The sequence below is a fragment of the Procambarus clarkii genome, chromosome 65, assembly GCF_040958095.1.
Source record: "Procambarus clarkii isolate CNS0578487 chromosome 65, FALCON_Pclarkii_2.0, whole genome shotgun sequence".
Taxonomy (NCBI): domain Eukaryota; kingdom Metazoa; phylum Arthropoda; class Malacostraca; order Decapoda; family Cambaridae; genus Procambarus; species Procambarus clarkii.
Window position 1 is genome coordinate 15,586,614 of NC_091214.1, and position 64,570 is coordinate 15,651,183.

The window sequence follows — 64,570 nt, forward strand, 5'->3', positions numbered from 1 at the left end:
AACCACAGAAGGTGATTGTAGTGCCTTAGAATGCTAACCTAACCAATAGACATAAATACACAGATTTACGTCTGCCCAACATAAACGGTGTTCGATGTGTCTTTTTATAGTGTCATTAATGTGCGTTTACAAAGGTGAAATGTAATTCTGACCAGCTTCCACATATCCTGTATACAAATACACACATGCTTACACGTATTATTCATATCCATATATATATATATATATATATATATATATATATATATATATATATATATATATATATATATATATATATATATATATATACATATATACATACATCTATGTCTCTCCTACTTTGACAGGGTAAGATAGCTTCTATAGAAATTAGTGTGATATTAAGCACTTAACCACTGAAGGTGATTAAGATGCTTTTACAAGCTCAGGTTATATAGTTACATCATATATATACATTGTATAATTGATACATTACATGGTCAATCTTGGATACAAGTCCAATATATCATCAAGTGTTCCAGTACTCATATAGTAAGTACAGTGTTCAGCATATCTTAGCCCAGGAGGGCGAAAGTCAGTCAGTATGGGACATTCTACAATATAATGTTCAAGAGAGTGCATGTTTTCTCTTTCACAAAGTTGACACATTGTGTACTCGACACTTTCACAAAGTTGACACATTGTGTACTGGACACTTTCACACAGTTGACACATTTTGTACTGGACACTTTCGCAAAGTTGACACATTGTGTACTGGACACTTTCACACAGTTGACACATTGTGTACTCGACACTTTCACAAAGTTGACACATTTTGTACTGGACACTTTCGCAAAGTTGACACATTGTGTACTGGACACTTTCACACAGTTGACACATTGTGTACTCGACACTTTCACAAAGTTGACACATTGTGTACTGGACACTTTCACAAAGTTGACACATTGTGTACTCGACATTTGGGTTTTGAGAAAGCTGCCAGATACGTCTATATCCCAGGCGTATTCTGGCCACTATAACATCACATTGCCGGGTTCTTGTTCTATTAGTCCCATATGTGAATGTCTCCTCACGATATCTATCATAATATTTAATGCTACAACTTTCAGGTCTTTGTGAATTTGTTAGGTCGGTGAGATTTTCATTAGATATTTGTTTAAGTATTCTCTTTATCACTGCTAATGAAACACCCATATCAATTTCTACCACTGGTTTTCTGCAGGCTGACTTAGCAAGCATATCAACTGTGTCATGCCTTGAGATGCCAACATGTGATGGTATCCATAGGAATTTAATCTCAAATCTGTTTTCTTTAGCAGCTAAAACATTCATTCGAATATCACTGACTATTTTCTGGGTGTCACTACTATGAGCGTTCAATGCCAGGAGTGCACTCTGCGAGTCACAGTATATAAGTCCACTGCCTTTGTCTTTTAAAAATTTAGAAGCAAGGTATATTTATATGCCTGCAAGTTTGGTTTGAGTTGAGTTGTAGTTGAGAGGCAGGTCAGTGTTGGGGAGGCAGGTCAGTGTTGGAGAGGCAGGTCAGTGTTGGGGATGCAGGTCAGTGTTGGAGAGAGAGGTCAGTGTTGGAGAGGCAGGTCAGTGTTGGGGATGCAGGTCAGTGTTGGAGAGAGAGGTCAGTGTTGGAGAGGCAGGTCAGTGTTGGAGAGGCAGGTCAGTGTTGGGGAGGCAGGTCAGTGTTGGAGAGAGAGGTCAGAGTTGGAGAGGCAGGTCAGTGTTGGGGAGGCAGGTCAATGTTCGAGAGGCAGGTCAATGTTGGAGAGGCAGGTCAGTGTTGGAGAGGCAGGTCAGTGTTGGGGATGCAGGTCAGTGTTGGGGAGGCAGGTCAGTGTTGGAGATGCAGGTCAGTGTTGGAGAGGCAGGTCAGTGTTGGAGAGGCAGGTCAGTGTTGGAGATGCAGGTCAGTGTTGAAGAGGCAGGTCAGTGTTGGAGATGCAGGTCAGTGTTGAAGAGGCAGGTCAGTGTTGGAGAGGCAGGTCAGTGTTGGAGAGAGAGGTCAGTGTTGGAGAAGCAGGTCAGTGTTGGAGAGGCAGGTCAGTGTTGGAGAGGCAGGTCAGTGTTGGAGAGGCAGGTCAGTGTTGGAGAGGCAGGTCAGTGTTGGAGAGGCAGGTCAGTGTTGAAGAGGCAGGTCAGTGTTGGAGATGCAGGTCAGTGTTGAAGAGGCAGGTCAGTGTTGGAGAGGCAGGTCAGTGTTGGACAGGGAGGTCAGTGTTGGAGAGGCAGGTCAGTGTTGGAGAGGCAGGTCAGTGTTGGAGATGCAGGTCAGTGTTGAAGAGGTAGGTCAGTGTTGGGGATGCAGGTCAGTGTTGGAGAGGCAGGTCAGTGTTGGAGATGCAGGTCAGTGTTGAAGAGGCAGGTCAGTGTTGGAGAGGCAGGTCAGTGTTGGAGAGGCAGGCCAGTGTTGGAGAGGCAGGTCAGTGTTGGAGAGGCAGGTCAGTGTTGGGGATGCAGGTCTGTGTTGGGGAGGCAGGTCAGTGTTGGAGAGGCAGGTCAGTGTTGGAGAAGCAGGTCAGTGTTGGGGATGCAGGTCAGTGTTGGAGAGGCAGGTCTGTGTTGGGGAGGCAGGTCAGTGTTGGAGAGGAAGGTCAGTGTTGGAGAGGGAGGTCAGTGTTGGGGAGGCAGGTCAGTGTTGGAGAGGCAGGTCAGTGTTGGAGAGGCAGGTCAGTGTTGGAGAGAGAGGTCAGTGTTGGAGAGGCAGGTCAGTGTTGGAGAGAGAGAGGTCAGTGTTGGAGAGGCAGGTCAGTGTTGGAGAGAGAGAGGTCAGTGTTGGAGAGGTAGGTCAGTGTTGGAGAGGCAGGTCAGTGTTGGAGAGAGAGGTCAGTGTTGGAGAGGTAGGTCAGTGTTGGAGAGGCAGGTCAGTGTTGGAGAGAGAGGTCAGTGTTGGAGAGAGAGGTAAGTGTTGGAGAGGTAGGTCAGTGTTGGAGAGGCAGGTCAGTGTTGGAGAGGCAGGTCAGTGTTGGAGAGGCAGGACAGTGTTGGAGAGAGAGGTCAGTGTTGGGGAGGCAGGTCAGTGTTGGAGAGGCAGGACAGTGTTGGAGAGAGAGGTCAGTGTTGGGGAGGCAGGTCAGTGTTGGAGAGGCAGGTCTCTGATGGAGAGAGAGGTCAGTGTTGAAGAGCCAGGACAGTGTTGGAGAGAGAGGTCAGTGTTGGAGAGGCAGGTCAGTGTTGGAGAGGCAGGTCAGTGTTGGAGAGGCAGGTCTGTGTTGGAGAGGCAAGTCAGTGTTGGAGAGGCAGGTCAGTGTTGGAGAGGGAGGTCAGTGTTGGGGAGGCAGGTCAGTGTTGGAGAGGCAGGTCAGTGTTGGAGATGCAGGTCAGAGTTGAAGAGGCAGGCCAGTGTTGGAGAGGCAGGTCTGTGTTGGAGAGAGAGGTCAGTGTTGAAGAGCCAGGACAGTGTTGGAGAGAGAGGTCAGTGTTGGAGAGGCAGGTCAGTGTTGGAGAGGCAGGTCTGTGTTGGAGAGGCAAGTCAGTGTTGGGGATGCAGGTCAGTGTTGGAGAGGCAGGTCTGTGTTGGGGAGGCAGGTCAGTGTTGGAGAGGCAGGTCAGTGTTGTCGAGGCAGGTCAGTGTTGGAGAGGCAGGTCAGTGTTGGAGAGGCAGGTCAGTGTTGGAGAGGCAAGTCAGTGTTGGAGAGGCAGGTCAGTGTTGGAGAGGGAGGTCAGTGATGGAGAGGCAAGTCAGTGTTGGAGAGGCAGGTCAGTGTTGGAGAGGGAGGTCAGTGTTGGAGAGGCAGGTCAGTGTTGGAGAGGCAAGTCAGTGTTGGAGAGGCAGGTCAGTGTTGGAGGGAGGTCAGTGTTGTAGAGGCAGGTCAGTGTTGGAGAGGGAGGTCAGTGATGGAGAGGCAGGTCAGTGATGGAGAGGCAGGTCAGTGTTGGAGAGGGAGGTCAGTGTTGGAGAGGGAGGTCAGTGATGGAGAGGCAGGTCAGTGTTGGAGAGGGAGGTCAGTGTTGGAGAGGGAGGTCAGTGATGGAGAGGCAGGTCAGTGATGGAGAGGCAGGTCAGTGTTGGAGAGGCAGGTCAGTGTTGGAGAGGCAGGTCAGTGTTGGAGAAGGAGGTCAGTGATGGAGAGGCAGGTCAGTGATGGAGAGGCAGGTCAGTGTTGGAGTGGCAGGTCAGTGTTGGAGAGGCAGGTCAGTGTTGGAGAGGGAGGTCAGTGATGGAGAGGCAAGTCAGTGTTGGAGAGGCAGGTCAGTGTTGGAGAGGGAGGTCAGTGTTGGAGAGGCAGGTCAGTGTTGGAGAGGCAAGTCAGTGTTGGAGAGGCAGGTCAGTGTTGGAGAGGGAGGTCAGTGTTGTAGAGGCAGGTCAGTGTTGGAGAGGGAGGTCAGTGATGGAGAGGCAGGTCAGTGATGGAGAGGCAGGTCAGTGTTGGAGAGGGAGGTCAGTGTTGGAGAGGGAGGTCAGTGATAGAGAGGCAGGTCAGTGTTGGAGAGGGAGGTCAGTGTTGGAGAGGGAGGTCAGTGATGGAGAGGCAGGTCAGTGATGGAGAGGCAGGTCAGTGTTGGAGAGGCAGGTCAGTGTTGGAGAGGCAGGTCAGTGTTGGAGACGCAAGTCAGTGTTGGAGAGGCAGGTCAGTGTTGGAGAGGCAGGTCAGTGTTGGAGAAGGAGGTCAGTGATGGAGAGGCAGGTCAGTGATGGAGAGACAGGTCAGTGTTGGAGAGGCAGGTCAGTGTTGGAGAGGCAGGTCAGTGTTGTAGAGGCAGGTCAGTGTTGGAGAGGCAGGTCAGTGTTGGAGAGGCAAGTCAGTGTTGGAGAGGCATGTCAGTGTTGGAGAGGGAGGTCAGTGATGGAGAGGCAGGTCAGTGATGGAGAGGCAGGTCAGTGTTGGAGAAGCAGGTCAGTGTTGGAGAGGCAGGTCAGTGTTGGAGAGGCAAGTCAGTGTTGGAGAGGCAGGTCAGTGTTGGAGAGGCAGGTCAGTGTTGGAGAGGCAGGTCAGTGATGGAGAGGCAGGTCAGTGTTGGAGAGGCAGGTCAGTGTTAGAGAGGCAAGTCAGTGTTGGAGAGGCAGGTCAGTGTTGGAGAGGGAGGTCAGTGATGGAGAGGCAGGTCAGTGTTGGAGAGGCAGGTCAGTGTTGTAGAGGCAGGTCAGTGTTGGAGAGGCAGGTCAGTGTTGGAGAGGCAGGTCTGTGTTGGAGAGGCAAGTCAGTGTTGGAGAGACAGGTCAGTGTTGGAGAGGGAGGTCAGTGATGGAGAGGCAGGTCAGTGTTGGAGAGGCAGGTCAGTGTTGGGGATGCAGGTCAGTGTTGGAGAGGCAGATCAGTGTTGGGGATGCAGGTCAGTGTTGGAGAGGCAGGTCTGTGTTGGGGAGGCAGGTCAGTGTTGGAGAGGAAGGTCAGTGTTGGAGAGGGAGGTCTGTGTTGGGGAGGCAGGTCAGTGTTGGCGAGGAAGGTCAGTGTTGGAGAGGGAGGTCAGTGTTGGGGAGGCAGGTCAGTGTTGGAGAGGCAGGTCAGTGTTGGAGATGCAGGTCAGTGTTGAAGAGGCAGGCCAGTGTTGGAGAGGCAGGTCTGTGTTGGAGAGAGAGGTCAGTGTTGAAGAGCCAGGACAGTGTTGGAGAGAGAGGTTAGTGTTGGAGAGGCAGGTCAGTGTTGGAGAAGCAGGTCAGTGTTGGAGAGGCAGGTCAGTGTTGGAGAGGCAGGTCAGTGATGGAGAGGCAGGTCAGTGTTGGAGAGGCAGGTCAGTGTTGGAGATGCAGGTCAGTGTTGAAGAGGCAGGTCAGTGTTGGGGATGCAGGTCAGTGTTGGAGAGGAAGGTCAGTGTTGGAGAGGGAGGTCAGTGTTGGGAGGCAGGTCAGTGTTGGAGAGGCAGGTCTGTGTTGGGGAGGCAGGTCAGTGTTGGAGAGGAAGGTCAGTGTTGGAGAGGGAGGTCAGTGTTGGGGAGGCAGGTCAGTGTTGGAGAGGCAGGTCAGTGTTGGGGATGCAGGTCTGTGTTGGGGAGGCAGGTCAGTGTTGGAGAGGCAGGTCAGTGTTGGAGAGGCAGGTCTGTGTTGGGGAGGCAGGTCAGTGTTGGAGAGGCAGGTCAGTGTTGTAGGGGCAGGTCAGTGTTGGAGAGGCAGGTCAGTGTTGGAGAGGCAGGTCAGTGTTGGGGATGCAGGTCAATGTTGGAGAGGCAGGTCTGTGTTGGGGAGGCTGGTCAGTGTTGGAGAAGAAGGTCAGTGTTGGAGAGGGAGGTCAGTGTTGGGGAGGCAGGTCAGTGTTGGAGAGGCAGGTCAGTGTTGGAGATGTAGGTCAGTGTTGAAGAGGCAGGCCAGTGTTGGAGAGGCAGGTCAGTGTTGGAGAGGCAGGCCAGTGTTGGAGAGGCAGGCCAGTGTTGGAGAGGCAGGCCAGTGTTGGAGAGGCAAGTCAGTGTTAGAGAGTTAGGTCAGTGTTGGAGAGGGAGGTCAGTGTTGGAGAGGCAGGTCAGTGTTGGAGAGGCAGGCCAGTGTTGGAGAGGCAGGCCAGTGTTGGAGAGGGAGGCCAATGTTGGAGAGGCAGGCCAGTGTTGGAGAGGCAGGCCAGTGTTGGAGAGGCAGGTGAGTGTTGGAGAGAGAGGTCAGTGTTCGAAAGAGAGGTCAGTGTTGGAGAGGCAGGTCAGTGTTGGAGAGGCAGGCCAGTGTTGGAGAGGCAGGACAGTGTTGGAGAGGCAGGTCAGTGTTGGAGAGGCAGGCCAGTATTGGAGAGGCAGGCCAGTGTTGGAGAGGCAGGCCAGTGTTGGAGAGGCAGGCCAGTGTTGGAGAGAGAGGTCAGTGTTGGAGAGAGAGGTCAGTGTTGGAGAGAGAGGTCAGTGTTGGAGAGAGAGGTCAGTGTTGGAGAGAGAGGTCAGTGTTGGAGAGGCAGGTCAGTGTTGGAGAGGCAGGCCAGTGTTGGAGAGAGAGGTCAGTGTTGGAGAGAGAAGTCAGTGTTGGAGAGAGAGGTCAGTGTTGGAGAGAGAGGTCAGTGTTGGAGAGAGAGGTCAGTGTTGGAGAGATAGGTCAGTGTTGGAGAGAGAGGTCAGTGTTGGAGAGATAGGTCAGTGTTGGAGAGAGAGGTCAGTGTTGGAGAGAGAGAGGTCAGTGTTGGAGAGAGAGGTCAGTGTTGGAGAGATAGGTCAGTGTTGGAGAGAGAGGTCAGTGTTGGAGAGATAGGTCAGTGTTGGAGAGAGAGGTCAGTGTTGGAGAGAGAGGTCAGTGTTGGAGAGATAGGTCAGTGTTGGAGAGAGAGGTCAGTGTTGGAGAGATAGGTCAGTGTTGGAGAGAGAGGTCAGTGTTGGAGAGAGAGAGGGCAGTGTTGGAGAGAGAGGTCAGTGTTGGAGAGAGAGGTCAGTGTTGGAGAGGCAGGCCAGTGTTGGAGAGGCAGGTCAGTGTTGGAGAGGCAGGTCAGTGTTGGAGAGAGAGGTCAGTGTTGGAGAGAGAGGTGGTGGAGGGAGGAGACAGGCTGACCCAACATTATTATAGCGGTCACGTCGTCCACCTGCAGTGTCCTGTTGCTGGATCTCCCCTCCCCCACCTGCTGCCTGCTGCTGCCTCCTGTGGCTTGCTGCCTGCTGCTGCTGCCTGCTGCTGCCTGCTGCTGCCTGGTGCTACTGCTGCTGCTGCCTGGTGCTGCTGCTGCTGCTGCTGCCTGGTGCTGCTGCTGCCTGTTGCTGCCTGCTGCTGCTGCTGCCTGATGCTACTGCTGCTGCTGCCTGGTGCTGCTGCTGCTGCTGCTGCTGCCTGCTGCTACTGCTGCTGCTGCCTGGTGCTGCTGCTGCTGCCTGCTGCTACTACTGCTACTGCTGCTGTTGCTGCTGCTGCCTGGTGCTGCTGGTGCTGCTGCTGGTGCTGCTGCTGCTGCTACTACTGCTACTGCTGCTGCTGCTGCTGCTGGTGCTGCTGCTGCCTGCTGCTGCTGCTGCTGCTGCTGGTGCTGCTGCTGCTGCCTGCTGCTACTACTGCTACTGCTGCTGCTGCTGCTGTCTGGTGCTGCTGCTGCTGCTGCTGCTGCTGGTGCTGCTGCTGCTGCTGCTGCTGCCTGGTGCTGCTGCTGCTGCTGCTGCTGGTGCTGCTGCTGCCTGGTGCTACTGCTGTTGCTGCTGCCTGGTGCTGCTGCTGGTGCTGCTGCTGCCTGGTGCTGCTGCTGCTGCCTGGTGCTGCTGCTGCTGCTGGTGCTGCTGCTGCTGCTGCTGCTGCTGCTGCCTGGTGCTGCTGCTGCTGCTGGTGCTGCTGCCTGGTGCTGCTGCTGCTGCTGGTGCTGCTGCTGCCTGGTGCTGTTGCTGCTGCTGCCTGGTGCTGCTGCTGCTGCTGCTGCTGGTGCTGCTGCTGCTGCTGCTGCTGCTGCTGCCTGGTGCTGCTGCTGCTGCTGCTGCTGCTGCTGCTGCTGCTGCTGCCTGGTGCTGCTGCTGCTGCTGGTGCTGCTGCTGCTGGTGCTGCTGCTGCTGGTGCTGCTGCTGCTGCCTGGTGATGCGGCTGCTGCTGGTGCTGCTGCTGCTGCTGGTGCTGCTGCTGCTGCTGGTGCTGCTGCTGCCTGGTGCTGCTGCTGCTGCTGCTGGTGCTGCTGCTGCTGGTGCTGCTGCTGCTGGTGCTGCTGCTGCTGGTGCTGCTGCTGCTGCTGCTGCTGCTGGTGCTGCTGCTGCCTGGTGCTGCTGCTGCTGCTGGTGCTGCTGCTGCCTGGTGCTGCTGCCTGGTGCTGCTGGTGCTGCCTGGTGCTGCTGCTGCTGCTGCTGCCTGCTGCTGCTGCTGCCTGGTACTGCTGCTGCTGCTGCTGCTGCTGGTGCTGCTGCTGCCTGGTGCTGCTGCTGGTGCTGCTGCTGCTGCCTGCTGCTGCTGCTGCTGCCTGCTGCTGCTGCTGCTGCCTGCTGCTGCTGCCTGGTGCTGCTGCTGCCTGGTGCTGCTGCTGCTGCTGCCTGGTGCTGCTGCTGCCTGCTTCTTCTGCCTGATGCTGCCTCCTGTTGCTTGCTGCCTGCTGCTGCTGCCTGCTACCTGCTGCCTGTTGCTGCCTGCTGCCTGTTGCTGCCTGCTGCCTGTTGCTGCCTGTTGCTGCCTGCTGCTGCTGCGTGCTGCCTGTTGCTGCTGCTGCTGCGTGCTGCCTGTTGCTGCCTGCTGCCTGTTACTGCCTGCTGCCTGTTGCTGCCTGTTGCTGCCTGTTGCTGCCTGTTGCTGCCTGCTGCTGCTGCCTGCTACCTGCTGCCTGTTGCTGCCTGTTGCTGCTGCTGCTGCCTGCTGCTGCCTGTTGCTGCCTGTTGCTGCCTGTTGCTGCCTGCTGCTGCTGCCTGCTACCTGCTGCCTGTTGCTGCCTGCTGCCTGCTGCTGCTGCCTGTTGTTGCCTGCTCCTGCTAGCTGTTGCTGCTGCTGCTGCTGCTGCTGCCTGTTGCTGCCTACTGCTGCCTACTGCTGCCTGCTACCTGCTGCCTGTGGCTGCCTGCTGCTGCTACCTGTTGCCTGTTGCTGCCTGCTGCTGCCTGCTACTGCTGCCTGTTGCTGTCTGTTGCTGCCTGCTGCTGCCTGCTACTGCTGCCTGCTGCTGTCTGTTGCTGCCTGCTGCTGCCTGTTACTGCTGCTGCTGCTACCTGTTGCCTGTTGCTGCCTGCTGCTGCCTGCTACTGCTGCCTGTTGCTGCCTGCTGCCTGTTGCTGCCTGCTGCTGCTGCCTGTTGCTGCCTGCTGTTGCTGCCTGCTGCCTGATGCTGCTGCCTGCTGCTGCCTGTTGCTGCCTGCTGCTGCTGCCTGCTGCTTGCTGCTGCCTGTTACTGCCTGCTGCTGCCTGCCTGTTGCTGCCTGCTTCTGCCTGATGCCTGCTGCTGCCTGTTGCTGCCTGCTTCTGCCTGCTGCCTGTTGCTGCCTGCTGCTGCTGCTGCTACCTGTTGCTGCCTGCTGCTGCTGCTGCCTGTTGCTGCCTGCTGCTGTCTGCTGCCTGCTGCTGCTGCTGCCTGTTGCTTCCTGCTGCTGCTGTTGCTGCCTGCTGCCTGTTGCTGCCTGCCGCTGCTGCTGCCTGCTGTTGCCTGCTTCGTGCTACTGCTGCCTGCTGCCTGCTACGTGCTGCCTGTTGCTGCCTGCTGCTGCTGCTACCTGCTGCCTGTTGCTGCCTGCTGCTGCCTGCTACTGATGCCTGTTGCTGGCCTGCTACCTGTTGCTGCCTGCTGCTGCCGCCTGCTGCTGCCTGTTGCAGGCCTGCTACCTGTTGCTGCCTGCTGCTGCTGCCTGCTGCTGCCGCCTGCTGCTGCCTGTTGCTGCCTGTTGCTGCTGCCTGCTTCTGCCTGTTGCTGCTGCCTGTTGCTGCCTGCTGCCTGTTGCTGCTGCTGCCTGCTGTTGCTGCTGCTGCTGCCTGCTGCCTGTTGCTGCCTGCTACCTGCTGCCTGCTACCTGCTGCCTGCTGCCTGTTGCTGATAGAATAGCAGAATGGGGGAAAGCAGGAGGGGGACAAGCAGGAGGGTAACAAGCAGGAGGGGGACAAGCAGGAGGGGGGACAAGCAGGAGGGTAACAAGCAGGAGGGGGACAAGCAGGAGGGTGACAAGCAGGAAGGTAACAAGCAGGAGGGTAACAAGCAGGAGGGGGGACAAGAAGGAGGGGGACAAGCAGGAGGGGGACAAGCAGGAGGGTAACAAGCAGGAAGGGGGGACAAGCAGGAGGGTAACAAGCAGGAGGGTAACAAGCAGGAGGGGGACAAGCAGGAGGGGGACAAGCAGGAGGGGGACAAGCAGGAGAGGGACAAGCAGGAAGGGGACAAGCAGGAGGGGACAAGCAGGTGGGTAACAAGCAGGAGGGGGACAAGCAGGAGGGTAACAAGCAGGAGGGTAACAAGCAGGAGGGGGACAAGCAGGAGGGTAACAAGCAGGAGGGTAACAAGCAGGAGGGGGGACAAGAAGGAGGGGGACAAGCAGGAGGGGGACAAGCAGGAGGGTAACAAGCAGGAAGGGGGGACAAGCAGGAGGGTAACAAGCAGGAGGGGGAGAAGCAGGAGGGGGGGACAAGCAGGAGGGTAACAAGCAGGAGGGGGGGACAAGCAGGAGAGGGGACAAGCAGGAGGGGGACAAGCAGGAGGGTAACAAGCAGGAGGGGGGGACAAGCAGGAGGATAACAAGCAGGAGGGTAACAAGCAGGAGGGTAACAAGCAGGAGGGTAACAAGCAGGAGGGTAACAAGCAGGAGGGGGACAAGCAGGAGGGGGACAAGCAGGAGGGGAACAAGCAGGAGGGGGACAAGCAGGAGGGTAACAAGCAGGAGGGTAACAAGCAGGAGGGTAACAAACAGGAGGGTGACAAGCAGGAGAGTAACAAGCAGGAGGGTAACAAGCAGGAGGGGGACAAGCAGGAGGGGGACAAGCAGGAGGGGGAACAAGCAGGAGGGGGACAAGCAGGAGGGGGACAAGCAGGAGGGGGACAAGCAGGAGGGTAACAAGCAGGAGGGTAACAAGCAGGAGGGTGACAAGCAGGAGGGTAACAAGCAGGAGGGTAACAAGCAGGAGGGGGGACAAGCAGGAGGGGGACAAGCAGGAGGGTAACAAGCAGGAGGGTGACAAGCAGGAGGGGGACAAGCAAGAGGGGAACAAGCAGGAGGGGGACAAGCAGGAGGGTAACAAGCAGGAGGGGGGAACAAGCAGGATGGTAACAAGCAGGAGGGTAGCAAGCAGGAGGGGGGACAAGCAGGAGGGGGGACAAGCAGGAGGGCAACAAGCAGGAGGGATAACAAGCAGGAGGGTGACAAGCAAGAGGGTAACAAGCAGGAGGGGGACAAGCAGGAGGGTAACAAGCAGGAAGGGGACAAGCAGGAGGGGACAAGCAGGAGGGTAACAAGCAGGAGGGGGACAAGCAGGAGGGTAACAAGCAGGAGGGTAACAAGCAGGAGGGGGACAAGCAGGAGGGTAACAAGCAGGAGGTGGGACAAGAAGGAGGGGGACAAGCAGGAGGGGGACAAGCAGGAGGGTAACAAGCAGGAAGGGGGGACAAGCAGGAGGGTAACAAGCAGGAGGGGGAGAAGCAGGGGGGGAGAAGCAGGAGGGGGGACAAGCAGGAGGGTAACAAGCAGGAGGGGGGACAAGCAGGAGAGGGGACAAGCAGGAGGGGGACAAGCAGGAGGGTAACAAGCAGGAGGGGGGACAAGCAGGAGGGTAACAAGCAGGAGGGTAACAAGCAGGAGGGTAACAAGCAGGAGGGTAACAAGCAGGAGGGGGAGAAGCAGGAGGGGGGACAAGCAGGAGGGTAACAAGCAGGAGGGGGGACAAGCAGGAGAGGGGACAAGCAGGAGGGGGACAAGCAGGAGGGTAACAAGCAGGAGGGGGACAAGCAGGAGGGTAACAAGCAGGAGGGTAACAAGCAGGAGGGGGGACAAGCAGGAGGGGGACAAGCAGGAGGGGAACAAGCAGGAGGGGGACAAGCAGGAGGGGGACAAGCAGGAGGGTAACAAGCAGGAGGGTAACAAACAGGAGGGTGACAAGCAGGAGAGTAACAAGCAGGAGGGTAACAAGCAGGAGGGGGACAAGCAGGAGGGGGACAAGCAGGAGGGGGGACAAGCAGGAGGGGGACAAGCAGGAGGGGGACAAGCAGGAGGGGGACAAGCAGGAGGGGGGCAAGCAGGAGGGTAACAAGCAGGAGGGTAACAAGCAGGAGGGTGACAAGCAGGAGGGTAACAAGCAGGAGGGTAACAAGCAGGAGGGGGGACAAGCAGGAGGGGGACAAGCAGGAGGGTAACAAGCAGGAGGGTGACAAGCAGGAGGGGGACAAGCAAGAGGGGAACAAGCAGGAGGGGGACAAGCAGGAGGGTAACAAGCAGGAGGGGGGAACAAGCAGGATGGTAACAAGCAGGAGGGTAGCAAGCAGGAGGGGGGACAAGCAGGAGGGGGGACAAGCAGGAGGGCAACAAGCAGGAGGGATAACAAGCAGGAGGGTGTCAAGCAAGAGGGTAACAAGCAGGAGGGGGACAAGCAGGAGGGTAACAAGCAGGAAGGGGACAGGCAGGAGGGGACAAGCAGGAGGGTAACAAGCAGGAGGGGGACAAGCAGGAGGGTAACAAGCAGGCGGGTAACAAGCAGGAGGGTAACAAGCAGGAGGGTAACAAGCAGGAGGGGGGACAAGAAGGAGGGGGACAAGCAGGAGGGGGACAAGCAGGAGGGTAACAAGCAGGAAGGGGGGACAAGCAGGAGGGTAACAAGCAGGAGGGTAACAAGCAGGAGGGTAACAAGCAGGAGGGGGAGAAGCAGGAGGGGGACAAGCAGGAGGGTAACAAGCAGGAGGGGGGGACAAGCAGGAGAGGGGACAAGCAGGAGGGGGACAAGCAGGAGGGTAACAAGCAGGAGGGGGGACAAGCAGGAGGGTAACAAGCAGGAGGGTAACAAGCAGGAGGGTAACAAGCAGGAGGGGGGACAAGCAGGAGGGGGACAAGCAGGAGGGGAACAAGCAGGAGGGGGACAAGCAGGAGGGGGACAAGCAGGAGGGTAACAAGCAGGAGGGTGACAAGCAGGAGAGTAACAAGCAGGAGGGTAACAAGCAGGAGGGGGACAAGCAGGAGGGGGACAAGCAGGAGGGGGGACAAGCAGGAGGGGGACAAGCAGGAGGGGGACACGCAGGAGGGGGGCAAGCAGGAGGGTAACAAGCAGGAGGGTAACAAGCAGGAGGGTGACAAGCAGGAGGGTAACAAGCAGGAGGGTAACAAGCAGGAGGGGGGACAAGCAGGAGGGTGACAAGCAGGAGGGTAACAAGCAGGAGGGTGACAAGCAGGAGGGGGACAAGCAAGAGGGGAACAAGCAGGAGGGGGACAAGCAGGAGGGTAACAAGCAGGAGGGGGGAACAAGCAGGATGGTAACAAGCAGGAGGGTAGCAAGCAGGAGGGGGGACAAGCAGGAGGGGGGACAAGCAGGAGGGGGGACAAGCAGGAGGGCAACAAGCTGGAGGGATAACAAGCAGGAGGGTGACAAGCCAGAGGGTAACAAGCAGGAGGGGACAAGCGGGAGGGGGACAAGCAGAAGGGGGACAAGCAGGAGGGGGGACAAGCAGGAGGGGAGACAAGCAGGAAGGGGGACAAGCAGGAGGGGGACAAGCAGGAGGGGACAAGCAGGAGGGTAACAAGCAGGAGGGGGACAAGCAGGAGGGGGACAAGCAGGAGGGGGGACAAGCAGGAGGTGGACAAGCAGGAGGGAGACAAGCACGAGGGGGGACAAGCAGGAGGGTGACAAGCAGGAGGGTGACAAGAAGGAGGGGGGACAAGCAGGACGGTAACAAGCAGGAGGGGGACAGGCAGGAGAGGGGACAAGCAGAAGGGGGGCAAGCAGGAGGGTAACAAGCAGGAGAGGGGACAAGCAGGAGGGGGGAACTAGGAGATGGAGGGAGGATGAGGAAGGATGGTTAAAGATGCAGTGTGCGCCTGGTGCTGCCACTCACTTGCTCTCTCTCTCTCTCTCTCTCTCTCTCCCTCCCTGGTGACGGGGGTGTGCTGGCCGCTCCCGCCACCACCCCAAGTACTGTCCACTCTCTGCTCCCCGCCCTCTCTCTTCCTCTCCTTATCTCACCCCTTCGCTAATCATTAATACGCTCCCAAGGTGTTTTATACATCAATATTCATTAGTAAAATACATGGAATCATAAGGGGGAGCGGGTGTTTGAACAACGGTCGATGGAGTTTGGGTGATCATAACAAGAATCCGTTCGTGAATCCGGCAAGAATCCGTTCGTGAATCCGGGAAGAATCCGTTCATGAATCCGGATTTAGGAGATGGTCAAGTTCTTCCCCGCTTTCCCCAAACATTTGGAGTAGTCGATACAGCCTCGATCTCGTTTCTTGCAGTTGGGAGTTGAGTCCCCTCATGGGACCTGGGGAGTGGTTGGGCACCATTGCGTGACGCCCCAGCTGCCCGTGCTCCCTCACAAGGCTGTGTGGTCGTACTACAAGAGGCTCACTATAAGTATATCACATTCGTTGGTTAGCGTATGTACACATTTCTCTTGTGTGTTGGGACCGCCAGTCAGCCTCAGGCAACACAAGAAGAAGCAACGGAAGACGTAGAAGCGTTAACGGTAAGTGAAGAAGCAACGGAAGACGTAGGAGCGTTAATGGTAAGTGAAGAAGCAACGGAAGACGTAGGAGCGTTAACGGTAAGTGAAGAAGCAACGGAAGACGTAGGAGCGTTAACGGTAAGTGAAGAAGCAACGGAAGACGTAGGAGCGTTAACGGTAAGTGAAGAAGCAACGGAAGACGTAGGAGCGTTAACGGTAAGTGAAGAAGCAACGGAAGACGTAGGAGCGTTAACGGTAAGTGAAGAAGCAACGGAAGACGTAGGAGCGTTAACGGTAAGTGAAGAAGCAACGGAAGACGTAGGAGCGTTAACGGTAAGTGAAGGAGCGTCAACGGTAAGTGAAGGAGCGTTAACGGTAAGTGAAGGAGCGTTAACGGAAAGTGAAAGAGCGTTAACGGAAAGTGAAGGATCGTTAACGGTAAGTGAAGGAGCGTTAACGGAAAGTGAAAGAGCGTTAACGGAAAGTGAAGGATCGTTAACGGTAAGTGAAGAAGCAACGGAAGACGTAGGAGCGTTAACGGTAAGTGAAGAAGCAACGGAAGACGTAGGAGCGTTAACGGTAAGTGAAGAAGCAATGGAAGACGTAGGAGCGTTAACGGTAAGTGAAGGAGCGTCAACGGTAAGTGAAGGAGCGTTAACGGTAAGTGAAGGAGCGTTAACGGAAAGTGAAAGAGCGTTAACGGAAAGTGAAGGATCGTTAACGGTAAGTGAAGAAGCAACGGAAGACGTAGGAGCGTTAACGGTAAGTGAAGGAGCGTCAACGGAAAGTGAAGGAGCGTTAACGGAAAGTGAAGGATCGTTAACGGTAAGTGAAGGAGCGTTAACGGTAAGTGAAGGAGCGTTAACGGAAAGTGAAAGAGCGTTAACGGTAAGTGAAGAAGCAACGGAAGACGTAGGAGCGTTAACGGTAAGTGAAGGAGCGTCAACGGAAAGTGAAGGAGCGTTAACGGAAAGTGAAGGATCGTTAACGGAAAGTGAAGGAGCGTTAACGGTAAGTGAAGGAGCGTTAACGGTAAGTGAAGGAGCGTTAACGGTAAGTGAAGGAGCGTTAACGGAAAGTGAAAGAGCGTTAACGGTAAGTGAAGAAGCAACGGAAGACGTAGGAGCGTTAACGGTAAGTGAAGGAGCGCTAACGGTAAGTGAAGGAGCGTTAACGGAAAGTGAAAGAGCGTTAACGGTAAGTGAAGAAGCAACGGAAGACGTAGGAGCGTTAACGGTAAGTGAAGGAGCGTCAACGGAAAGTGAAGGAGCGTTAACGGTAAGTGAAGGAGCGTCAACGGAAAGTGAAGGAGCGTTAACGGAAAGTAAAGGAGCGTTAACGGTAAGTGAAGGAGCGTTAACGGTAAGTGAAGGAGCGTTAACGGTAAGTGAAGGAGCGTTAACGGAAAGTGAAAGAACGTTAACGGAAAGTGAAGGAGCGTTAACGGAAAGTGAAAGAGCGTCAACGGTAAGTGAAGGAGCGTTAACGGAAAGTGAAAGAGCGTCAACGGTAAGTGAAGGAGCGTTAACGGTAAGTGAAGGAGCGTTAACGGAAAGTGAAAGAGCGTCAACGGTAAGTGAAGGAGCGTTAACGGAAAGTGAAAGAGCGTCAACGGTAAGTGAAGGAGCGTTAACGGAAAGTGAAAGAGCGTCAACGGTAAGTGAAGGAGCGTTAACGGAAAATGAAAGAGCGTCAACGGTAAGTGAAGGAGCGTTAACGGAAAGTGAAAGAGCGTCAACGGTAAGTGGAGGAGCGTTAACGGAAAGTGAAAGAGCGTCAACGGTAATTGAAGGAGCGTTAACGGAAAATGAAAGAGCGTCAACGGTAAGTGAAGGAGCGTTAACGGAAAGTGAAAGAGCGTCAACGGTAAGTGGAGGAGCGTTAACGGAAAGTGAAAGAGCGTCAACGGTAAGTGAAGGAGCGTTAACGGAAAATGAAAGAGCGTCAACGGTAAGTGAAGGAGCGTTAACGGAAAGTGAAAGAGCGTTAACGGTAAGTTAACTTGATGTTAAGTTTGACCATCAACTTGCTGGTCGCCTAAGTTGATGTTAAATTTGTGGCTCATTAGGGTACTAAGTTATCACCTGTGTCCCCTTGTTCGTGTCCCACAAGTGCTGAAGAGTTTGTCTTTGTCCACCCTGTCAATTCCCCTGAGAATTTTAGAGGTGGTGATCATGTCTCCCTTTACTCTTCTTTTTTCAAGCGACGTGAGGTTCAGCTCCTTTAGCCTTTCCTCGTAGCTCATACCTCTCAGTTCCGGGACGAGAAGTGGTGGCATACCGCTGAATCTTATCTAACTTTGTCTTGTGTGTATGTGTATTCACCTAGTTGCATTCACCTAGTTGTGCTGGCGGGGGTTGAGCTCTGCTCTTTCGGCCCGCCTCTCAACTGTCAATCAACTGTTACTAACTACTGTTTTTTTCCCACACCACACACACCCCAGGAAGCAGCCCGTGACAGCTGACTAACTCCCAGGTACCCATTTACTGCTAGGTAACAGGAGCATCAGGGTGAAAGAAACTCATTGCCCGTTGTTTCTCGCCGGCGCCAGGAATCGAACCCGCGACCACGGGATCACGCGTCCATCGTGCTGACCAGTCAGCTACCGGCCCCTGTGTGTGTGTGTGTGTGTGTGTGTGTGTGTGTGTGTGTGTGTGTGTGTGTGTGTGTGTGTGTGTGTGTGTGTGTGTGTGTGTGTGTTTATCTTGGCAGTCATTTGGTTTTAGCAAACAGACCAACTGAGGTGGCCCACTGTCTTGATGTGTTGTAATAGAGTATCATTATCTCTCTCTCTCTCTCTCTCTCTCTGTCTCTCTCTGTCTCTGTCTCTCTCTCTCTCTCTCTCTCTGTCTCTCTCTGTCTCTGTCTCTGTCTCTGTCTCTCTCTCTCTCTCTCTCTCTCTCTCTCTCTCTCTCTCTCTCTCTCTCTCTCTCTCTCTCTCTCTCTCTCTCTCTCTCTCTCTCTCTCTCTCTCTCCCATTCTTTAAACTAAGACTAAGAGTTCATTAGGAATGGGTCTGATATCTTAATTAAACTGCAAGCTGAGAGTCGAGATGTTATCCAACAACAGTTTATCTCAAGAGAATGAGCTAGGCTTCCCATCTTATGGCATCAGCCACAAATTTAGCGGCTGAAATTAGAAATCAGCACCATTGCGTTGGTCAAACCGGAAAACTATTTTTTATTTGTATTTCAAAGACTGACTAAACTAACCTAACCTTCCTAGGCCCAATACACGATATGAGGCGTTGCATTTAGTGTAAGAATTTATAATTTAAAATATTAGCGCTCTCCTGGTGTTTTTTCTATTAATAAATATGGAAATACTTATGTTGGTTCTGTAATGAAGAATGATGAAGATACAGGGGATAATATTCTAATTATTTACTGAATTAATGCAATGGTGATTATGCAGCCCGACCTCCTAAGGTGCCCAAACGTCAAGAAAGTGTCCTACTAAAGTGCTCTTATCCTAACCTACCAGAGGACCTACCAGATAATGAGGTAAGCAAGATTGTTAACAGTGTACACAGTATGTACAGTGTACATACTGTGTATTATATTACACCCCTCAGACCAGCTGTTATAGTGATCCTCGTTACTGACCTCTACGTCACCACCTGTTAGTGACCTGTATTATTGACCTCTATTCCACCTGTACTCCAATTTGTATTGCATTAAGTAATATTATTTTCTAGAGTCCTAGACACTTTTTTATTGAAGTAAAAAATATAGCAGCCAACGATGTGTTAACCGTTACCATTATATATATATATATATATATATATATATATATATATATATATATATATATATATATATATATATATATATATATATATATATATATATATGTATAGATTGGTCCATTACAATATTAGTGATATTTGAAACATGTTGTGTAAGTTAATAGACAATTGTAACATTTGTACAAAGTTTGTAGTTACGTAATATTACGTAAATATGAACTTTAAATCAAAGCTTGAACAAAAAATGGGTCTCGTCTAAGCTGTTTACCGAGAGTTTCGCTTTTGTTTTTATGAGGCTTTGTTTACGTTTGTGGAGAAATTGGTCACATTATCCGGTATGCCGCCGACAGGTTTCTCAGTGTTAGGCGGCGAGGCTTCTCACGTGTAACAAAGGAAGAGTCGTTGTAAATTGTGTTTGCTTTTTATAAATAATGTTAGAATATTAACATGAAGGCCGTGGAAAATGTGAGGCGATTCAAAATGATAAGAGAACGGAGGGAGTGAAGATTCTGAGGCGACTTGGTCAGCGAGCATGCGGTTGACAACACCCTCAAGGTCACCAGCAGGAGCAGGAGCAGGAGGAGGATGAGGAGAAGGAGGAGGAAGAAGGAAGGAAGGGAAGGTATTTATCAGGGGAAAGCGCCAAGCCATTACGACTATATAGCACTGGGAAGGGGTCAGGATAAGGATGTGGGATGGGACGGGGAAGAAGAATGGTGCTCAACCACTTGGACGGTCGGGGATGAAGCGAGACCGTCGCTCTACCGTCCAGCCCAAGAGGAGGAAGGAAGATAAGGCCAAGGATCACAAATGTATACCACCGTCACCACCACTACTACGATCATTAGGATACCACTAAGGAAACTTGTTCTCACAACCATAGAGAAACAAAAACAAAGAGGATATGATCACAACATACAAGATACTGAGGGGAAAGAAACACGGCGAACACATTGCATTGAAAGAAACATTGCAACACAACAGAACATAGTACGTTGGGAGCTGGAAACACAAATGAGTCAAAGAAATGTATATAAACACTGGTACCACACACAAGTGGCCAGCGAGTGTATGGCCAGATAATATCATAGTGAACAGCAACTCAAGAACGCTGCACAAGTCCCCAGGGGCAGGTTGCTAGTAGAGAACACACCCTGGTAGTGATGGTGAGGTAAGCCCCACGTACCAGTCCTCACCACCAGTACTATTACCACCACACCAACACTAGTTCACCACCACCACCACCACCACCACCACCACCACAGTCACAGCAGCGGGCGACACCATATTATTAACGTGGTGGCCCCGTGCACTGCACTTGTGGGGATTGTCTAATGTTCCCCCGAGTGGTAAGTGTGGCGGGCGAGGGGTGTAATGCACTTATGTTATACCCCTAATTGTCCGTAATAATCTCACTCTCTCTCTCTCTCTCTCTCTCTCTCTCTCTCTCTCTCTCTCTCTCTCTCTCTCTCTCTCTCTCTCTCTCTCTCTCTCTCTCTCTCTCTCTCTCTCTCTCTGTCTCTCTCTCTGTCTCTCTCTCTGTCTCTCTCTCTGTCTCTCTCTCTCTCTCTCTCTCTCTCTCTCTCTCTCTCTCTCTCTCTCTCTCTCTCTCTCTCTCTCTCTCTCTCTCTCTCTCTCTCTCTCTCTCTCTCTCTGTCTCTCTGTCTCTCTCTCTCTCTGTCTCTCTGTCTCTCTGTCTCTCTCTCTCTCTCTCTCTCTCTCTCTCTCTCTCTCTCTCTCTCTCTCTCTCTCTCTCTGTCTCTGTCTCTGTCTCTCTCTCTCTCTCTCTCTCTCTCTCTCTCTCTCTCTCTCTCTCTCTCTCTCTCTCTCTCTCTCTCTCTCTCTCTCTCTCTCTCTGTCTCTCTCTCTCTCTCTCTCTCTCTCTCTCTCTCTCTCTCTCTCTCTCTCTGTCTCTGTCTCTGTCTCTGTCTCTCTCTCTCTCTCTCTCTCTCTCTCTCTCTCTCTCTCTCTCTCTCTCTCTCTCTCTCTCTCTGTCTCTGTCTCTGTCTCTGTCTCTGTCTCTGTCTCTCTCTCTCTCTCTCTCTCTCTCTCTCTCTCTCTCTCTCTCTCTCTCTGTCTCTGTCTCTGTCTCTCTCTCTCTCTCTCTCTCTCTCTCTCTCTCTCTCTCTCTCTCTCTCTCTCTCTCTCTCTCTCTCTCTCTCTCTCTCTCTCTCTAAACTAAGACTAGGTAACATTAGGGCTAAGTGAAGTGCGCCTGGTGAAAGTGCAAGCAAGCGCTGCTATCATAGCTCAGTTGAAACCAACCCCTAGAGGTCCATTTATTTCATGAGCCTCTGATATGCATCATTAGGAATAAACTTTATTCATTAAGTAACGATCATATAAGGAACAGGATGAGCGTGTAGCCAACTGTTTTGCAGAACCTTCATGGGATCAGTTGACCTCGTCTCCCGTGTATCAACCTGTTGATCGAACTGTTACGGGCCCGTCTAATAATGCTCGAGACTAGCACAATATCCCACTAAATTGCCAAACTCTATATATACATTGACAGAAAATTAGGATAATGAAAATGGGGACTGCCTGATCTCCAGTCTATTTACAAGGCCGCACATACACTTGAACAAGGTAATCACGCAGATACCAGTTAAGTACACCACGTGGCTCGCTCTGAAGGACACAGAGACACAGGTCCAGAATTATCTGTGAACTGCAACATTACAAGTCCCACGCACTGGGAAAACTAACAATAAAAGGCTTCTCACTTAATATACAACATAATTAAAAAGCATATGTCCTACTTAATTAAAAACTTAACCTAATAGCCACACCGGCTAGCTGAGATCGCTATACCATCCTCCACCTTGTGCCTGGAACAAACTGAGGAGGAGGCAGGCGCAGGGTTGCCAGATACAAATTGCTGAAAGTATAGCGAGCTGACGGCCTAAAAGTAGCGAATTAGTGCGGTCTGCTGCATGATGCCAGCAGGACGTGTTGCTCCGCATCTTCGTGTTTGCACGTGGCTGCAGCAGCTGGATATTGTGAATTTGTTCTCGACTGTTGCAGTGATACAGTGCCTTTGTGTGTCGAGGAAATGGCTGAGGCGATCTGCCTAAGTGATAGACGATATGAGAGTGAGGATGAAAGACAAGATAATACCAGGCCGTATCAAGCAGTAATGAGCAGATATAAACGGCGAAATATTCACAGACAGCGAGACGGTGACAGTGAGGATGAAATAACAAAGAGACCAAAAAATGAAACCCTGTTCAGCAGGACGCGGGAGATGCAGACTAATGGAAGGAAGAGGCTGTTGTTCCCTACAGCGTGTCAACTGAACTTTCATCAAAAGCTGGAGTGGACGGTTCGTTTGGCTAAGAATTTCTTCTTAATATGAACCACTATTCAAGGAGGGTGCTCACCAGCCCTACATAACAGTTGGGACAGAAAAGGCTGTGGAACACCTAACGATGGATGAGTTTGAGAATATTGTGATGGTTATTCCGGAAGAAGGTATGATGCACACCAAGGTCATAGTTTTTAAGTATCCAACTTATTTGGATCCTGACTGTCTTCTTCTCAACAATGATAGTGTTGTTTGGGCAAAGAGGAACAGTGTTCGTGGTGACAAACAAAGTCAGGTTGTTGCCTTGGTAAAGGGTGAGGCTCCAGAAAGAATTTTTGTGCAAGTACTAGGCTACAGGAAAGTTGCAAAATACATTGAGGAGCCCATGTTATGCATGAAGTGTTCTCGTTGGGGACATTTGGCATGGAAATGCCAGTTTGACCCCAGGTGTCGGTACTGTGGTAAGAAACACGACTCGCCAGAGTTTAGAGTCAAGATTTAAAACAGTGAAAAAATTGTCCCATCTTGTTGCAATTGTCAGGGCAGCCACAATGCTGGTTCCTATCTATGCCCCATGAGGCCTCTATCTGAGAGACTCCAGGACTGGTCCTACAAGTAGGATAGATGTATCCTCGAAGGAAGGAAAGATTGTGCAGCAGGAACATGGAGGAAACAGTTGGAAGCCAACGACAGCCCCCATGAACAATGTGTGGGAGAAAGGAACGGAGACAATTAAGTCGAGCCTAGGGAAAGTAGGAAATGCAGCTGAAAAAATCAAACCTTGTAGAGACAAGGTTCAGGACAATATAGTGAACTCGGAGGTTGATACTCAAATATTGGAATATCTAAAAAACTAGAGAAGAGGTATTGAGCCATTAGTAAAATTAGCTATGGAGGGTAGACGGGTGAAGATGGTGGTGAAACAGGACGTGAAATGGAAAGTGAAACAGGACGTGAAATGGAAAGTGAAACAGGATGTAAAATGGAAAATGAAACAGGACATGAAATAGAAAGTGAAACGTGCGTAGAAGGAAGTAAGGAGGAACATGACGTATTGATGATAGAGGATAGTCAGGAAAATGAACTTTCTAGTAGTGTTAGCGGTGTTCAACCTTCTGTAGTGACAAATGTTAAAACAAAGGTTAAAGTAAAATGGTATACAGAATTAAAAATAAAAATAGATATGAATAGTATTACTTTTGATGTTAGTAGCTGTTGTGAAAGTGAGGAGAAAGCAAAAATAATACGGTGTTGAGAGAGAGTGTCTAAGAAACTCTTGTATCTCATGGAATGTGACGGACAGGACAAAGGTAGTTTTATTATTAATCATGGATGAAAGTAGAGTGAGAATATTATATAATTATCTTGGAACGTTAATAAGTTAAAAACTAGTGCAGTGGATAGTAGGGTGTTTTACGACGTAGACCGTCCGCGGCATTTTGGGATGCAGCAGTTTCGGCCACGTCGAATGTTGTAATAACGTTGTTGGGATGATGATGATGAAGATTAAGCCACCCAAAAGGTGGCATGGGCATGAATAGCCCATAAGTGGTGGCCCTTTTGAGCCATTTCCAGTATCAATAGATGATACTGGAGATCTGTGGAGGTGCGACTGCACCCTGCGTGACGGGAGATGTCTCCCGTGCGTTGTTGGGAATAATTTGGACAATATATAGTGGAGAGGTGGGACGTGTTGCCAGATGTACGATAAATATGGAGTAGTGTTCGAGTGAGGTGTGTGAACGTTGTGAGAACGTAGTGAGTTTTTTTTTTTTTTTAATATGAAAAGTAAGACTGTGATTGGTGGATGGAGGTAGGGAGGAGCCAGGAGTGTTCGAGTGCTGTGTGTATGGTCGTGTAAAAGTTGAGAGGTCATGATTTTTGTTGTTGTTGGAAGATGCGAAATAAGTTTGTGATTGGAGGATAGAGTTGAGGGAGGAGACAGAAGTACAAAGTGTTCCCTGTTTGAGTGAAAGGGTCATAAAGTTTTTAAGCTCCTCCCCCTGACTTTTTGTCAGAGAGAGTGAGGCATTTTTGGGGAGTAGATGTGTTTTAAGAGTCGGAGGAGAAGATATATGTAAACTGAATGGAAGATATATGTAAAGATATGATATACGTAAGATATATATATAAAGATATATGAAGATATATGTAAAGTGAATGGAAGAAGTTAAAGCTGTAAGATGAAAGATTTAACAGATGATGTTTTAGAAAAATAGAGAAAGCAAAAAGATTATCATGTAAGAAAGATATAGAAATACCTTAAAGAGGAGCAGGAGTTGGGTAGAGTTAACAGAAGAAAGTATAAGTAGTAGTAGTAGTAGGAAAAAGTGTTAACAAAAAGATTGCATTAGCAGTTAAGAAAGATATAGAAGTACCTTCAAAGTGTAGGATGAGGAGGAGTTGGGTAGAGTTAACAGAAGAAAGTATAAGTAGTAGTAGGAGAAAGTGTTAACAAAAATTTTGAGAAACATTTAGCAGTAAAGGAGAAGGTAAACAGAACAAAGAACTTGGTCACTTACATGAAAGAGGAGGAGGGACGTAGACTGTAGAGGAACTTGGAGACGTCTTCCCTTGAGTAGTTACAGAGAAGGACTAAGGAAGGGTTGGGCCGACGTCTTCCCTAGAGTAGTTACAGAGAAGGACTAAGGAAGGGTTGGGCCGACGTCTTCCCTAGAGTAGTTACAGAGAAGGACTAAGGAAGGGTTGGGCCGACGTCTTCCCTAGAGTAGTTACAGAGAAGGACTAAGGAAGGGTTGGGCCGACGTCTTCCCTAGAGTAGTTACAGAGAAGGACTAAGGAAGGGTTGGGCCGTATTGGCAATCGGTCCCGGGAGGAATCATAGGCTACATACAAAGATTAATCAAGCGTAGTGGGCGCTGATTGTTGAGGCGTAGTGGGCGCTGATTGTTGAGGCGTAGTGGGCGCTGATTGTTGAGGCGTAGTGGGCGCTGATTGTTGAGGCGTGTCTTGTGTGTTGGCATCGTTATGTTCTGGTCTTGTTCTTACTCTCATGGTGGGTAGAGTGAATAGTTCCGAAATTTGGGTATTCATGGTAGGTTGTTCTATTTTTATGCGGATTGCTTCAAGAATTTGTAATCTTCTTGCATCTTGGGTTTTGTCTATTATACAAGTATTTAACATTTCTCTTGTTAGGGTGATGTCTTGGGCTTGTCTCTTGTGATTTCTGGGGGCACCGGATTGAAGATGACAGGTCAAACGCCTCGTCAGCTTGGTCGACGTCATAAGTATGTACTTAGATTGAAGGTTACATCCTTGTGGGGGCAAGTGTACATGTATACAACGTTTGACTGCTGTAAAGGGTTCTCCGTCGGCTTCGGGCTGTTTTTGATAAGGAGGTTTGAATATATATGTATATTCGACAACACTAGCAACAGTAATGATGAAGATGCAGATGATAGCGATGCTGACGATGAGCGCAGCATCAGCGAAGGAGTGAGTGTAGTCCCATTGTCTTCCACCGACAATGATGGTAATGAGACTAGCAGCAGCAGCAGCAGCAACATCATCATCCCTCAGTCACCACTTCACTGCTACCTCCTGCTCACGTCTAGGTTCCCTCACCGACAGTGAAAGTACTATTGACAGTAGCGGTAATGAAGATGGAGATGACTTCAGCGATGGTGATGAGTACAGCATCAGCAGTGAAGGTAGTTGTTGGTGTTCCGATCCTATATCACCAGCATCATCATTATCCTCCCTCTCTCTCTCTCTGAAGACGAAAATATAGCACCACAAGAGCCTTCATCCTCACAGGATCGGGGAGGAGGTGTAACTTCACCTCACCCTTCCACTCACTCTCCTTCTCCACCACCTCCACAACAGCATGCGGTACAACCTCGAGTTATAGACCGAATAGAAAAGTTTAATAGAGTATATATTAGACTTTCATTTTCGATCCCCGAGAGTGTAAGCTCTTCCCCGGGAATATATTTAAGAACATTTAACAAATTTTTTACCGATCAGATTAGAAGTCAATTCTCCCCCCCCGCCATCCTTCACTGTTAATATACCCAGATATTACATTGATTGTATACAATTTAAATATACGTGAAGAAGAGGAAAATGCATTGGATCCCATCATTAATGATGGTTTTCCGATACGTGGAGAGGCTCGAACAGTAACGTTAGAGGAAGTAGACACACTGGTGGATTTTTGGGCTGATGAATTAGAAGAGAAGAATACACGTTATTTAGGTGAGCGTGAGGGCTCTAATGTTGTAGTTGAATGTCTAACAGGGTTTCACATCAAGTGCGCTCAAATTCAACGACCTATACGCTTACTGATATTGTGAAAACTGCAGTGGGAGGGGGGGGGGGGGGTTGGACAAATCATGTCCCATCGCCGTTTTCAGTAATTGGCATATTTTCGGTATAAAAAGTCGTAATTTGAAAATGTAAATAAGTGCAGAGATTCAGAATTTGGCTCAAAAATCACGCCCAGGAGTAAAATTTCCGATATTTCAGATATTTTGAAAACTGCAGGAGGGTTTCGGAAAAATCGGACCTATCGCCGTTTTCAGTAATTGGCATATTTTCGGTATAAAAATTCGTAATTTGAAAATGACACTATGTGCAGAAAGTCAGAATTCGGCTCAAAAATCACGCCCAGGAATCAAATTTCCGACATTTCAGATATTTTGAAAACTGCAGGGGGTTTTGGGCAAAATATGACCCATCCTCGCTTTCAGTAATTGGCATATTTTTTGTGTAAAAAGTCGTAATTTGAAAATGAAAATAGGTGCAGAGAATCAGAATTTGGCTCAAAAATCACATTCAGGAGTCAAATTTCCGACATTTCAGATATTTTGAAAACTGCAGGGGGGTTTGAGCAAAATGTGACCCTCTGCCGTTTTCAGTAATTGGCATATTTTTTGTATAAAAAGTCGTAATTTGAAAATGAAAATAGGTGCAGAGCGTCAGAATTCGGCTCAAAAATCACGTTCAGGAGTCAAATTTCCGATATTTCAAATATTTTGAAAACTGCAGGGGGGGTTTGTGCAAAATATGACCCATCGCCGTTTTCAGTAATTGGCATATTTTCGGTATAAAAAGTCGTAATTTGAAAATGAAAATAGGTGCAGAGATCCAGAATTCGGCTCAAAAATCACGACCAGGAATCAAATTTCAAACATTTTAGATCTTTTGAAAACTGCAGGGGGGGTTTGTGCAAAATATGACCCATCGCCGTTTTCAGTAATTGGCATATTTTCTGTATAAAAATTCGTAATTGGAAAATGAAAATAGGTGCAGAGAGTCAGAATTTGGCTCAAAAACCACGCGCAGGAGTCAATTTTTCGACATTTCAGATATTTTGAAAATTGCAGGGGGGTTTGGGCAAAATTTAACCCACCGCTGTTTTCAGTACTTGGCATGTTTTTTGTATAAAAAGTCGTAATTGGAAAACGAAAATAGGTGCAGAGAGTCAAAATTCGTGTCACAAAATCACGTTCAGAAGTCAAATTTCCGACATTTCAGATATTTTGAAAACTGCAGGGGGGTTTGGGCAAAATATGACTCATCGCCGCTTTCAGTAATTGGCATATTTTCGGTATAAATATTTGTATATTGAAAATGAAAATAGGTGCAGAGAGTCAGAATTCGGCTCAAAAATCACGCTCAGAAGTCAAGTTTCTGACATTTGAGATATTTTTAAAACTGCAGGGGGGTTTGGGCAAAATATGACCCATCGCCGCTCTCAGTAATTGTCATATTTTCGGTATAAAATTTCGTAATTGGAAAATGAAAATAGGTGCAGAGACTCAGAATTCGGGTCAAAAATCACGCTCAGAAGTCAAATTTCCGACATTTCAGATATTTTGAAAACTGCAGGGGGGTTTGGGCAAAATATGACCCATCGCCGTTTTCAGTAATTGGCATATTTTCTGTATAAAAATTCGTAATTTGAAAATGAAAATAGGTGCAGAGAGTCAGAATTCGGATAAAAAATCACGCCCAGGAGTCAATTTTCTAACATTTCAGATATTTTGAAAACTGCACGGGTGTTTGGGCAAAATTTAACCCATCGCTGTTTTCAGTAAATGGCATATTTTCGGTATAAAAAATCGTAATTTGAAAATGAAAATAGGTGCAGAGAGTCAGAATTTGGCTAAAAAATTACGCTCAGGAGTCAAATTTCCGATATTTCAGATATTTTGAAAACTGCAGGGGGGTTTGGGCAAAATATGACCCATCGCCGTTTTCAGTATTTGGCATATTTTCGGTATAAAAAGTCATAATTTAAAAATTAAAATAGGTGCAGAGATTCAGAATTCGGCTAAAAAATCACGTTCAGGAGTCAAATTTCCGACATTTCAGATATTTTGAAAACTTTTGGTGGGGGGGGGGGTTGGCCAAAATATGACCAATCGCCGCTTTCAGTAATTGACATATTTTTTGTATAAAAAAGTCGTAATTTGAAAATGAAAATAGGTGCAGAGAGTCAGAATTCGGCTCAAAAATCACGAAACCGCTGCATCCCAAAATGCCATGAACGGTCTATGTCGTAAATTAAAGCACCTTACATATCTACTGAGGATGTATACTATTATACTCTTAGAGTTCTATATTAACCTGAAATGTTAAATGGGATTCTTGTATTATGATTTGTGTTTTTGTTCTCATTGAATTTGTGCTCCCCTCGAGGGACTTGAAATAGAGGGGGTAGAAATAACCTAAGCTACTCTATCCCTTTGAGATGTATTTTTTTTCTTGTCTCAATAAACATACTTGAACTTGAACTTTACATTCTTGTAAAGCCACAGTACGCACAGCGTTTCGGGCAGTCCTTAATCTAAAAGATAATTTTAAGTAGGTAAATTCTACCAAAATATATAATTATTAACAGGTACATTGCAGGAAAAAAATGAGAGAGATTAGTAGGTATATTAAAGGAATACATAGGATAACATAGGATTTATGTTATCCTATGTTATACTTGTCCGAAACGCTACGCGTACTAGTGGCTGTACAAGAATATAAGAACTCTTGTATATATATAAATAAATAAAATAGAATAAATAAAAAAGTGTAACAAATAGCCGCATTTGTGGTAGAAAATAGGCTAAATAATCAATAAGGCTGTGCTGTCAGACCTAAGGAGTTGCCAAGAGACCGTCGGTCTACCCGAGCTATCGTACGGGTAGCTCTTATGATCATTTAAACCCACATTATAAAATGTAGAGACTCGCCTTAAATCTGATTAAAATCTAAATATTCTAAAATTATTTTTGAGCTAATATATTATAATTAAAATAAAATTACATACATCTTCTAGTTATTTTAAAAATAAATAAACTGATTTGAACAAGTTTATAAGTTCACTAATATGTGATTCGTAAATAAGAGTTGATGCGGTGCGGGAGAGTTGTGGTGCCGGGTCTCGCAGCATCCTATGGTGGCTCTAGCAGCATTTTCGGTCGCTCCAGCTGCGTACTAGGGTGGCTCCAGCAGCATACTAGAGTGGCTCCAGCAGCATACTAGAGTGGCTCCAGCAGCATACTGGGGTGGCTCCAGCAGCATACTAGAGTGGCTCCAGCAGCATACTAGAGTGGCTCCAGCAGCATACTAGGGTGGCTCCAGCAGCATACTGGGGTGGCTCCAGCAGCATACTGGGGTGGCTCCAGCAGCATACTAGGGTGGCTCCAGCAGTATACTGGGGTGGCTCCAGCAGCATACTGGGGTGGCTCCAGCAGCATACTGGGGTGGCTCCAGCAGCATACTAGGGTGGCTCCAGCAGCATACTAGGGTGGCTCCAGCAGCATACTAGGGTGGCTCCAGCAGCATACTAGGGTGCCTCCAGCAGCATACTATGGTGGCTCCAGCAGCATACTAGGGTGGCTCCAGCAGCATACTAGGGAACAGCACAGTCTCTCGGAGGAGAAAACCTGCATGCTAACTACTTTTATCATTAGGAAAATATGGTGGAATATAGAAGACCGTGAAATACTGAAGAACGTGATTATAGTGAACAAGTGAAGGCTGTCCCCAGCTCTCGACAACAACACGTCTGATGATGACGTCTCGGGTTGGACCGACCCTGTGTGCATCTGCCCGTCACCACTTGTCTCTACAGGGACGGCAGACATTCTTCACAAACACTTTCCAGCAACGGTAACACCACATTTTGTTACAAACATTAATATTATAGTTTTATAATGAATCATAAATCTGTCTTTGGGCAAGGGCCTTTTTTTCCGCTATGAAGTGGGGAAGCAGAGTAATAATAATGAATTTAATTCAATTACATAAGTTACTCATATTTGTTTTATTATTTATAATACTGTGCCACAGACTTATGACTGATGGAGTATTGGTGTTCAATTTATGTTTAACAGACTAAAATATGTACCAGTTCCATGTTTTCTAAAAAGTACAGTAGTAAATAAAGTAAATTTATTAACACATTAAGAAGTCAGTAGTGAAAGTGGACAAATTGTATTTTGTCCACCTAAAGAAAGTAATGAATTATAAGTTTCTTTAATTAGGAGAGGAGTTGTAGTAGTAATAGTAGTTGAAATATCAAAAATGTGAAACATTTTAAATATAAGTTGTAAAGATGGGAGAAATTGCATAAAATGTGACTAGAACTAAAGAGCAGTTGTGTAGGACCAAGTTATCCCAAGTTGAGCTGGGCTTCAGGCCGGGTTCGGGGAGTAGAAAAACTCCCAGAACGCTCTCCAGGTGTGCTCCAGGAAGAAGGCGGCCAAGAAAAGACAGACATTTGCACAAGTAGAGAATCAAGAAAAAAGGTCAATAATGTGACTACTTAACTGTGACAAGTGTAACCACCCAAACATATAGTGTAGTTTAGTGTGTGCACGGCCATTGACATGGCTTGTCCTTGGTCGTGTTCACTTGCATAAGTGAGAATAGCCGTCTGACTTTTACAATCATTTAACACTATGCTTACATGATTTGATTTGTGTTGTTGTTGCAGATTGTCTTCAGAATGTGCAAGAGCTTGCTGGTCTAGTTCGACAAGTTCCCGCCGCTCACGATGGGTTGGTATGAAGATGGAACATCGGTTACAACTGGGATCGGTGAAGTGGTATTGCACATCAAGACAGCAGCATACTCAGAGTGAGAGAAATGACGGAGCATTGAAATGTACGGAAGAAGGCCATCAGTCGTCATCAAATGCCGTAACTTCAACCAAAGAAGAAAGTCAAAGAAGTCATGACTTTCCTGAGAGTAAAATAACAAAGAGGGAAAATTATTCATTAAATAAAGCTAGTAACAGAGTTGATAATGTTCCAGAGACTGAAACAGATTTTATTTTTAGTGAACGTATAAAAGAAGGCAACACCGAGCCCACAACTCTATCAGAGGAAAATGAGGAAGTGGATTTGGAGGAACTGATCAAATTAGAGGTGGAATTGTACCGTCAAGAAGGCATATATGTGCCCAGTACCTTCACTCCTGAGGAGTGGCAAGAATTACTCACAATAAAGTCTGTAGCTGGACGTAAAAGGTACCTTACATTTCTCTTCAAAATTGAAATGAAGAACAAAAATATCAAGATTAAAAAGGAACTTAAAAAGAAGATTAGAGAAGAAAATTTGTCAATAGAGAGAGAGGAAGATGATGGGCGCATCCACTATGGTCTGTGGCGAAACAGTATATTCCTAAAGATTCTTGATAGTACCATGAACCATTTCTATAACTCGCGTGTCATCAGTGCCATGATGTATGGTCAACCCATTGTGATAGACCTAGGTTTTGGTGAAAACATGACATCTAAGGAACGACAAAACTGTGCTGATCAGATCCAGGTATGTTGTCTTTGATATCAGAGAATTTGCTGTCAGTTTGGATGTGTTATATGTCTATATCATAGATAAATAACATGCATGCAGTTTTCCATAAGTCTCATTCCAACCTAGTATTGAACAGGACAAAATCTATTGTGTGTCTTATGTCACTCAAACGATCTGAGGAGCACATGTGGTCTTACTGATTAATGATAGAATAAGAAACAAATATAATAAAAAAGTAGTAGTCTGAAATTGCTTGGTCATATTGAATAAATGTATAATGATAAAACTGATGAATGTTTTAGGGTAGAGGGAGAGGAAAGCAAAGATGGTCAAACATGGTGAGTGTGTAAGCTAGTGGGGATTGAGTGTATACGGAGCATGCCAATTGTTAGGAAGCAATACTACGTGGAATCAGTTCGTTACAAAGGTGGGAATGTTTGACATACTTGTACAGTATGGTACACTATAACTCTTGAGAAATTTACACCTAGTCTTATGAAGTGGTGGAGTGCTCCTGTGGATAATTTGCATGTGTACAGGGTTTTTCGTGATTCTGTTTGGCTTGGAAGGTTTGGAGAATGGATGGGTGTCATTTGAATATCTTAAACCTTATGTTCTTTGTATTGATCTTCTATGAGGATGATTGTCTCAGTCTATCTTTAAATGTGTATGGACTGAATAGCTGTAGAGGTAATGGCAAGAATGAGTGAGATGTCTGCCAAGCTGATCATGATTTAAGTGCTTGTACTAAATATGTGTAATCACTACTATCACAGTACAGCCACAACCAATACATGTATAACCACCAATATAACAACTGCTAGACATACCTCAACAACCTCTATCACAGTGACCATCAAATACCACAACTATAACCAGCACAACACAACCATGATACAACCAAAACCACCACCACAACCAATAGTTTTGCCACCACAGAAGCACCAGGTACAATAACTAGAAACTGGGGTCCACGCGCAACTTGAACTCGCTCTCCAAACATACAGGTAAGCACAACCACCAGAGCAATCACTCCCACTGCTTCAAACACTCCCACTACCAGAATCACTATTCAGCCACACCCAACCACTTGGACTAGACAGTAGAGTGACGGTCTTGCTTCTTGCAGATTGGCGTCCAATCCCCGACCGCCCAAGTGGTTGGACACCTTTCCTTCCCTCTGTTTTATCCCAAATCCTTATCCATATTCCTTACAGGTGCTACATAGTCGTAGTGGCTCGGTGTTTTCCTCTGGTAATTACCTTACCTTATTCAGTCACATATACTGCATTCACCACATCAGCTGTAACTACCCACAATCAATACCCCTCAACTACTGTACCACCTAATATTACAACCACTTACCATCACTACCACAACCATTATACAATATTAATATAACTACCACCATTCACCACCGAACATCATAACTCTCATCACCCATCACATCACCACAACTACACTAAAATCAACACCATGACCACCACCAACTAACATTCCACAGCCACCAGTCACCATAAATACTATGAAAACTGCAATGGCTAACACAATGGTGATACAATGACCACAATGGCTAACCATCCAATACTACACCCACTCTAACCACAATGACACAACTACAACCACACTCACAACTACAACTGCAACCACAGTCACAAATCCAATCAGTCACCACTCCAACCATCCTGTGTGTTCGGTGGCAACAATCCACCACTACCTTTGTGTCACCAATTCTGTTTTGTTGGATGCTTTATGGGTTGATCTTGTTTCCTTGGTTCCCAGTCTCACGGGTTGTATTTCTGAGGTCATCCACAGTGTCATTAAGTCCAGCCAGTCTACCGTCATGCCCGTGATGTTAGGAAATATGGTACAGTACTCTCTCAGCTGTGTTCGCTAATATGTCCTGGGCCAATATTCAGGTGTGGCTGGTTTGGAGGTCTAACACAATTCTGTCATCCTGGTATTTAGTGAATGTTCTTGGGCCTCAGTGCCCTTATACAGTGGTACCTCGACCTATGATTGCATCGACTTAAGATAATTTTGAGTTACGATGTAAATTTCATAGAAAAATGCGACTCGACATATGATGGTGTCGTCGACTAACGATATTTGCTGGTACACGTTCGGGTCGACTGAGCGCGTGGTTCCCGGTCACGTGGCCAACCTACCTCAGTTTACTACAGCTGCCCACTTAGTGACGATCGCGCCTATAAGAAATTCCACTTTTGTGGTGATTTTTTGCATTTTGAACATTAAAGTAATTATTATATATCATGCCATGAGTCCCAGGAAATTCAGTGGTAAGGCTCAACATGCGAAAACCCATAGAAACAGAAACAAGAGATCATTCGTAAATATGAAGATGGTGGGTGGGTTGTTGAACTAGCTAGGCAGTACAACAAATCTCAGTCAACGATATCCACCCTACTGGCTAAGAAAAGGGACATTATGAGTGCTAAAGTGGCAAAAGGCGTATCAATAATCACGAAACATAGAACACAAACACTTGAGGATGTTGAACAGTTATTATTATTTTGGATACACAGCAAAGAGTTAGCAGGTGATAGAGTTTCAGAGGCCATCATTTGTGAAAAGGCAAGAAAATTGCATGAAGACCTTTTAAAGAAAACCCCTGGAACGAGTGATGCAAATGTGAAAGAGTTTAAGGTGAGCAGGGGATGGTTTGAAAAATTTAGAAAAAGAAGTGGCATTCATAGTGTTCTGAGTGTTGTGTGTTGTGAGCTGGTGGAGGAACACAGCGAAGAACTGACCACTGAAGAACTTCACAAGAAGTAGCAACAAGAGACAGCTGAGGAAATTTCTTCAGGAGAGGAGGAGACGGTACAGAATGTCCCTTCCTCATTAATTAAGAAAATGTGTGCAGCATGGGAAGAATTGCAAACTTTTGCTGAAACGACTCGCCCAAATCACGGTGCAGTAGGCCGTTGCCTTAACCTTTTTAATGATACTGTGATGCCTCACTACAGACCAAAATTAAAACATATGGAAAAATAAAAATCTCTGGAAAGGTTTTTAGTGAGACAAACAAGCAGTGAATCACAACCAGGTCCTAGTGGTATGCAGGCAAAACGTAAGAGAGAGTGTACCCCAGAAAAGTCATCACTGCCTGATGTTATAATGGAAGGGGACTCCCCTTCCAAACAGTAACACCTCTTCCCTACCCCCTCATCACCATCTTTCATATGCCATCAAGAGACCTCCATAAAGGTAAGATAAACTTAAGTCCTGTATTGTAGTTAGAAAAAACGTTGTATTCAGTATAAAATGTATTTGTAAGTTAATATTTTGGAGGGTGGGGAACGGATTAATTCAATTCCCTTTATTTCTTATGGGAAAAATCGCTACGACTTACGATATTTCGACTTACGATCCGTCTCTGGGAACAGATTACCATCATAAGTCGAGGCCCCACTGTATAGCCTTGAATCATGACTTCCAGGGGTCGCTTCTTCGTCCTAACTCCTGCAGTACTCACATAGTTGTGCTTGCAAAGGTTGAGCTTTGACTCTTTGGTCACCTCTAAACTGTCAATCAATTGGTGATTACCTAAGTGTAGTTACAGGATGAGAGCTACGCTCATGGTGTCTCGTCTTCCCAATATTCTTTGTTGTATAACACTTTGAAACTACTGACAGTTTTGGCTTCCACTACCTCCTCATGTAACTTGTTCCAATCGTCTACCACTCTGTTTACAAAAGAAAACTTTCTAATATTTTTTTCAGCACCTTTGTCATCAAAAAATTCCTTTGTTGATTCCTTAGCTTAAATCTGTGTCCCCTTTTTTGTGATGGTGCTGGTTTAAGGAATTCCTCTTTGTCAATTTGGTCTATTCCTGTTAGTATTTTGTAAGTGGTGATCATATTGCCACTCTTTCTTCTATCTTCTAATTTTGGCATGTTTAGCGGCTCTAGTCTCTACACATAACTTGTTTTTCAGTTCTGAAAGCTATTTTGTAGCATGCTGCTGCACCTTTTCCAGTTTATTCATGTGCTGCTTGAGATTTCTGCACCATACAGCTGCTGCATATTCCAATTTTGGTTTCACAAGAGTCGTGAACAGTTTCTTTAGTATTTCACCATTCATGTAATTAAAAGCAAGTCTGAAGTTAGAAAGCGACGCATGTGCTCCTCTCGCAATGTTCTTTATGTGTTCCTCTGGCGACAGCTTACTATCCAAAACCACCCCCAGGTCTCGTTCTTTATTAGAGATCTGTATTTCCTTTCCACATAATTTGTAAGTTGTGTGGGTCTATTTTCTCAGATTCCACATTCCATAACATGGCATTTATTCACATTAAATTCTATTTGCCACTTGATGCTCCAAGCACTTATTTTATCTAGATCAATTTGAAGGGCATTACAATCATCTACATCTCCTATCTTCCCCAGTATCTTAGCAATACTGTACTTACCTACTTAGCAATACTTACTGTACACCCAGTATCTGGTGTACAGATTCCTGAGCTTATTGGGCTCTATCATATCTACATTTGAAAGTCTGGATGGAGTCTGCCTACATCACATCACTGTCTAATGCATTCCATCTCTTAACTATTCCGACAAAAAAAAAAAAAATCTAACGTCCCTGTGGCTCATTTGGGTTCTAAGTTTCTATCTGTGGCCCCCTTGTTCACGTACCACCAGTGCTAAACAGTTTATCTACCCTTTCAGTTCCTCTGAGAACTTTATAGGTAGTGATCATGTCTCCCCTGACTCTTCTGCCTTCCAGTGTCATGAGGTTTAGTTCCAGTAATCTTTCTTCATAGCTCATACCTCTCAGCTCAGGGACTAGCCTAGTGGCATACTGTACCTCTGGAAGTTTTTTAACTTCGTTTTGTGTTTGACAAGATGTGGACTCTATGATGAAGTTGCATATTCCAGTATTGATCTGACATGTGAGGTATACAAGGTTCTGAATGATTCTTTACACAAGTTTCTGAAGGCAGTTCTCATGTTCGGCAGCCTTACATATGCCGCTGATGTTGTCCTTTTTATGTGGGCTTCAGGGGACAGGTCTGGTGGGATATCGGCCCCGAAATCTTTCTATCTTCCTGACTCCTGAAGGATTTCCTTTCCCAGCTAGTTCCTTGTATTTGGCCTCCTCCCTACACCTATCTTCATCACTTTGCACTTGCTCGAGTTAAACTCTAATAGCTATTTGTTGGACCGTTCCTTCAGCCCAGGTCATCCTGTAGTCTCTTGCTGTCCTCCTCCTGTCTTAATCCTTCTCATAATTTTAGCATCATCAGCAAACATTGAAAGGAAGGAGTCTATGCCTTCTGGAGAATCATTCACGTTTATCACAATTAAGATAGATCCAAGTACAGAACCCTGTGGGATGCTTCTGGTGACATCATGCCAGTCTGAGGTCTCGCCCCTCACAGTAACACTCTGTTTCCTGTTGTTTAGATACAGTACTCCCTTATCCATTGGAGCACCCCTACCGCTTATTCCAACTTGTTTCTCCAACTTATGCAACAGTCTCTTATAGGGGTACTGTATCAAGCACTTTCTGACAGTCCACAAGAAAATGCAGTCTGTCCACCCTTCTCTTTCTTGCTTAATGCTTGTTGCTTGGTCATAAAATTCTATTTAACCTGTGAGACATGACTTGCCTTTCCTGAACAGTGTTTCTTCCTCCCTGGTAAGTTTCCATGTGTTCTTCCTTCTCCATGGGTAGTTAGCTTCAGGGAACATCAAGGATGGCTCCCAGAAAACCAGTGTTGAATGTAATGAAATACCGGGTGAGTGCCGGTGGCTCCCTGATTTCCCCTCCATCCCTTCCAGGTTGTTGGATGGGTGTTAACATCTATTGTACTCTAGAACTGACAGCTCACACCCCGGCAGGCCATGAGCCATGTCACAAACGAGCTTGCACTAGTTTCGAGAGAATTCGTTCGTTTATTTACATATCTGAGGGATTTTTTTTTAGCCGGGTTTTGAGGCTTTAGTCTCTTTTGAACACAGCGTTAGTTTGTTTTGTTTTGTTGACTTTCTAGTTGCCTTGCCCGGTGAGGTTGCGAAATGTCACAGCTCCCTGTGCATCTGAGGGGGGCCAGATTATGGTACTGGTCCACAGTAGGCCTGAAGAACTCCATGGCTGATGTGACCTGGTAGATGGGAACCATCTCATTTGTATATAGCTTCAGGGAGCCACAGGGACTTACCTAGAAATTGGCGGTTCATTACATTCAACTTTGGTTTTTGTCCATTGTATACAACTTTCCAGCTAACCAGTATGACCTTGTAGGGACTATAGGGTATTTCAAATGTTTCTTGTGGTGCCAGTGTCAGACTGTTGCCCTGCCTGACTGTTGGCAATCCTGATCAAATGGCACAATGGACCTTATTTCAGGGAGTAACCAATAATGATATCTTATAATGGTGCTTTAAATTAAAACTTTAAACCTTGTTTCTTCTTGTTTTTCCTATTTTGTTATTCTAAACTATGATGCAAATTATATGTTTTTAAGTCAAACTTGTCTTTATATTTTATAGATGTTGATTGGCGAGAACAGGATCCACAATGATCCATATGCCATCCACCTCTGTAATGCAGACGGCTCTGAGGACACTATGCGTCGGCTGCAAAAATTCATACCAATAATGTATAAGGTTTGTTGTCCTAAATGTTTGGTATCCTATGGCATAATCATGTACAAATGAGAAGAGTACAGGTGACCAATTAATTTAGAATACAATAATTTAAATATATAATTCACTGTGTTGGGGGACAGGAAGCCAGAGTGTATTCATGCAGGTTAGACTTTTATCGAGGTCGAATAGACCCCCCATCCCAACCCCTCCAGGGTAGAATTACCCCACAATAAGTTGACTAGCTCCTGAGTACCTACTTCCTGCTAGGTGAATAGAGGCATGAGAGGGAAAGGAAATGTGCCCAACCATTTCTGTCCCGTCTGAGATTCAAACCCAGAATTCTCGATTGTGCGTCGTGAATGAACCCGACTGTACCCCCTTGATGAATGAAATGGACCCCTAGACATGAAACTAGTTAAAGGAAAGAAACATATGAAAGCCCCACAGTGTTCTATGTAGAATCTAAATTATTTTCAGTTAGGAGATAGTAATTTACCAGGTGACCCACTTAGACTTAATAAATTGTATAATGGAGCCAAAGATCTGCGCCTCACGACTTGTAGTTGAACGTTCACTAACATTAATTGTTGGCTATGTGAAATAGCATGTCAAATAGTTCTCGGGGTTTGGCTCTCGGCGCGGTTCACATTTAGGGGCGTGTCCAATGTTCTGGCAGAAGGCCTGTCTCGATTCATTCCTCTTTCCTCAGAGTGGATGGTCGATGCCAAGTCTTTCCATTAGCTTTGCCGGATTTCCGACTGCCCAGAGGTGAACCTCTTCGTGACGGTGTGGTCTTGGCGTCTTCCATTGTACATGGCACCATTTCCCGACTGCGAGGCTGTCGTGGTAGATGCTTTTCGGCAAGACTGGTCGAGGTGAGGGTTGTCTGTACCTCTTCCTCCCAGTCCAGCCATGGACTGTCTTGTCTCCAGGCCCAGGTCCTGGCTCGCTTCGAGTCCTCTCAGGTGAGGGCTCTTTCCCTGGCTCCATGGTAGCCAGACCAGCCTTGGTTTCAGGTGCTGATTGCTCGGTGTCCGAACCAGGCCGTCTTTCCGCGGCTCCGCCTCTACCAGCAGATCGGGCCTGTGAGGTACCTTGCTGGTTCGCTTTACTGCTCCACACTTCACGTCTGGTCTTCTGATGTATGTGTATTGCCATTTCTATGGTGATCAGGTGGCTTCTTTGATAGTATCCCAAATGTGGTCTTCTTCGAGGCGACAGTATTGTACTGTATGAAGTCTCTAGGACGACTTTCTGTCTGTACCTTCTTTTCAAAAGTTTTCTGCAATTTCAGACCGGGTTGTCTTTTCCTTTCTCTCTCTCTTGGCTTTTTCTGGTCTGGTGTCTCATGCCGAATACTGTTACTTCCTATCGTGTGGCGTTGGCAGAGCCGCTCCAGCTTGCATTCGGGGTGGATGTTACTTCTGCTTCGTTCCACAAATTTTTCATGTTTATTTTTTTTTCTGCGGCCTGCTCATGCTCCACTTAAACCTTCCTGGTCTTTGGATCCGGTTCTTTCTTTTCCTTGTTTTTGTGGTGGTTCATTCGGTCGGTGATTGTTTTGGAAGACCTTATTTTTGTTGGCCTTGGCCTCCAGGACTCGGGTTGGGGAGCTTCATACTCGCCTCCGGCACCGGGGGTTTCTCTTCCTTTGGTCCAAGTCATCGTTTTGTTAGGCTTGCAGTCTTCTTCTTTTCTCACGAAGAATGAGATGGCAGGCTTCTGAAGAGGTCCATTGATGGTGGATGCTAGGTTGGGTAGGAGGTGTATGTACACCTTTTTTTAGTTTAGTTTTTTAGTTTAAAATAGAAGCAGTTTTACGCTGCTACCTGAGAGCCACTGGTTCTGTCACGGAGGATGCTCTTTGGATGGATCTGGTTTCCTTGGTTACCTGTTCCATGGCTTATATGTCTCAGGATGTCTGCACTGTTATCAAGTCCAGCCAGCTTGCAGTCTACCTTCGTGCCCATGATGTACGGAAGTATGTGGCGTTCGCTGTGGTTTTTGGAAACATATCCTGGGTTGACATTCGGGCACGGGGGTTTAGGAGGTCGAACAGGATCCTGGCTGCTGAATATCTCGTGAACGTTCTGGGCCCCTCTGCGGCTTTGTGTTGCATTGCGGCGTCTGTTGTAGCCATCGGTCTCTTCTTCGACTTGAGACTTGTGGTTCTGCTGCCTCCCGGGTAAATTCCCGTTTTTCTTCTCTGTGGGTAGTTAGCTTCAGGGAGCCAACAGGGCTCCCCGAGAAAATTGGCGCTGAATGTGATGAAATGCCATTTTCTGGGCGAAGCCCCTGAGCCTCCTTGACACCCTCCCTCCTTCCAGTCGCCAGTTTTTGGGTTTTACATCAGGCCTAGAACTGTGGTGGTGAGGGCTGGCTTGGCTGAGCCGGAACCCCCTACACTGGTGCTGGGGAAGGGGGGAAATGCTAACAAGTGGGAGTACTAGTTGGGGACAGAGTTGCTAGTTTCTGATCTTTTCTTCTTCTTTTCTTTTCTTTTAACTGGAGTTTCTTTGCTCTTTCTGGCTGTAGATCGCAATTTTACCGACTAGCCGTTTGTTTTGTTTCGCCTATCTATCTGGGTGCCCACGCCGATTGATGAGGGAATATGACATACTGTACTTTAAATGTAAAGTGCTCATGTGCCATTGTTCCCTGCACCTCTCTGAGGGGACCAGTTTCTGGCTCATGGTTCCCAGTAGGAATAGGAACTCCCGTAACTGATAACCCCAAACTAATATAGCACATATCAGTTTGGATAGCTTCAGGAAGCCTCCGGGGCTTTATCCAGAAAATGACATTTCATTACATTCAACACTGGGTTTTTACACCACTAATAACAAATTGTTTTGTATTCCATGCAAGGAAATAGGGTTGACAATAAAGTGGTATGTAACATGATGGAAGGACCACAAAGATGGTGGGAGATATAGTAAATAAACTTTTAGAAGACTGTTGCAGCTGATGGTTCTGGAGCCTAAGTGTAGATGTCAGGAAATATGTTGTAGATGGGAATGGTATCAGTAACTGTTAACCCTCATCCTGAATATTACATGTATTATGTACAGGTTAGTCAAGCTCTTCATTTATATCAAACTCATGCATAGGGGAACCAGATTGTAACTGAATACCTTATGCCTTATGGTATTCACTTACAGTATTCAGTATTTTATTGACATTTAAATATTCTGTAAAAGAAAGCTACCATAATGTGTTGAAATAGGATGAATTAACATTTCCCAGTAGTTATAATTCAGTAAGCTATTGGTTTTAATTAATTAATTGGGTTGTTCAGGGAAATTGTTTTACAGTATTTTCTAATGTGATACTTTAATTTCCAGCCAGAGTTCCCATTGATAGTGACACCGGAGAGTTATGTGGACAAGTTTCCCCGAGATAAGTTAGTGTATCTCACTCCACACTGCCACGAAGAATTGGTACACTATGACCACGATGCTGTTTACATCATTGGGGGAATAGTTGATAAAACTAAGAGTGAGCCCCTGACCCTTGCTAAAGCTAAAAGGCAAGGAATTAGCATGAAGAAGTTGCCACTAGACAGGTGAGATGAAAAACTAGTGTGACTTTATTAAACCCAAGATAAAGAAATTATCTTAAACTAATTTTTTATACCAACATGTGGCTGAGAATAATATTGTACATGTACTTTCTCTAGTGTTAGCCAGTTCCTTACTTTACAAAGGGCAGATTAGGAAATTCTGCAGTAGAAAACTTTCTTTTCAGCTCTGGCTTTTCTTTTTTTCTTTAGTGAAAAGTTCAATGTGACAGTTTCCTGTGTAACTTGTTGATAGTGTAGGATGGGTTCATCAGGGAGAGTAACATGGTGATAGTGAAGGATGGGTTCATCAGGGAGAGTAACATGATGATAGTGTAGGATGGTTCATCAGGGAGAGTAACATGGTGATAGTGAAGGATGGGTTCATCAGGGAGAGTAACATGATGATAGTGTAAGATGGTTCATCAGGGAGAGTAACATGATGATAGTGAAGGATGGGTTCATGAGGGAGAGTAACATGGTGATAGTGAAGGATGGGTTCATGAGGGAGAGTAACATGGTGATAGTGAAGGATGGGTTCATCAGGGAGAGTAACATGGTGATAGTGAAGGATGGGTTCATGAGGGAGAGTAACATGGTGATAGTGAAGGATGGGTTCATCAGGGAGAGTAACATGGTGATAGTGAAGGATGGGTTCATCAGGGAGAGTAACATGGTGATAGTGAAGGATGGGTTCATGAGGGAGAGTAACATGGTGATAGTGAAGGATGGGTTCATCAGGGAGAGTAACATGGTGATAGTGAAGGGTGGGTTTATCAGGGAGAGTAACATGGTGATAGTGAAGGATGGGTTCATGAGGTAGAGTAACATGGTGATAGTGAAGGATGGGTTCATGAGGGAGAGTAACATGGTGATAGTGAAGGATGGGTTCATGAGGGAGAGTAACATGGTGATAGTGAAGGATGGGTTCATGAGGGAGAGTAACATGGTGATAGTGAAGGATGGGTTCATGAGGGAGAGTAACATGGTGATAGTGAAGGATGGGTTCATCAGGGAGAGTAACATGATGATAGTGAAGGATGGGTTCATCAGGGAGAGTAACATGGTGATAGTGAAGGATGGGTTCATCAGGGAGAGTAACATGGTGATAGTGAAGGATGGGTTCATCAGGGAGAGTAACATGGTGATAGTGAAGGATGGGTTCATCAGGGAGAGTAACATGATGATAGTGTAGGATGGTTCATCAGGGAGAGTAACATGATGATAGTGAAGGATGGGTTCATCAGGGAGAGTAACATGATGATAGTGTAGGATGGTTCATCAGGGAGAGTAACATGATGATAGTGAAGGATGGGTTCATCAGGGAGAGTAACATGGTGATAGTGAAGGATAGGTTCATCAGGGAGAGTAACATGGTGACAGTGTAGGATGGGTTCATCAGGGAGAGTAACATGGTGATAGTGTAGGATGGGTTCATCAGGGAGAGTAACATGGTGACAGTGTAGGATGGGTTCATCAGGGAGAGTAACATGGTGATAGTGTAGGATGGGTTCATCAGGGAGAGTAACATGGTGATAGTGTAGGATGGGTTCATCAGGGAGAGTAACATGGTGATAGTGTAGGATGAGTTCATCAGGGAGAGTAACATGGTGATAGTGTAGGATGGGTTCATCAGGGAGAGTAACATGGTGATAGTGAAGGATGGGTTCATCAGGGAGAGTAACATGGTGATAGTGAAGGATGGGTTCATCAGGGAGAGTAACATGGTGATAGTGAAGGATGGGTTCATGAGGTAGAGTAACATGGTGATAGTGAAGGATGGGTTCATGAGGGAGAGTAACATGGTGATAGTGAAGGATGGGTTCATCAGGGAGAGTAACATGATGATAGTGAAGGATGGGTTCATCAGGGAGAGTAACATGGTGATAGTGAAGGATGGGTTCATCAGGGAGAGTAACATGGTGATAGTGAAGGATGGGTTCATCAGGGAGAGTAACATGGTGATAGTGAAGGATGGGTTCATCAGGGAGAGTAACATGATGATAGTGTAGGATGGTTCATCAGGGAGAGTAACATGATGATAGTGAAGGATGGGTTCATCAGGGAGAGTAACATGATGATAGTGTAGGATGGTTCATCAGGGAGAGTAACATGATGATAGTGAAGGATGGGTTCATCAGGGAGAGTAACATGGTGATAGTGAAGGATAGGTTCATCAGGGAGAGTAACATGGTGACAGTGTAGGATGGGTTCATCAGGGAGAGTAACATGGTGATAGTGTAGGATGGGTTCATCAGGGAGAGTAACATGGTGACAGTGTAGGATGGGTTCATCAGGGAGAGTAACATGGTGATAGTGTAGGATGGGTTCATCAGGGAGAGTAACATGGTGATAGTGTAGGATGGGTTCATCAGGGAGAGTAACATGGTGATAGTGTAGGATGAGTTCATCAGGGAGAGTAACATGGTGATAGTGTAGGATGGGTTCATCAGGGAGAGTAACATGGTGACAGTGTAGGATGGGTTCATCAGGGAGAGTAACATGGTGATAGTGAAGGATGGGTTCATCAGGGAGAGTAACATGGCGACAGTGAAGGATGGGTTCATGAGGGAGAGTAACATGGTGACAGTGTAGGATGGGTTCATCAGGGAGAGTAACATGGTGATAGTGAAGGATGGGTTCATCAGGGAGAGTAACATGGTGATAGTGAAGGATGGGTTCATCAGGGAGAGTAACATGGTGATAGTGAAGGATGGGTTCATCAGGGAGAGTAACATGGTGATAGTGAAGGATGGGTTCATCAGGGAGAGTAACATGGTGATAGTGAAGGATGGGTTCATCAGGGAGAGTAACATGGTGATAGTGAAGGATGGGTTCATCAGGGAGAGTAACATGGTGACAGTGTAGGATGGGTTCATCAGGGAGAGTAACATGGTGATAGTGTAGGATGGGTTCATCAGGGAGAGTAACATGGTGATAGTAAAGGATGGGTTCATCAGGGAGAGTAACATGGTGATAGTGTAGGATGGGTTCATCAGGGAGAGTAACATGGTGACAGTGAAGGATGGGTTCATCAGGGAGAGTAACATGGTGACAGTGAAGGATGGGTTCATCAGGGAGAGTAACATGGTGTTACATGTTACATGGGAGAACATAATACAGTAATGCCCACATTTTTCCTTTACTATATTGCTTTGTCTACTATTGTGATGAAAATAAAAACTAAACCTATCACATTTGTTGCAGATGTTGATGAAACTAACAAACATGATTTCTAAAGAGTTTCTGAAAAATAATCATGAAGGCTTAAATGTAATGTTACCAGTATTGTATACAGAATTGTTCTATAAAACAATAATACACCTTTCAGATATTTGTCCTGGGGCTCTGGTTCTTCAAAGTCACTGACCCTAAACCAAGTTCTCAGAATTATGTTGGACATAAAGCATACAGGTATGTAACCAGTGTGTAGGTTCAAATCCTCCTCATGGCTCCTACTGATGTTTTCATATAGGTATTGTGACGTGACGCAGTATTACGGCTATACTCGGCAGATGTAATGTGGCTCGCACCTCGTATTAATCCCACCAAAAAAAGTGACGCTTTGGCCCTTGGCAGTGTGAAAATTGCACAGGATTGAAAAAATAATCAGACGAAAAATTAACTCAATTTACTCTGCTATTAATAATGAACAAACACATGAAAAATATCTGAAACCCCCTGATAGAATACACTTGGCTAGCACACAAGAAAAATGATAACAAATACACATGAATAAACTTATGTTGATACAACAGTGTAGGTGAGACTGAAGGAATATTTACATAAATAAAAAATAGAACCCTGCACGTGAAGCAGCTGGAGACAAGCGTCAAGTGTAGGTCATAATGTTATACTCCGAACACCTGAGGAGAGACTATCGTGGTGAGCGAGGTCTGGGCGCTTATAGCCCTGCTGGTGACGTCACATCCTTTGTCACTGAGGCTTGGAACTACAAACCAGCAGCGAGACTGCTTGTTACTCACTGGTATCTATGAGTCAGCAGGTCTAGCTTGCACCTGCCTGGGGCTCTGGGGTCTGGGTGGAGGGTGATTAGGGTGCTTTCCAGACATACGTCTGGATTGAACTTCATACTGGTCGTATACAGGCGATATGCAGAGTGATGGTCAACGAAGGTGAGCAGGAAGAGGCAGTTTCTGCTGCTATGCTGGGGAATTATGTGACAGTATGTTATATACTCTCATGGTTTACATGGTCAACATTTGTTAATAGTTATCCAATGGGTCATGTGTCAGGCACAGTTTCTACCAACAGTTGCTGCTCTGTTTACTTGTAAATGCAGTGGTAACTCCCTGTTATGCATTCTTCTAAACAACAAACCAAATTAGGCCACCGGATCTCTTCTCCAAAGTCCAAATATTACAGAAAAGTGTCTAAATTCCTGAGGGGCCCCTGTAAAATATGGAATGTAATTTTGAGCTTTCTGTTGGCAAACATTTGTAACTTCTTTGAGGTGCTTAAATTATCTGGGTTTATGAATAAACCCCTCCAGAATGTCTGTTCTCTTGCCTACAGTGATCTATTCTTTTGTGACTCTCAAGCCTCAATAGCGGTCCTATAAGTAAGCCTTCAGCTTTATATCATCAATAGTGTATAATTTTCTTGCCTTATTGAACCATGTAGTGTCTGGTGTGTTATATGACCAAGTTCATGTACATTGAGGCAGTATGACATTCTGCCACCAACATCACAGGAAACTTAACAAACATCCCTGCAGAGTCATTAAAGATGCTAGGGAATCACTGAAGATAAACTTAGTCTGGTTTGAATTACTGATGGAAGGTACTGGGTACATTCACAATACTGAAAACTCGTAACCCTTCCAAAACCTCTCTTGGCCTCACAAAGGACCTTCAAATGAGGTTTCTAGTTAACTACACATAATTATTTTGGTATGTTTGGATGGACAGATTCACTGCTGCCCCTCTTTACAAGTTTTTCATTAATTTCAATATTTCACATTGAACAGACATCAAATGCTTGACTGTCATATAAGCTTGTACATAGCATAGTTTTTAATACTAGTATACTACATTTGTTTCTGTTTTATTATGATTTGAAGGCAAATAGCTATTTATTCACATAATCATTGTCCCACACAACATTTGCAGGCAACTGGCAATATTCGCTCAGACACGTACCAAGAAGGAAAATTAAACCCGAGCCCACTGACGAAGAGCTAGAAGCCATGATCCGGAAGAGAGTTGATAAACAAAGAAGAGGCAAGTTTAACTCCTTGGGCCGTGAACTGCCACACAGGTACAGTACAAGAATTTGGGTTTTATCAGTTAGCTCTCAGAACTGGCTGATTTGAAGGCTTAATTCACTTATAATTAAAATATATATATACCCCCAATTTACTTATAATTAAAATATATATATACCCCCAATTTACTTATAACTAAAATATATATACCCCCAATTTACTGTTCTTTTATTATTTTAAGCTACATATTCTCAAAACGGTTTTGTAGTGTAACAACCATAATTTTAGGAAGCACTGAGACATACACACAAACTGGGGAATACAACAATGTGAAATATACTTTCATTTGATCACATATTTTTTACCTGTTACCTGTTGATGATTTTGAGAGTTCTACTTCCACATCCTAGCCTGTAGCCAGCTTATCCTGGTTACCTGGCCCAGATAACCATCATAGCCAGACTGATCTGGTAACTCCAGCAGAAACTGTTCCAATTTTTGCTTTGAGTCAGTCATTAAGTTTGTCACTTATTCTATGCATGCAGAAAAGGATCTCTCTACATTTTCCAGCTCTACACTCTCACCTGCCTTGAAAGGGCAAGTGAGAACTGATTAATAATATTCCATACAAGGTCGCTCCAGTGCTTTGGAGAGTACAGTACCATCATTGGTGTGGCATTCTTTGTTCTGAACGTTCGCTGCATCTACTTAATATTTTTCTGACTGTTGCTGTGTTTGCTTTATTGTGCTCTCTAAATACTTGGTCTTCTGAGATTATTATTGCAAGGTGTTTGACTTGGCTGCTCCTTTCTGTGAGAAGATCTGTCATGCCTGCATGTCTGTGTGACAGTCCAGGGAGCTAGTTATGACATGTCTGTGTGACAGTCCAGGGGGCTAGTATCCTTCACACCATGTCTGTGTGACAGTCCCAGGAGCTAGTATCCTTCACACCATGTCTGTGTGACAGTCCCAGGAGCTAGTATCCTTCACACCATGTCTGTGTGACAGTCCCAGGAGCTAGTATCCTTCACACCATGTCTGTGTGACAGTCCCAGGAGCTAGTATCCTTCACACCATGTCTGTGTGACAGTCCCAGGAGCTAGTATCCTTCACACCATGTCTGTGTGACAGTCCCAGGAGCTAGTATCCTTCACACCATGTCTGTGTGACAGTCCCAGGAGCTAGTATCATTCACACCATGTCTGTGTGACAGTCCAGGGGGCTAATATCCTTCACAACATGTCTGTGTGACAGTCCCAGGAGCTAGTATCCTTCACACCATGTCTGTGTGACAGTCCAGGGGGCTAATATCCTTCACACCATGTCTGTGTGACAGTCCCAGGAGCTAGTATCCTTCACACCATGTCTGTGTGACAGTCCAGGGGGCTAATATCCTTCACACCATGTCTGTGTGACAGTCCCAGGAGCTAGTATCCTTCACACCATGTCTGTGTGACAGTCCAGGGGGCTAATATCCTTCACACCATGTCTGTGTGACAGTCCCAGGGGGCTAGTATCCTTCACAACATGTCTGTGTGACAGTCCAGGGGGCTAATATCCTTCACACCATGTCTGTGTGACAGTCCCAGGAGCTAGTATCCTTCACACCATGTCTGTGTGACAGTCCCAGGAGCTAGTATCCTTCACACCATGTCTGTGTGACAGTCCCAGGAGCTAGTATCCTTCACAACATGTCTGTGTGACAGTCCAGGGGGCTAGTATCCTTCACAACATGTCTGTGTGACAGTCCAGGGGGCTAGTATCCTTCACAACATGTCTGTGTGACAGTCCAGGGGGCTAGTATCCTTCACAACATGTCTGTGTGACAGTCCAGGGGGCTAGTATCCTTCACAACATGTCTGTGTGACAGTCCAGGGGGCTAGTATCCTTCACACCATGTCTGTGTGACAGTCCAGGGAGCTAGTATCCTTCACAACATGTCTGTGTGACAGTCCAGGGGGCTAATATCCTTCACAACATGGCAAATTTATCCACCTAATATCCTCGGGTGGGTACTTATGGCTTCCCCATCCAGCTCGAGGCCTGACATAGGAGTTTGCAGTTTATCAGGATGCAATTCAGCAGTTTTGATGGCTTATGAGCATACCTTCAGCCCTCCGCCATTCATCCCGTGGGTTTTGTTAAGTAGCGCAGGGCTCGAGTATAGACCTGTGAGGCTACACTCGACCCTCACAGGGCTCAAGTGTAGACCCTCTGTCTCGCAGGGCTCGAGTGTAGACCCACTGCCTCACAGGGCTCGAGTGAGGCAGTGAGTTCGCAGGTGACAAGTGATAACGTTGATAAAAGTTAACCCTCGCTTGTTTGCAGAATTTTGTTTGGTAATTTTCAAATTATCCGACATTCTTGGAGGTAGTTTGGAGTTTTATGACACTCATTTTTTAAGAGTGGTTCACTTCAGTGGTGAGTTGATCCCTAATTCTCACTTTCTTCCTGCCTCATTGCAAGTCAATGGGAAATGGTACTGTACTTGGTTCCAGTAAAGCCAATATTGTCACAGAAGCCTGGTACTGTATATCCACCCACACAGGTTTTTCCTTGCACTAAGTGCTATATTTTTACAATTTGTATTTTAAAACTCTTAAATTAAGAATATTGTTGTATGAAGGCTTAAAATTATTTTTACAAGATTTAAGTAACCACAGAAGTAGAAAGTAGCATTTGATCTTATCCAGGTTGTGGGTATATAAGGAGTGGTTATTTTTTAGATCCGTGATCCTCCACAAACTGTTGATTAAAAGGGGTTCAAATGCAACACAATATACTTTATTTTGTTTCCACCATACGTGTACATTTATTGTACTCAAATTTTGGGTCAACATATCTTGTTGCAAAATACAAGCCAAATCTGGTTTGGAATATATTAGTTTGTAAATCATGTATGTGTATTCCATTATTTTTGACAGAATCTTCCATGTTTGTTCTCTAAATATTTCCATTACTCTTGATAAATGCAACATTTTGCAAAATTTCGTAGTTTACTGCATCCAGGAATTACGGATACAGCCAGAGAGAGAGAATATATAATCATGTGTATTAATCACATGTTTTCAGAATTTTAATGAATACTGTAGTCTCTTTTAACCATTAAATCATGCAAAACATACATATATGATTTGAGATAACTCAAGTTTTTAAAACTTGCACAAACACTTTAATTTTTTGTGCATAATCAACTAGGCAAATGTTCAAACTTAGTTTAAATGATCACAACATAACTTGAACAACAAGAGAATCAAAAATAATTTTAAAATTGAATATTGGAAACTTCAGATTTTCAAATTGGAATAAAAAGTATAAACTATCACCAATTGTTCATTTGGTTTTATTATTCTCTCAGAATAACATATGATCTTCATTTTCATCAAATTAAAGTACAGATTTTCAGTATAGTTTACTGTAAAAAAAATCATCATTATGGCATTTGAAATATGCGGCAAATTTAAACCAAAACCAACTATAACTGCAAATGTATAGGGTTTATGAAAAATCCATTCTGAAGGGATTGTAGAACCGACAGCTGAGCACACAATGTGTCAAAATGGTGAGAATGGGTCAAAAACTGGAATTTTAGAAGCGACTCAAAGTTGAAACTCTAGTTTCAGAGATAATTGAAGTTGAAGTTATCAACAAAGAATAAAGTTAGTTCTAATTAGTTAATTTAATTGTATGTTTTAATAAACACTGTTTGGCATTCGTACTCGAATATGTGAAAGTTGTAGGTCAATGTGTGTTGAAATGAAGTTAAGAAAAAATAACCCTCAAAAAACAAAATATAGGGATTATTATAATAATTACAATAACTTAGGAGATATATTTAGGGTATACTTTAAATAAGTGAAAAAGCTCTAATCTGGTCCCTAATCATCAAAACAACCTAAAGAGACAAAGAAAATAGAGTTTGAAATCTGAGAAAAAAAAATCAGGCTAAAAAAATTCAAAGTCCCAAGTTCTGCGAATTGACTGATTTATTTGTTGACCAATTTAATTGTATCTACACATAGGAAAGGGTCTGCACTCTTCAGGATGTGAAGGTTACAACAAAATCAAATAATAAACAAAGGAGAACAAAACAAATCTTACCAAAAAAAAATCCCCTAAAATAATATTTTTGGGACATTGATGAAAGTAACATATATTAACATTGGACAATGTATTTTATATGATATATGACAAAATAGAGCATAATAACATAAATAGTAATGAGTAACTAAGTACAAAATAGAGCATAATAACATAAATAATAATGAGTAACTAAGTACAAAATAGAGCATAATAACATAAATAATAATGAGTAACTAAGTACAAAATAGAGCATAATAACATAATAACACAAATAATAATGAGTAACTAAGTATTACTCAGCAATGCTATAAAGACTCCAGCTACATAACCACTTTGTGGACACTTCTTACTACTATTCTTCTTCTTTTGAGCGTCGGACAGGTGCTTGCATCTCTTTATTACTGATTTATCCCTCAGTTCCAATTAATAGGAGCTGTTCTCCTTATCAACATAACATTTTTTATTTTAAAATAATTCGTCTAAAATATATTTCTGAAAATATTTTTATGAAAGTTTCATAACGCTGAAGCTAATAAGTTGGAGATTTGCTCAACATTTTTAAGTTATTTATACATATTTTTAATATTTTTTGCTTCCGAGCCCCCAACATGTGCGGTTTAAGGGTTAAACTATTATACAGTATATACTATATAGTACCGGTATTACATGAGAGATGTCATAAAAATTTTATACTTATTTTATTTCATAGAACATACAATATTTTATTTGTATGCTTCTTTCTCCACAGGAAATACAAGATGTATTAGGTTCACCTAAGAAGCACAGGATGGCAGGACTGAAGCGCAGAATCCATAGTGGATCTTGTATGATTAAAATGCTGTAATGTGCGGTGGGTTAACCAGTTGTGTGGTCAGAGGTAACGATCATGATGTTGGTATGAAGGGCAGCGACGGGACTTAAGCGGTATGTGCCCTGCCAGTCCATGGTCACAGATAGCGTATTGTACACATTTAAGGTAGGATCACCGTTGTACAAGCAATTTCTTATGGAATTCTGCTGAGAATATTTATAAATGAATCCTTTGCCAACTGCCTTAACTTTGAAACTTAATAATTTCACCCTTGTTTAAAGAATTAATATAATGTACAGTTAATTCTGATATGAAGAGAGCAAGAACATTAGAATTTGTGATAAATACTTAGTGATGTTGAACACACAAGTGCTGTTATCAGGCTTATGCACACTTGTATATAAACTGTAAACAAAATATTGTATTGTATATAGCATTATTTTCTGGGGGGAGCCCTGTCGACTTCCCGAAGCTATCCGAGCTGATATGAGTGTATTAGACCAAGGCATCAGTCAAAGCGAATGAAGTTCTGCCTACCGGGGACCACGAGCCAGAACCGGGTCCCCCTCAGATGGGCCATTGATCATTGCAAGGAGCAATGGCCTATAGAAACCCCCCATGTGATTGGAAGCATTCTATCTCTGCCATTGACCAGGTCAAGCACACAGAGAGGTAGGCACCCCAAAACAAACCCTGCCTAGTTAAAAAATTGCTACTTTGAATGAATTTTAACGCCTCAGTGCATGTGTGTTTGCCCCTGCCCTCCTCAGGACGTCAGCCTGGTACAGCTTCATGTGCAGGTTCCCTCCCTTTCGGCGACCCTGGTAGCTGAGGACTTACATACCCGTTGCCATTTGGTTTCGGTCCTGCATTTCTTCTCCCCTTCTCGAGCTGTCTTCGGACTGGATTCAGGAGGATGTGGCGGCACTCTGTGCCGATCCTAAGTCTGGTCTCGTCTGATCCTGCTTCCCTGTGAAGCTGTTTGCGATGATCCTGCAGGAGTCGGTTTCTCTGTTCTTTGCTTCTCATCTCTCGTGTCATCAGGCGGTGATCGCTTAGTTCTTGGAATCCGCTTGGGTCCTGGCTCTTAGGTTTTCTATGCCCTTTTGTCCTTCACTGTATACGGAGTCTGCGGTGGTGCAGTATCTGCAGGCAGCTTCTTCTAGTTGTCGTCCCATGTTGGACTTGTTGGTTTTTTGGAGTGGGCGTGGGGGCTCTTCCCAGAAGGGTCGTGCCAGGGCTCGGGATTCCTCCTGTCGTGGCAGGCCAGTGGTGCCAGTTTCGGAGCCGGCACAGCCTTCAGAGCCGACTACGTCTGGTCGGCATGGTGATTGCTCTGCTTGCCGGTCTGCTTCTCGTAAGGGGCGTCATCCCTTTTGCACTTGGATGGTGTCCTTGGACCTCCGGGATGCATATTGGTACGTCCTGATTCATCCTTGTTTCAGGAACTGGCTCGGTTTTGTTTGTGTGGTGCGTCAGGCTTATCGCTTTCGTTGCCTTCCATTCGGCTTGAATCTGGCACCTCCTTCAGTAACATGTCTTAACTGACATTCGAGCACGACGTTTTTGGGGGTCGAACAGGGTTCTGGCTGCTCGCTACCCAGTCAATGTTCCTAGCCCTAGTCGGACATGTGTTGCATTAAGTCATTGGTTGCAGCCAGTTGTCTCAACTTAGAGTTGAGGAGCGAGTGGTGACCACTTCCCGGGTAAGTCCTTCTTGTTTTATCTTTGTTAAGTAGCTCCAAGGAGCTGATGGGACTCCCTGCAGAAAACCAGCATTAGATGTAATGAAACATCATTTTCTGGGCGAGACTCAGAGGCTCCCCGGCAACCTTCCCTCCCTCCCGGTTGGCGGTTTTGACATCCAGCCTCTGAACTGGAGCTGCATAGCCGGCACGGGGAATCTGGAGCTCACTCTCCCAGGGAAGGGGAGTTCTGTTCAACAGTTCAGCTTTCAGTAGCAATTTTTTTAACCAGATAGGGTTTGTTTTGAGGTGCCTGACCTGGTTGATGGCAGACATAGAATGTTTCCAGCCACACGGGGGTTTCTATAGGCCATTGGTCCTCGTGCCTCATCTGGGGGGGCCATCTTCTGGCTCATGGTCCCCAGTAGGCAGAAATCCATTTGCTTTGACTGATGCGACAGTCTAATGCATTCATATCAGCCCGGATAGCTACGGGGAACCTCCAGGTCTTACCCAGAAAATGGCATTTCATTACATCAATGCTGTTTTTTTAATGATTTGTTGTGAAGGAAGATTAAACAAAACAAAAACAATTAAATTTGTTATTACTGTATTTTATCCTTACAATCGCTTTCTTTAACTCACATGATTTCTTACACAAAGTTCTGTGTAGTACTGTATATTGATTTAGATAAAAAAAAATATTAATGGGGAGATTCATTCAGTTGTGGCATTTATCTTTGATGAGTTTACAAGCATTGCATATTACTTTATATTTTCAACACATTGTATAAGACTATGGTACATTCATTCACTCACTCTTGAGTTGATGCATCATGGAATCATTTAAGGTTAGTGTGTAGCCACTCCAAGGCAGCCTTCAGGATGTTCTGGTGATGTGCTTTGTCCCATTAAGTCCTCAGGAGCTCAAACTGGTGGTAGTGATGGAATAAGGTGTTGTATAACCTTTCAGTTGGGACTAGCGTGGCATCTCCTGCCGTACAATCAGTGCCGGGACTCAGCATTGTTGTGTTGAAGGACAACTACCTGGGGACAGGCAACTAGGTACTGTGTATGACTGTGAGCCATTATCTCACAGTTGGTGGAACAGCATTCATGCTCTGTTCAAAGACTATTGATATGGAACTTGATGTCTCTTGATACTGCTACTGTAGCATAATTTAACTGATTGCTGGACCTCAAACTCAATTTAATAGAAGATGCATATATCTTGAATTCGGATTCATACGGGTTCACCTATTTATTTTGTTATGGTATGGAGATAATAATTAGCAACTACGTTATATCAACACCCTAGTGGATGCACAGAGTGCAAACTTGAAATAGTGAAACTATTTTCCAAGTTTTTTTAGAGGCAGGTAACAAATGGAGTTTCCCAAGGGTCTGTCCTGGGATCCCTACTCTTTCTAATTTACTTCAGGAGTGGGCAAACAAATGATTGCTAGAATTTAGTTCCAACAAGTGTAAGGTAATGAAGACAGGAAAGGGAGAAAGGAGACCAAAAGGCATCTACTTCATAAAGGGAAGGCAAGTACAGGAGTCAGAGAAAGTATTTGGGAGTGGATGTTATTCCAACACTAACACCAAAGGCACACAAAACAGGGCTACATTGGCTGCATATGAGATGCTGGCAAACATTATAACATTGCTTAGAAACCTAAATCAAGGCTCTTTCAAGACAATCCTCTTTGCAAACAATTTACACAGCCTTTGTTAGACCATTACTGAACTATGCAGCACTGGCCTGGAATCTCCATATTGTGAAGCCTAACCAAAATTGAAAAAGTACAAAGGTGTGCAACAAGTTTAGTGCCAGAGCTAAAAGGGCAGAACTATGAGGATAAATTAAGGGAAGTAGACTTCACAATCATGGAGGAGAGGAAGAATGAAAGGAAAAAAAATCGAAACATGTATTCAAGATACTGAGGGGAATTGACAAGGACAGCCTCTGAGAGAGAGAGAGAGAGAGAGAGATGACAAAACACAAGCAGAAGCAGGCACAACAAGACCAGTAGGCAGGGCATAATTAGCTAGACCTAATTAGCTTCCTCACAGGTAAGTGGACGCACACACACACACACACACAGCATTCCACTTCACCTAATCTTTCAGGCATCCCTGTGTACAGGAGTCGTAGCAGACATGTGGAAAAAGGCTAACATAGTTCCAATCTACAGAAGTGGCAGCAGGGAAGACCCCCTCAATTATAGACCTGTATCATTGACAAGTGTAATAGTGAAAGTATTAGAAAAAATAATAAAAACTAAATGGGTAGAACACCTGGAGAGAAATTATATAATATCAGACAGACAGTATGGTTTTCGATCTGGAAGATCCTGTGTATTGAATTTACTCAGTTTCTATGATCGAGCCACAGAGATTTTACAGGAAAGAGATGGTTGGGTTGACTGCATCTATCTGGACCTAAAAAAGGCTTTGGACAGAGTTCCACATACGAGGTTGTTCTGGAAACTGGAAAATATTGGAGGGGGTGACAGGTAAGCTTCTAACATGGATGAAAATTTTCTGACTGATAGAAAAACGAGAGCAGTAATCAGAGGCAATGTAACGGACTGGAGAAATGTCACAAGTGGAGTATCACAGGGTTCAGTTCTTCACCAATGATGTTTATTGTCTACATAAATGATCTACCAGTTGGTATATAGAATTATATGAACATGTTTGCTGATGATGCAAAGATAATAGGAAGGATAAGAAACTTAGATGATTGTCATGCCCTTCAAGAAGACCTGGACAAAATAAGTACATGGAGCGCCACTTGGCAAATGGAATTTAATGTGAATAAATGCCATGTTATGTAATGTGGAACAGGAGAACTTAGACCCCACACAACCTATAAATTATGTGAGAAATCTTTAAAGAATTCTGATAAAGAAAGGGATCTAGGGGTGGTTCTAGATAGAAAACTGTCACCTGAGGACCACATAAAGAACGTTGTGCAAGGAGCCTATGCCATGCTTTCTAACTTCAGAATTGCTTTTAAATACATGGATGGCAGAATACTAAAGAAATTGTTCACGACTTTTGTTAGGCCAAAGCTAGAATATGCAGCTGTTGTGTGGTGCCCATATCTTAAGAAGCACATCAACAAACTGGAAAAGGTGCAAAGACATACTACTAAGTGGCTCCCAGAACTTAAGGACAAGAGTAACGAGGAGAGGTTAGAGGCATTAAATATAACAAAACTAGAAGACAAGAAAAAGAGGCGATATGATCACTACGTACAAAATAGTAACAGGAATTGATAAAATCAATAGGGAAGATTTCCTGAGACCTGGAACTTCAAGGACAAGAGGTCAAAGATTTAAACTAGCTAAACACAGATGTCGAAGAAATATAAGAAAATTCACTTTCGCAAACAGAGTGGTAGACGGTTGGAACAAGTTAGGTGAGAAGGCCAAGACCGTCAGTAATTTCAAAGCGTTATATGACAGAGTGCTGGAAAGATGGGACACCACGAGCATAGCTCTCATCCTGTAACTAAACTTAGGTAATTACTTACACACACACACACACACACACACACACACACACACACATTCAAAAGGTGACACCCCTAGGGTCAACACTTGCAGCAGAGGAGCTCCAGCATATTTCAACAATCCTAAGTATTGTAGTACAGGTTGATGGTAGTGAGTGGTGTCCCAGAGAACATAAAGGTATAGTGCTCTTGAAAAATAGGTGAGATAACAGGAAAGTGCTAAGGGAAGTGAAAAATCGGATGAGAAAAAGTTGCCCTAGTGTTTACAGTGCAGAGAAGAACATTCAAGATGGCCACTGGCAAGGGGAAAAACAAAACAGAGCTTGATTTTGAGGGATTCAATGAAGAAAGCATTGATATTAGTAGTCTACATAACAAGTTGGTAAATTTAGATACTATAGTGAACTCTCATGTAGAAATAATTAGTAAATTGAAAGAAAGTAATGACCATTTGAATAGCAAAGTTTTATGTCTTGAGGGTTTAGTGAAAGACTTGCGCAAGGATAAGAATCAATTGGAAACAAATTGCAAAGCCATGGAAGAAGAAAATAAACTCTTAAAAATAGCTTTGGAAGAAGTTAAAGTAAATTTAAACATAAATGACTACAATAGGTTAGGCAAGGAAATTCAACAGGAGAAACAGCTTTTGTCAGCGCAGATGGAGGAAGTTACACAGGGAATAGAACAGTGCAAGAAAGATATGCAACTCACTTATGCACAAGTGGCCAAGGAGAAGGAAAAAATAGAAGAAGCAGTAAAGGAAGTCAAACACTGCAGCAACCAAGATAAAACAAACATTAGGCTAGAAGTGAGGAAAGAATTGGCATCTAACCCGAAGTTGGTGCAAAACACAGTTGATCGGAGTAAGTCCCTGATCATTTTTGGCTGCAAAGAAAAGGCGATAACATCTAGGTCAGAAAGAGCTGTAGAAGAAGCTAAAGTAGTAGATAAAATTGTTGGCCTCGTGGAAGGTCTTACAAACAGAGAGAATGTGTGCGACTACAGGAGAATAGGCAGGTACGTAAAAGGGAAAGATCGACCTTTGAGGATCACCCTAAACGGTGCCAAACAGATGGAAGAAGTACTAAGGAATGCTAGAAAATTGCAAAGGGATGAGGATGGGAAAGGGTGGTCGTTAAGACGAGATCTTTCAAAAGAAGATAGAGAGAAGCTGAAACTGAACCTCGCCGAGGCAAAACATTTAAATGAGAGCAGGAATGAAGAAGAAATAAATTTTTTTTTCTACAAAGTGATAGGGGTAGGCAAACCAGTAAAGTGGTACATAAAGGCAAACCAACAAAATCAATAGAGAGAGGGGGAGTGAAGAATAAGGAGAGGGGGAACAAGTTCCTGAAGATTGCATACACCAACATAGATGGAGTGAGATCGAAGATACTGGAGTTAAGTGATGTAATACAGCTGCAGACACCAGACATTGTTGCACTCACGGAGACAAAACTTGAAGATGTAATTTTAAATGAGGTCATATTCCCAAGGGGCTACTCAATTTGGAGACGGGACAGAAAAATTAGGAAAGGCGGTGGCGTTGCTGTGCTGGTAAAAGAACACCTAAAGGTGAAGGAAATAATGACTGCCAATCCACAAGAAGTTGACATAATAGCACTAGAGATCTGCTATGAGGATGATAAACTAATGATGATAAATGCATATAGTCCACCGCCAAGCAGCACATGGTCAAAGGAGGAGCTAGATAGTAAACGTGAAGGTCTTATAACAATAATGAGAGAGATTATAGCGAGAGCGGATAACGATAGATCACGACTGTTGATAGTCGGTGACTTCAACTTGAAATCCATAGACTGGGAAGCATATGAAGCTAAAACAGAAGATTTTTGGACCTGTAAATTTGTAGACCTCATCCTGGAAACATTCTTGTATCAACATGTTAAACAAGCTACGAGGATGAGGGAAGGGGACGTTCCCTCCATGCTAGATTTGATATTTACCAGGAAGGAGGAAGAGATATTTGACATTCAGTACCTTCCTCCCTTGGGTAAAAGTGACCATGTCTTTTTGGGAATAAAGTATGCAATGCGTTATAAGCTGGAAGAAAATAAGGAGGTTGAAGCAGTTGAAAAACCAGACTTCAGGAGAGGACATTATGGTGACCTTAGAAATTTTTTTAGTGAGTATAATTGGACAGACTTGATGCTAGGCAAGGAAGTGAATGAGATGTATGGCAAGTTTTGTGAAATATATGATAAAGGCACAAAAAAATTTATACCAAAACAGAGATGCAGAACTAGGAAACAGGATTGGTTCAATAGAAATTGCGAGAGGGCTAGAGACCGAAAGACACAAAAATGGAATCAATACAGGAAGAGGCCGAACCCCCAAACATACCAGCGATACAAAGATGCGAGAAACAACTACACGGCAGTGAGGAGAGAGGCAGAAAGAAATTTTGAAAAAGGGATTGCGGACAAATGTAAAACAGAACCAGGTCTATTCTATAAATTCATAAACAACAAATTGCAGGTAAAGGATAATATTCAGAGGTTGAAAATGGGAAATAGATTCACGGAAGATGAAAAGGAAATGTGTGAAACACTAAACGAAAAGTTCCAAAGTGTGTTTGTACAAAATGAAATCTTTAGGGAACCAGATACAATAAGAATTCCAGAGAACAACATAGAACACATAGAGGTGTCTAGAGACGAAGTGGAAAAAATGCTCAAGGAGCTCGGTAAGAACAAAGCAGCTGGCCCAGATGGCGTTTCACCATGGGTTCTGAGAGAATGTGCATCTGAGCTCAGCATTCCACTTCACCTGATCTTTCAGGCATCCCTGTGTACAGGAATCGTAGCAGACGGGTGGAAACAGGCTAACATAGTTCCAATCTACAAAAGTGGCAGCAGGGAAGACCCCCTCAATTATAGACCTGTATCATTGACAAGTGTAATAGTGAAAGTATTGGAAAAACTAATCAAAACTAAATGGGTAGAACACCTAGAGAGAAATGATATAATATCAGACAGACAGTATGGTTTTCGATCTGGAAGATCCTGTGTATCGAATTTACTCAGTTTCTATGATCGAGCCACAGAGATATTACAGGAAAGAGATGGTTGGGTTGACTGCATCTATCTGGACCTAAAAAAGGCTTTCGACAGAGTTCCACATAAGAGGTTGTTCTGGAAACTGGAAAATATTGGAGGGGTGACAGGTAAGCTTCTATCATGGATGAAAAATTTTCTGACTGATAGAAAAATGAGGGCAGTAATCAGAGGCAATGTATCAGAATGGAGAAATGTCACAAGTGGAGTACCACAGGGTTCAGTTCTTGCACCAGTGATGTTTATTGTGTACATAAATGATCTACCAGTTGGTATACAGAATTATATGAACATGTTTGCTGATGATGCTAAGATAATAGGAAGGATAAGAAATTTAGATGACTGTCATGCCCTTCAAAAAGACCTGGACAAAATAAGTATATGGAGCACCACTTGGCAAATGGAATTTAATGTTAATAAATGTCATGTTATGGAATGTGGAATAGGAGAACATAGACCCCACACAACCTATATATTATGTGAGAAATCTTTAAAGAATTCTGATAAAGAAAGAGATCTAGGAGTGGTTCTAGATAGAAAACTATCACCTGAGGACCACATAAAGAATATTGTGCAAGGAGCCTATGCTATGCTTTCTAACTTCAGAATTGCATTTAAATACATGGATGGCGATATACTAAAGAAATTGTTCATGACTTTTGTTAGGCCAAAGCTAGAATATGCAGCTGTTGTGTGGTGCCCATATCTTAAGAAGCACATCAACAAACTGGAAAAGGTGCAAAGACATGCTACTAAGTGGCTCCCAGAACTGAAGGGCAAGAGCTACGAGGAGAGGTTAGAAGCATTAAATATGCCAAAACTAGAAGACAGAAGAAAAAGAGGTGATATGATCACTACATACAAAATAGTAACAGGAATTGACAAAATCGACAGGGAAGACTTCCTGAGACCTGGAACTTCAAGAACAAGAGGTCATAGATTTAAACTAGCTAAACACAGATGCCGAAGAAATATAAGAAAATTCACCTTCGCAAATAGAGTGGTAGACGGTTGGAACAAGTTAAGTGAGAAGGTGGTGGAGGCCAAGACCGTCAGTAGTTTCAAAGCGTTATATGACAAAGAGTGTTGGGAAGACGGGACACCACGAGCGTAGCTCTCATCCTGTAACTACACTTAGGTAATTACACTTAGGTAATTACACACACACACACACACACACACACACACACACACACACACACACACACACACACACACACACACACACACACACACACACACACACACACACACACACACACACACACACACACACACACACACACACACACACACACACACACACACACACACACACACACACACACACACACACACACACACACACACACACACACACACACACACACACACACACACACACACACACACACACACACACACACACACACACACACACACACACACACACACACACACACACACACACACACACACACACACACACACACACACACACACACACACACACACACACACACACACACACACACACACACACACACACACACACACACACACACACACACACACACACACACACACACACACACACACACACACACACACACACACACACACACACACACACACACACACACACACACACACACACACACACACACACACACACACACACACACACACACACACACACACACACACACACACACACACACACACACACACACACACACACACACACACACACACACACACACACACACACACACACACACACACACACACACACACACACACACACACACACACACACACACACACACACACACACACACACACACACACACACACACACACACACACACACACACACACACACACACACACACACACACACACACACACACACACACACACACACACACACACACACACACACTTTTTAAATCATTTAGCAAGTTATATAAAGTTTTCTACAGTGATGGTGATGAAAGGTATAGACTAATTTGTTTTAGATTCTGTAGCTTCAGTGGCAACTAAATCTACATAACTGCTCCATGAAAGAAAAGAATGTATGTAATGAATGTACAGTGTACAGTGTACAGAAAAAGAATGTACAGTGTATGGAATGCTCTTCCATATGAGCATTGAATGAGAAATAAGATTTTCTGATCTAAGAGCTCACTTTTTGATGATACCCCGTGCTGATTCTTGACTCAAACTTTGAATTTCAACACTAAATTGCTACCTCAAACACTGGCATTTAATCCTACCTCTATTATTTAATTAAATGTGATTTGTACTGCTGGGCACACTGTTCTTGCGGCCCGGTCTTGTGACTATTCTGTTAATTTTTTTTGTTTTTTTCAAGGACAGTACTGCATGGGCCCTAAGCCTCTGGCTGGCCCACTAATAGATGATACTGCTATCCTGAACCCACAACCCAGATGATCGGGTATACAGTAGTTTGGAGGTGTTTATAGACTCCAGAATCTAGTTCTAGACTGACTTACTCCCCCTCCCCTCTCCATACAACGCCTTCCTCGTATCTTGCATTTAGTAATGCCACTGAAGCTTGACATTATGGGTGGTAAGCACTCTTGGTTAACTCATGGCAAGACTTGACACTACGAAGTCTCTACTCCCTCGGTAGGACAGCCCTACTATAGTCTTATAAACTTTCAGAAACCACCCATTAGCTTTACAAGTAGGCAAACTGTAACCAACAGGTTGTACAGGTCTGCAGAGAAACCGGAGCCTGACCTGCAGAAGATTAGTTACCAGTTATACAGTAATTACATTAAACTGGCCTGGTTAAATACTTGCTTGTGGTTCTGGAGAGAGGGGAAAGTGTGCGAGCGTTCCACACGACCTATTCTGTGGGTACCCAGATCATCCTTAGGATTGTGTACTTGCCTAGTTGTGCTTGCGGAGGTTGAGCTTTGGCTCTTTGGTCACGCCTCTCGACTGTCAATGGACTGGTGGTCAGATTCTTGAGCCTATTGGCTCTATCATATCTACATTACAAACTCCATACAGAGTCTGCCTCCTCCACATCACTGCCTAATGCATTCCATCCGTTAACTAGCGACACCGAAAAATCTTTAAAATGTGTCTCTCGCCCAACCATTTGGACTGGACGGTAGAGCGATGGTCTCGCTTCATGCAGGTCAGCGTTCAATCTCTGACCGTCAGAGTGGTTGGGCACCATTCCATCCCCCCGTCCCATCCCAAATCCTTATCCAGGCCCCCTCCCAGTGCTATTATAGATGTAATAGCTTTGTGCTTTTCCCTGACAACTTTTCCCTGATAATTCCCTCATTTGGGCACTGTGTCCACCTGTCCCCTTGTTCTTGTTCCACCCATGCTAAATACCTTTGTCCACCATCAATTTCTTAGTGAATTTTTAAGATCATGTCTGTCATCCAGGGATGTGTCATTTAGTTCCTGTAGCTTTTCCTCGTAAGTCATACCTTTGTTCTAGTACTAGTCTGTTCCTTGTGGTTGTCTTGGGCCGGATGTCTAGTCTGCAAGCACTGTATGCAGACAATCTTGTGTGAATATGCAGCGAACAGCTGTAGGATGTTATCGGTACAGAGATCCAAATCTTATTCGGAATAAGGCTGCTCATGAAGCTAAATATTCTTTAAGTAAATGTTATTCTTCTGAGACTGAGATATAAAATGGTTGGCGAGTGTGATGCCTTTGATATATATTGACATCATTCCTTTTGAAGATCCAAAGAGTGCTGTATTCTTTTCCCAGCTTACCTTTGATAATTACTTTACCCGTCTTAATTCCTCCACCAGAAGGGGAAATTCAGGTATGCAAGTCAGGATTATCAAGAGGATGGGGGGGGGGGCACTTTCTCACCGCTGATTTTCTGTCCCTGTTGAGGCAACTTGAATCCTCTATTCCTGATTATGTGTATAGTAAACAGTAAGTTGTTAAGACAGATTTAGTGGGTAGGCCATTCCATGTGTTTAAACCCTATGGGGTGAAGTCTCTTGCTTCAATCAGTTGCCCCCTTTTATGCATCACATTGGACCTTTAATTCCGTAAAATACTGAAGTTGGAGGACAAGATCAGACCTGTTCGTAAACGAGTGCCACACAACTCGACTAATTTGTAGATGTAAACGCATTAAAGAAATTTTTGTATAAGCTCTTCCATTCTTTGATAGAGAAGTTCAGATGGATACACCAGTAAATGACATCTATAGGAATAGTTTGAATAACCACTAAAGAGTTCTTTCATTTC

At 45.3% G+C, this 64,570-nt stretch overlaps 2 protein-coding genes across 2 annotated transcripts; both read left to right on the plus strand.

Annotated features, from left to right (window-relative positions):
- Positions 1-14,843: 14,843 nt before the first annotated feature.
- On the plus strand, positions 14,844-26,280 carry LOC123774979 (platelet binding protein GspB-like). Its single transcript, XM_069309701.1, has 5 exons — positions 14,844-16,901; positions 22,029-22,131; positions 25,287-25,457; positions 25,540-25,635; positions 26,042-26,280. Exons 1-5 carry the CDS (start codon positions 14,844-14,846, stop codon positions 26,278-26,280), a joined length of 2,667 nt encoding a protein of 888 aa, XP_069165802.1.
- Positions 26,281-29,344: 3,064 nt separating this feature from the next.
- Positions 29,345-52,545, plus strand: rswl (tRNA methyltransferase roswell). Its single transcript, XM_045769995.2, has 7 exons — positions 29,345-30,097; positions 30,924-31,758; positions 38,262-38,378; positions 41,705-41,925; positions 45,251-45,333; positions 47,052-47,199; positions 51,978-52,545. The coding sequence occupies exons 1-7, from the start codon at positions 29,997-29,999 to the stop codon at positions 51,994-51,996; spliced, it is 1,524 nt and encodes a 507-aa protein (XP_045625951.2). The 5' UTR covers positions 29,345-29,996; the 3' UTR covers positions 51,997-52,545.
- Positions 52,546-64,570: the final 12,025 nt, after the last annotated feature.

Excerpts from the sequence above, each read along its gene's own strand:
- rswl (XM_045769995.2), top strand. The coding sequence starts at position 29,997 with ATGATGACGTCTCGGGTTGGACCGACCCTGTGTGCATCTGCCCGTCAC. Across the intron at positions 30,098-30,923 it reads ACAAACACTTTCCAGCAACG|ATTGTCTTCAGAATGTGCAA; the intron begins GTAACACCACAT and ends TTGTTGTTGCAG. Across the intron at positions 38,379-41,704 it reads TCATACCAATAATGTATAAG|CCAGAGTTCCCATTGATAGT; the intron begins GTTTGTTGTCCT and ends TTTAATTTCCAG.
- LOC123774979 (XM_069309701.1), top strand. The coding sequence starts at position 14,844 with ATGTACACATTTCTCTTGTGTGTTGGGACCGCCAGTCAGCCTCAGGCA. Across the intron at positions 16,902-22,028 it reads AAAGTGAAAGAGCGTTAACG|GAGGGTGCTCACCAGCCCTA; the intron begins GTAAGTTAACTT and ends CCACTATTCAAG. Across the intron at positions 25,636-26,041 it reads GTACAGCATCAGCAGTGAAG|AAGAGGAAAATGCATTGGAT; the intron begins GTAGTTGTTGGT and ends ATATACGTGAAG.